At 46.1% G+C, this 72,089-nt stretch overlaps 1 protein-coding gene across 1 annotated transcript; it reads left to right on the top strand.

Annotated features, from left to right (window-relative positions):
- The first annotated feature begins 27,067 nt into the window (after positions 1-27,067).
- On the top strand, positions 27,068-45,395 carry LOC139407459 (carbonic anhydrase XII). The gene is made up of 7 exons (XM_071151253.1): positions 27,068-27,260; positions 31,695-31,837; positions 36,853-36,948; positions 37,365-37,428; positions 40,938-41,095; positions 41,538-41,664; positions 44,533-45,395. Exons 1-7 carry the CDS (start codon positions 27,068-27,070, stop codon positions 45,393-45,395), a joined length of 1,644 nt encoding a protein of 547 aa, XP_071007354.1.
- Positions 45,396-72,089: the final 26,694 nt, after the last annotated feature.

Raw genomic sequence — 72,089 nt, forward strand, 5'->3', positions numbered from 1 at the left:
AGGCCTGAAGATAACATGGTGGTGGTAGAGATAACATGGTGGTGTAGAGATAATATGTGAATGTAGAGATAACATGTTGGTGTAGAGAGGCCTGAAGATAACATGGTGGTGGTAGAGATAACATGGTGGTGTAGAGATAATATGTGAATGTAGAGATAACATGGGGGTGTAGAGAGGCCTGAAGATAACATGTTGGTGTAGAGATAACATGGTGTGTAGAGAGGCCTGAAGATAACATGGTGTGTAGAGATAACATGGTGATGTAGAGATAACATGGTGATGTAGAGAGGCCTGAAGATAACATTTGACGTAATAAATTGAGCTAATATGTGAATGTTTCTTCACTCAACAAACTTTGCCCTCAGTAGCGAGGTTTCCATGGCGACAGATTTTCATGCAAATATTCTAAAATCTGCATAAATAAAATAGGCACATTTTCCACCAAACTGACTTATTGCAGATAAAAATCAGTGCGTGATGATGTAATGCACCCACATTTTACTTTATCACTTACGTTTTCATGTACCAAATAAAAATGTCAAGGTTAAAGTATTTTTATTGCATTTTCAACTCTATCGATAGTTTTGTCACAAAAACTGTTGTGTTAAGTAGGAAATGTATCTACTCTGGTCTTGACATGTGGTCTCTAGCCAAATGTACCTACTCTGGTCTTGACATGTGGTCCCTAGCCAAATGTACCTACTCTGGTCTTGACATGTGGTCTCTAGCCAAATGTACCTACCTGAAGTAAAGGTAGGTCAGTCTAAATGAAGATGTAATATGGATAAGAGCAACATTATAATGTATAGTTTATGAGATATAATCAACATTATAATGTATAGTTTATGAGATATAATCCACATTATAATGTATAGTTTATGAGATATAATCCACATTATAATGTATAGTTTATGAGATATAATCCACATTATAATGTATAGTTTATGAGATATAATCTACATTATAATGTATAGTTTATGAGAGATGTGTCAGTCTAAATGAAGATGTATTATGGATAAGAGCAACATTATTTTTGTTTGTCAAACAGCAGTCAAGCATCGATCATCATGTCACCAGAATAAAACCCTCAATATTTATTGGGGAGCAGCATCAAGCTCATCACCAGGCACTTTCACCATCCTGTGAAGTTCATCATCACTTATTTCATCTGTGGCCTAATAAACGATATAATTTCCAGAGTCGTAGTGGGAGGACCACACAACATATCTTCTCCTGACTCCAGGTTTACTTCAATATGATGGTTATTATTTTTCATTGTTCCATTTGTTTTGTCTTGTTCCCCGCACACCTGGTTAACATTCCCTAATCACACTGCATATATATATATTCCTCTGTTCCCCCCATGTCTTTGTGTGGAATTGTTTTGTAATGTGTTTAGTGTTATGAGCCAGACTGGTTGGTTCCCCGGGTATTGTGTTTAGTGTTACGAGCCAGACTGGTTGGTTCCCCGGGTATCGTGTTTAGTGTTATGCTCCAGACTGGTTGGTTCCCCGGGTATCGTGTTTAGTGTTATGAGCCAGACTGGTTGGTTCCCCGGGTATCGTGTTTAGTGTTATGCTCCAGACTGGTTGGTTCCCCGGGTATCGTGTTTAGTGTTATGAGCCAGACTGGTTGGTTCCCCGGGTATTGTGTTTAGTGTTACGAGCCAGACTGGTTGGTTCCCCGGGTATCGTGTTTAGTGTTATGCTCCAGACTGGTTGGTTCCCCGGGTATCGTGTTTAGTGTTATGCTCCAGACTGGTTGGTTCCCCGGGTATCGTGTTTAGTGTTATGAGCCAGACTGGTTGGTTCCCCGGGTATTGTGTTTAGTGTTACGAGCCAGACTGGTTGGTTCCCCGGGTATCGTGTTTAGTGTTATGAGCCAGACTGGTTGGTTCCCCGGGTATTGTGTTTAGTGTTACTGTCACGCCCTGACCATAGTTTACTTTGTATTTTCTATGTTTTGGTTGGTCAGGGTGTGATCTGAGTGGGCATTCTATGTTACATGTCTAGTTTGTCCAGTTCTATGTTCGGCCTGATATGGTTCTCAATCAGAGGCAGGTGTTCGTCATTGTCTCTGATTGGGAACCATATTTAGGTAGCCTGGGTTTCACTGTGTGTTTGTGGGTGATTGTTCCTGTCCTTAGTGTTAGTTTGCACCAGTTTAGGCTGTTTCGGTTTTCATTACGTTTATTATTTTGTAGTGTTTGTATTTTGATTCGTGTTTTTACGTTTGTTTAATAAACATGGATCGCAATCTACACGCCGCATTTTGGTCCGACTCTCCTTCGCATCAAGAAAACCGTTACAGAATCACCCACCACCAACGGACCAAGCAGCGTGTCAACAGGCAAGAACAGCCCAAAGTGGAGTACAGTATGGACTATACTTCTTGGGAGGAGATAGACAGGTGGGCGGTCGACCCAGGGAGAGTGCCGGAGCCCGCCTGGGATTCGATGGAGCAGTGCGCGGAAGGATATAGGAGAATGGAGTTTGCGAAGCAAGCAAGGCGGCGCGGACGGAGGCCCCATAGTCAGCCCCAAAAATTTCTTGGGGGGGGGCTCAGGGAGAGTGTGGCAGAGTCAGGAGCCAGACCTGAGCCAACTCTCCCTGTTTATCGTGAGGAGCCAAGGAGGAGACCAGAGCCGGTGTTGGAGGTGAGCGAAACAGAGACTGTGAAGGAGTTAATGGGGAAATTGGAGGTGAGCGAAACAGAGACTGTGAAGGAGTTAATGGGGAAATTGGAGGAGAGAGAAATGAGGGAGTTGCTGTGTTGGTGTTTTAAACATGGAATTCGCCCGACGGAGCGTGTCGGGGATTTGATGGCACCTGGGTCAGCGCTCCATACTCGTCCTGAGGTGCGTGTTAGTCGGCTGGTGAAGATGGTGCCAGTCTCACGTACCAGGCCTCCTGTGCACCTCCCTAGCCTTGCACGTCCTGTGCCAGCACCGCTCTCAAGATCTCCAGTACGCCTTCACGGTCTAACCCATCCTGTGCCACCTCCACACCCCAGCCCTCCGGTAGCAGCTCCCCGCACCAGGCTTCCTGTGCGTGTCCTCGGCCCAGTACCACCAGTGCCAGCACCACGCATCAGGCCTACAGTGCGCCTCGCCTGTCCAGCGCTGCCAGAGCCTTCCTCCTCTTCAGCGCTGTCGGAGTCTCCCGCCTGTTTAGCGCTGTTAGAGCCTTCCTTCTCTACAGCGCTGCCGGAGTCTCCCGCCTGTTCAGAACTGCCAGTTAACATAGAGCTGCCAGTTAGCATAGAGCTGCCAGTTAGCATAGAGCTGCCAGTTAGCATAGAGCTGCCAGTTAGCATAGAGCTGCCAGTTAGCAAGGAGCTGCCAGTCTGCAAGGAGCTGCCAGTCTGCAAGGAGCTGCCAGTCTGCAAGGAGCTGCCAGTCTGCATGGAGCTGCCAGTCTGCATAGAGCTGCCAGTCTGCATGGAGCTGCCAGTCTGCAAGGAGCCGCCAGAGCTGCCTGTCTGCAGGATGCCGCCAAAGCTGCCAGTCTGCAAGGAGCCGCCAGAGTTGCCAGTCTGCAAGGAGCCGCCAGAGCTGCCAGTTAGCATGGAGCAGCCAGGGCCGCCAGTCAGCATGGAGCAGCCAGTCAGCATGGAGCAGCCAGTCAGCATGGAGCAGCCAGAGCTGCCAGTCAGCATGGAGCAGCCAGAGCTACCAGTCATCATGGAGCAGCCAGTCAGCATGGAGCAGCCAGAGCTGCCAGTCGACCAGACTCTTCCAGATCTGCCAGTCGACCAGACTCTTCCAGATCTGCCAGTCGTCCAGACTCTTCCAGATCTGCCAGTCGACCAGACTCTTCCAGATCTGCCAGTCGACCAGATTCTCCCAGATCCGCCAGTCGACCAGATTCTCCCAGATCCGCCAGTCGACCAGATTCTCCCAGATCCGCCAGTCGACCAGATTCTCCCAGATCCGCCAGTCGACCAGATTCTCCCAGATCCGCCAGTCGACCAGGATCTGCTGAAACCGCCAGCCAGCCAGGTTCTGGTAGTTTCTACTACCTGCCTGGGCTTCCTCTCAGTGCTGAGCTTCCTCTCAGTGCTGAGCTACCCATCTGTCCCGAGTTACCTCTGTCCCGAGCTGTCCCTCTGTCCCATGTTATCATTGTGGTGGGTAACCTATTTAGGGACGTTTAGGAGGGGGATTAAAACTGTCATGGAGTGGGGTCCACGTCCAGCGCCAGAGCCGCCACCGCGGACAGATGCCCACCCAGACCCTCCCCTATAGGTTCAGGTTTTGCGGCCGGAGTCCGCACCTTGGGGGGGGGGTACTGTCACGCCCTGACCATAGTTTACTTTGTATTTTCTATGTTTTGGTTGGTCAGGGTGTGATCTGAGTGGGCATTCTATGTTACATGTCTAGTTTGTCCAGTTCTATGTTCGGCCTGATATGGTTCTCAATCAGAGGCAGGTGTTCGTCATTGTCTCTGATTGGGAACCATATTTAGGTAGCCTGGGTTTCACTGTGTGTTTGTGGGTGATTGTTCCTGTCTATGTGTTTTTTCACCAGATAGGCTGTTTAGGTTTTCGTTTTGTTTTGTAGTATTGTATTGGAGATTCGTGTTTCGTATTATTAATAAACATGGATCGTAAACCACACGCTGCATTTTGGTCCGACTCTCCTTCTCATCAAGAAAACCGTTACAGTTACGAGCCAGACTGGTTGGTTCCCCGGGTATCGTGTTTAGTGTTATGCTCCAGACTGGTTGGTTCCCCGGGTATCGTGTTTAGTGTTATGCTCCAGACTGGTTGGTTCCCCGGGTATCGTGTTTAGTGTTATGCGCCAGACGGGTTGGTTCCCCGGGTATCGTGTTTAGTGTTACTCGCCAGACTGGTTGTTTCCCCGGGTATTGTGTTTAGTGTTACGAGCCAGACTGGTTGTTTCCCCGGGTATTGTGTTTAGTGTTACGCGCCAGACTGGTTGTTTCCCCGGTATCGTGTTTTGACCCGTAGTATGTTTATTGCCATACATTTGCATTATTGTGAGTGTTTTCGTGCTTATTCACTTTTGCCATTGACTGGGGATTTTTTTTTGACGCAGTTGCGTCTGTCTTTTGTGCTTCTGCCAAATAAAGTGCGCCTGATCACAACTCACTGCTCTCCTGCACCCGACTCCTTACCAGTAGCGCACAACCTTGACAACCATTATGAAGAAAAATGCATTATCTGTCGGCGTTTATAAAATTGTACCGAAAGTTTCCATCACAAACTTTGGATGCAAATGTGGTTAATGAGCTGAATGCATAAAAACACGAGTCAAAATACAAATTCATATTTGCCTTCACTGTAAAAAAGCCACCTTAACCATTGATTAATAAGCGTTATCCTGTGAGTTGGGTAGACTTCAGAAGGACAAGAAATTGAGCTAATGAGTAAATGTTTGTTCTCTCAACAAAGTTAGCTCGAAGTGAGCTGAATTTGAAAAAGCTCGTTGAGTAAAATTACAAATTCATGTTGCCTTTCATGTTGCCTATTTGTATCCATAACAGGTGAACGGTTTATCAATTACAGTACTTTTTGTATGTTGTCCCTCTATTAGAGGAGCAAAAGTATTTACGCAATTGAAAGGCAACCGGCTGCAAGATGATTGTGATGTTGTTTTTTACAGTGTACCAGACTAGATTATTGTTTTGACTGTCTGCTTCACCTGTCTCAGACTGTGGTCCTGGTGACATAGCCTAATGGACCTGTCTCAGACTGTGGTCCTAGTGACATAGACTAATGGACCTGTCTCAGACTGTGGTCCTGGTGACATAGCCTAATGGACCTGTCTCAGACTGTGGTCCTAGTGACATAGCCTAATGGACCTGTCTCAGACTGTGGTCCTGGTGACATAGCCTAATGGACCTGTCTCAGACTGTGGTCCTGGTGACATAGCCTAATGGACCTGTCTCAGACTGTGGTTCTGGTGACATAGCCTAATGGACCTGTCTCAGACTGTGGTCCTGGTGACATAGCCTGATGGAGTTGTCGATTATTGGGTGCCTCCCTGCCTAAAAATACACTGTTACCACTGTTTACACTGGGTTAGTCAGCTGTGCAACTGACTAGGTATCCCCCTCCCCTTCCCCCAGCGTCCGCATCACTCTCCCCCACATGGTCTCAAACTCCCCCATGTTGTTTCTCTCCGTCCTCCACACACTTTCAACATTTAGATAATTAAACATTTGACCTTTCTATTGTGTTAACGACAGAGGGCTGGTAGATTTCCACTTCTTAACTATAGTTTATTTTCTGGATTATTGAGATCACTCTGATATACCTACTGATCTACATATCATTATTAATATATCTACTGATCTACATATCATTATTAATATATCTGCTGATCTACATATCATTATTTATATATATGCTGATCTACATATCATTATTAATATATCTGCTGATCTACATATCATTATTAATATTACCGATCTACATATCATTATTAATATATCTGCTGATCTACATATCATTATTAATATATCTACTGATCTACATATCATTATTAATATATCTGCTGATCTACATATCATTATTTATATATCTGCTGATCTACATATCATTATTGATATATCTGCTGATCTACATATCATTATTAATATATCTACTGATCTACGTATCATTATTTATATATCTACTGATCTACGTATCATTATTTATATATCTACTACTCTACGTATCATTATTAATATATCTACTGATCTACGTATCATTATTTATATATCTGCTGATCTACATATCATTATTAATATATCTACTGATCTACATATAATTATTAATATATCTACTACTCTACGTATCATACATATACATTTTACCACAGTACTTACTGCTGTTTTGTTACATATACATGATACTACAGTACTTTGTCATTATTCTCTGGAATAAACCCAGATTTGTTATGGCAATGAGTTTATATTTCTGGAATAAACCCAGATTTGTTATGGCAATGAGTTTATATTTCTGGAATAAACCCAGATTTGTTATGGCAATGAGTTCATATTTCTGGAATAAACCCAGATTTGTTATGGCAATGAGTTTATATCTCTGGAATAAACCCAGATTTGTTATGACAATGAGTTCATATTTCTGGAATAAACCCAGATTTGTTATGGCAATGAGTTTATATCTCTGGAATAAACCCAGATTTGTTATGACAATGAGTTCATATTTCTGTTCTGTATTTTGAGTCTAATGTTTATAGTGAATGGAGGAAATGATTGTGATTTTATGGAGGTCTGTGGGTAGCTGGACTATCCTGTTAATTCACGACTTACGCCTGATTCATATTTAGATGGGTTTGGTATGAAATGTGTTTGTCCCCCACCCAGTGACAGCTCATTAATGACAGAGACACCGCCTGTCTGTCTTTCTGTCTGTCTGTGTGTATTTCTGTCAGATTTTTTTTGCTGACTTATCACACCCTGTAAAACCAACACGGAAAAACACTTCCTAAGAGAAACATTAACGACAGGGTGCAGCTATCTTTATAACCAAGTTTATACAACTATGTCCGATCAGCAGACAGTGAGGTTCTTTTAATTCATTTTAAATGAGAGACCTGTCTGCTGTCTGTCTGTTAACTCTATTCACCAATCAGCTGACTGTCAGACAGTGGCACCCAGGAAAAACACTTCCTATTCTAACTTCCTGAGAGAAGCATTTTCAACAGGGTGGTGTTGTAATGTAATGCTAATTCATTTCGATACATTCCCACATTTCAGATATCATTTGTTAGTCCCCCACCCTGTAGTCACAGGTGACCCTTCCAGATTAGCAGTGGACATGGAGATAATTTAGATACCTCAGCTGCAGTTCATAACTCAACTCATCTTCCAGATTAGCAGTGGACATGGAGATAATTTAGATACCTCAGCTGCAGTTCATAACTCAACTCATCTTCCAGATTAGCAGTGGACATGGAGATCATTTAGATTAGTAGTGGACATTGTGTAGTCTTAACATTCTGTATACTCCACTTGTCCTAAGGGTAAAAAAAAAAAGATCCGCCTTCACTAAACCCCTAAAATAAAGCAGCTTAATTGAGTTTTAAATAATTGAATTAATTAATTTTAAACCCCAAATGTATTTTGCTTGAAGAAACAACCTGTCATTCATCACAAACGTTGTGAACATCTGGGTTTTCCCTCTTCACAGTGCAGAAAGACTGCATTCATGTTACGGTTTTCTTCTGGTGAAAGAGAGGAGGACCAAAATGCAGCGTGGTTATTTATAAACATCTTTAATAAAGATGAAAATACGAACAATACACAAAAACAATAAACGTGAAAAACCGAAACAGCCCTATTTTTTTTTTTTTTTTTTATAAAAATAATTTATTATCATCAATACCATTCATTCTGTACAACTCATAATTTCCATACAAACTCAAATAGTGGTATTTTAATTTAAACAAAACAAAAACCCCAAACAAAACCTCAGGGGAGCATCTTCCCTCCCCGTCATCCTACAAACTACCTTTCCCTATCTCCCCGTCCCTAATCTATCCCCTTACAAATCTAAATGACACCCAGCCCTAAACCCCCCTTCCACCTCTCCCGGGCAGCATGCTGCCCCCACTTCCTCTCCTCCCTCTTCATCCTCCCCCTCAAATCTCCTTCCACCCTCCTCACTATCCCTTCCACCCCCCAATTTCTCCCTGTCTTCACCATGTTCTGCCTGGCTTCCCACAGCCCCCGTTTAAAGAGACTCATGAGAAGCCAGAGCAGAAACCTGTCCCTATCCGTCCCTCTCGCTCTCCCTACACCTCTCTCTAACCTGGCCCACGTCAATACAAAATCCCCCCTTACCAAACCTAACAACACCCGTGCCCTAGCCCATACTACTCCGGCAAAGGCACAGTCCCAAAAGACATGGCGCACAGTCTCCTCCCTGCCACAAGAAGATCTTGGACAGGTGGGGGATTGCACCAAACTATGCCGGTACATGATGGAACGTACCGGCAAGCACTTATGGAGGCTCAACCAATTCAGGTCCTTGAGCCTGTTGTCCAGACCCCGCGCCTGCACTCCCTCCCAGACCACTGACGAGATGCCCGCTACAGGCGCAGGACTCCCTGCCTGCCTGACCTCCTCGTACAGGTGCCTGTGGTCTAAACCTACTCGGGCAACTTCAACCTCAGGGTGCTCACGCAGCCACTTGGCCGCATGACCAAAGTGCCACGGCAGCTGTTCCGCCCGAGGACCCGTGTTAGACCACACCATTACGCTTCTCGCCTGATACGAGAAAAACACCCGCAGGAGGTAACCGGACGGGTGTATCACTGGATGAGCAAGCTCCGTTAACAAGAAAGAAACAAAAATTGCGTCCAGCTTGAGGGGGAAATGTGGTACCCCCCTACCTCCCTCCCCGATGGGACAAAGCATGCGTGCCCTGGCGACCCACTCGCACCTGCCACTCCACATGAACTGAAACACAAGCCTCACTAGAGGCCTCCTCAGACTAGCCGGCAATGGGTAGATGTACGCTAAATACAAAAGAGACGGCAACACATCCACCTTTAGAACCAGGACTTTGCCCATAAAAGACAAATACCTAGCCTTCCACATTGCTAGCTTCCTCTGTACCACTGCGATACGCATGTTCCAGTTTAGCGTCGCTGAGCCGGAGGTCTCAAAATGGACCCCGAGAATCCTCAGGGCCCCCTCACAGGGAGATAACCCCCCGGGCACATCCGTTCTACCGCGCCATCTTCCGAAAAACTTGACGGAAGACTTTGCATGGTTCAGAACTGCTCCCGACGCTCGGGTGAAATCCCCAAAGATGGCAAGGGACCTTGTCAGGCACGAGTCCTTGCACAGCAGCAAGGAAGTGTCGTCGGCGTACTGCGTCATCTTAACACGCAGCCCACCACTTCCAGGGATCAACAAGCCTTCCACCCCTGTGTCTGCCCTAATGGCAGCCCCCAGAGGCTCCATGTACAGAACGAAGAGGAGAGCCGAGAGTGGGCACCCCTGCCTGACCCCAGACGAGAGGTCAAAAACGTCACCCAAGTGACTATTTACACTAACTCGGCACCCCGCTCCGACATATAATGTACGAATCCATCCTATGAACATCTCCCCAAATCCTAATCGACCTAACACTCTGAATAAAAATGATCTATTCACGCGATCAAAGGCTTTTGCCTGATCTAGCGCTGCTACCATTAAAGGCAGTCCTCTATCTTCAACCCAAGCGATGGAGTCCCTGATTAACTGTAGGTTCCATCTAATAGAGCGGCCCTCTACCCCGCACGTCTGATCCTCATGGACGACGTAGGGAAGGGCTGTGCGCAACCGGTCTGCTAAAACCTTTGCAAGTAGCTTGTAATCTACACACAGCATGGTCAACGGCCGCCAGTTGCCAAGGTCTGTTACTTCCCCCTTCTTATATAAAAGTGACAACACACCAACAGCCATTGATCCCCCCGGGACCCCCGTCTCAAGGATGGCCTTCAAGACTTCGAGGACCACTGGTCCAAGTATACCCCAAAACTTGAGATAAAACTCAGCCGGCAGCCCATCTATCCCAGGCACCTTCCCTTTTCCCATCCTCCTAAGAGCGCTCTCAACCTCTTCTAGTGAGATCTGGGCCTCCATCACTTCTCTAATGTCCTCCGGCAACCGCCTGGACAAGTGTTCTAAAAACACTTTTCCCTGCTCTACATCTATTTCCCTTTCCTTAAATAAACCTTGGAAATGATCAGTTGTCACCCTGACCATATCCTCTGGTTCTCTAACTATACTACCATTTTCTTCCCTAACGCCATGCATTACCTTCCTACTCTGTCTGGCCCTAACCGACTTAAAGAACATAGCAGAACAAGTCTCATTGTGTTCTAGAAAGCCACTATGCGCACGCTCCAGGAAAGCTCGAGCCTTCCGCTCCTGCAACTCCCTGAGCTGCGCCTTTAGGGTTGCGGATCTCTCCCAGTCAAACGACCCGCCGAGGTTGCCTGCCTCGTACTCGAGTTCAATTAACCTTTGGATACGATCCACCTCCCTCCTCTCCTCCCTTTTTTTCCTCTTGCAATATCCTATTATAAAAGCCCTAATCCTCACCTTAACTAATTCCCACCACTCTAACACCCCCTCGCACATGGACCGGAGACCCTCAAGCCTCCAAAAGAAACCATAAAACCCGTCAACAAAAGCCTGCTCCTCCAGCACATCCCGATCTAGCTTCCAGTACCCCCTACCAAAGAGGCAGACTGGCGACCCCACCTGCAGGAGCACCCCGTCGTGATCCGAAAAGAAAACAGGCAACAGCCGCCCAGACAACTTACCCAAAGACCTGGGTACAAAAATATAGTCGAGCCTCCGCTCAACCCCCCTGGAGTTGCGCCATGTAGGACCGTCCATTTTCGGAGTAGTGTGCAGACCACCATCTACCAGACCATGGCAAGCCATTAGCCTGGCAATGGCGCCTGCACTGCTATCCCCCCCCTCTTCCTAAATCTGTATTAAAATCCCCCCCTATCACTAATTTCCTATTTGTGACACACAGGGGCGTCAGACAGTCCACCATCTCCCTCCTGTCTGCCACCACCTGTGGTCCATACACCACCACTAATCTAAAATTACAATCCCTTATCATGACATCCACCGCTATAACCCTCCCCTGCATTACCACAAAATAATCCTCCACTTTAACCTCCCTGTGCCCACACAAAATCCCTACCCCCGATGAGTGCACCCCCCCAACACCCCAAACCGACTCCCCCTTGTCCCACTCCCTCTTAAACCTATTAACATCCCCTCCATCCCTCAGGTGAACCTCCTGTAAAAAACAAAAATCAAACCCCACACCCTCCAAATAACTAAAAACCGCCCTCCTCTTAACACAATCCCTTAAACCCCTTACATTTAAACTAACAAAAGTAAAATCAGACCCCATGAAAGAATAAAATAAAAACATGTAATACACTCAAATTCTAAACCCAGACAGAAAAAAACAAAAACAGGAGACTCACCCGATGCTCCCCTGCTCCATATCTACCGGTGATGACACCATCTGTACTCCCAACATCCCCCCCTCTTCCTCCATCTCACCAACCCAGGATGCAGGAATAGTGTTTGGCTCCGGGGTGCCCTGCACCCTGGGTCTACCCCCACAATCCTCCCCCTCCCCAGTGCTGCAGCTGGATTGGAAAAAATTCGGGGAGGCTGAGTCCCCAAACAAAAAACTCCCCACCTCCTCCTGTACCCAGTCCTGAGTCCTGTTAGGTGTGTCCCCACCCAACAGATATTGAGAGCCTGTGGAAACCAGCAGCAACCCAGAGGTTTCTCCCACCCCCATCACTCTCTTGGCCATCCCCTCCCTCTCACTGTCGGCCAATCGCTCCCTCCTCTTCATTCTCTTCTTTGGTGATGACGGCAGTGGAGAGATACCAACCCCCCCCCCCCGCCAGCTCCTCCACCATACCCCTCATCTCTTCCACCAGGGCACATTCCCCCCAGTCCACTTGCTCTTCCACCGTCTCCTTCTCCACCACTCCTCCATCGCTTTCTTCTCTCTCATGCTCCTCCACTCGGTTGCCGTCTTCCGCCACTTTTCCTGGTTCTCCTACTCCCGTGCCTTCTGTTTCCTTCTCTCTTCCTTCCGCCGCTTCTTGCTCCTCCTCCTTCCTTGTGGCCTTCACCTCTGTACCTGTACTCTGATCATGAGGCGTGCTTCCTTCCCCTCCTCTTCTTCCCCCATCCCCCGCCCCTGCTCCCCCCCCAGCCGCAGACGCATATGACCGCTGACGGGCCGGGCACCCCCGCCACAGGTGTGCTGACGAGCCACACCCATGGCACGTCTTAGGCTTGTCACAATCCCTCGCCTCATGATCCTCAGATGCACAAAATCTGCATTTTCTTGTACTGCATGAGGCGAATATGTGACCGTAGGCCATACAGCGTCTGCAAAATGGGGGCTGACGTGCATAAAACAACGTCCCCCTGTCAGCCCCTAGGGAGAACATAGCAGGAGGATGGAGGTAGCCACCATGTCCCTTTGGGTCCTCTCTGAGGAGGGCCTGGAAACCTCTCCTCCCATTCCAAAACCCAAGGGAGTCTTTGAGGTGCCTTGCTGAGGAGACGTTATCCATATATCTCCCCAGAAAAGCCCTCACCTCTTCGTCCTTAACGTAAGGGTTGTAAATGTTGACAGTTACTACCCTAAAATTATTCTTCGCCAGGCTTGTTATTTCGTAGTGGCACATCGGCCTCTCACCTCCCACTGCTCTTGCCATTCTCAGGATATCATCGTGTTTTGCCTCTGTATATAGTGCCACGTCGTATGCTCCCTCCAACGAGTTGCCTTGGAAACAAAACACGTCCTTCACCGTCAGCTTTAGAATCCCCATCAATATTATCCTTCCAAAAGATTCCCGTCCTAAAGGCTCCATCTCCTTTTCCTTCCAAGCAAACCTAATCGTGTTAGCCAGCCCAATCCCAGGGACCGACCGTGTTGATGTATTTAGCACCATCTCCGCAAGGAGAATGGCGCTCGTTCTCTTCTCTTCCAAAACAAGTGAAAAGAAAAAAACAAATGACTGAGCCTATCTGGTGCAAACAAACACAGAGACAGGAACAATCACCCACAAAATACCTAAAGAATATGGCTGCCTAAATATGGTTCCCAATCAGAGACAACGACAACCACCTGCCTCTGATTGAGAACCACTCTAGGCAACCATAGACTTACCTAGACTACTATACTAAACACAACCCCATCAATCTAATAAACATAAACTAATAAACAAGACACATAAATCACCCATGTCACACCCTGGCCTGACCAAAATAATAAAGAATGTATTGAATGTATTTTATTGAAGGGAAACAATAACAGTCTTGAACTATTTTTGGCAACATAGTGACATATTCTTATATACTGTACAATGAGGAATTCAACATAGTGACATATTCTTATATACTGTACAATGAGGAATTCAACATAGTGACATATTCTTATATACTGTACAATGAGGAATTCAACATAGTGACATATTCTTATATACTGTACAATGAGGAATTCAACATAGTGACATATTCTTATATACTGTACAATGAGGAATTCAACATAGTGATATATTCTTATTGTACAATGAGGAATTCAACATAGTGATATATTCTTAAATACTGTACAATGAGGAATTCAACATAGTGATATATTCTTATTGTACAATGATAAATTCACCTACAAAATACAGAAAGCGTGAACACTTGCAGTGGCATCGTGGAAAATCGCCCTTCCACTCTCTGCATCCCAGAGACTACATGTAGCCTCGCCTCGGGACCTATACACACTCGCTAAGATTAACAGCCCTATGTAGCCTCGCCTCAGGACCTATACACACTCGCTAAGATTAGCAGCCCTATGTAGCCTCGCCTCGGGACCTATACACACCCGCTAAGATTAGCAGCCCTATGTAGCCTCGCCTCAGGACCTATACACACTCGCTAAGATTAGCAGCCCTATGTAGCCTCGCCTCGGGACCTATACACACCCGCTAAGATTAGCAGCCCTATGTAGCCTCGCCTCGGGACCTATACACACCCGCTAAGATTAGCAGCCCTATGTAGCCTCGCCTCGGGACCTATACACACCCGCTAAGATTAACAGCCCTATGTAGCCTCGCCTCGGGACCTATACACACCCGGTAAGATTAGCAGACCTATGTAGCCTCGCTTCGGGGCCTATACACACCCGCTAAGATTAGCAGCCCTATGTAGCCTCGCCTCGGGAACAATACACACCCGCTCAGATTAGCAGCCCTATGTAGCCTCGCCTCGGGACCAATACACACCCGCTAAGATTAGTAGCCCTATGTAGCCTCGCCTCGGGAACAATACACACCCGCTAAGATTAGCAGCCCTATGTAGCCTCGCCTCGGGGCAAATGCACACCCGCTAAGATTAGTAGCCCTATGTAGCCTCGCCTCGGGAACAATACACACCCGCTAAGATTAGCAGCCCTATATAGCCTCGCATCGGGAACAATACACACCCGCTAAGATTAGCAACCCTATGTAGCCTCGCCTCGTGAACATTACACACCCGCTAAGATTAGCAGCCCTATGTAGCCTTGCCTCGGGGCCAATACACACCCGCTAAGATTAGCAGACCTATGTAGCCTCGCCTCGGGACCTATACACACCCGCTAAGATTAGCAGCCCTATGTAGCCTCGCCTCAGGACCTATACACACTCGCTAAGATTAGCAGCCCTATGTAGCCTCGCCTCGGGACCTATACACACCCGCTAAGATTAGCAGCCCTATGTAGCCTCGCCTCAGGACCTATACACACCCGCTAAGATTAGCAGCCCTATGTAGCCTCGCCTCGGGACCTATACACACCTGCTAAGATTAGCAGCCCTATGTAGCCTCGCCTCGAGACCTATACACACCCGCTAAGATTAGCAGACCTATGTAGACACGCAGGTCAATCTCATCCATCCTTTTCCAGTTGTCTCCATATTTACACAAACCCTCCAAATGTGTCATCTCCAGGATGATTTTTTCGATGGCTGGTGTGATGGACATGTAGAATGTTGAGGTACGTCTTCCCCAGGTACGTCGACAGCCTCCCTGGCTCTTCCCCAGGTACGTCGACAGCCTCCCTGGCTCCTCCCCAGGTACGTCGACAGCCTCCCTGGCTCCTCCCCAGGTACGTCGACAGCCTCCCTGGCTCTTCTCCAGGTACGTCGACAGCCTCCCTGGCTCTTCTCCAGGTACGTCGACAGCCTCCCTGGCTCTTCCCCAGGTACGTCGACAGCCTCCCTGGCTCCTCCCCAGGTACGTCGACAGCCTCCCTGGCTCCTCCCCAGGTACGTCGACAGCCTCCCTGGCTCTTCTCCAGGTACGTCGACAGCCTCCCTGGCTCTTCTCCAGGTACGTCGACAGCCTCCCTGGCTCCTCCCCAGGTACGTCGACAGCCTCCCTGGCTCTTCCCCAGGTACGTCGACAGCCTCCCTGGCTCTTCTCCAGGTACGTCGACAGCCTCCCTGGCTCTTCTCCAGGTACGTCGACAGCCTCCCTGGCTCTTCCCCAGGTACGTCGACAGCCTCCCTGGCTCCAGGTCTTGGTTGGCTCACCCCGACTGACCATTAGTTTGGGGATGGAATCCGGATGAGAGAATGCCTTCCAGAACTGAGACGAGAATTGAGGACCCCGATCAGAAACCATGTCTACCAGGTGTCCATGGATCCGGAAGACATGCTGCACCATAAGCTGGGCCGTCTCCTTGGCAGAAGGTAGTTTGGGGAGAGGGATGAAATGGGCAGTCTTGGAGAACCGGTCGACTACCATCAGAATGACAGTGTTGCCATCAGACGGAGGGAGTCCAGAGATATATGAGACCAGGTGACGATGAGGAAACGGCAGTGACTGCAGGAGGCCAGAAGGAGCTTGTCATGGAGTCTTGTTTTGAGCACACAGAGTGCATGCAGTGACGAAGGCAGAGACGTCAGGGACCATTGTGGGCCACCAGAAACGTTGTCAAAGGAAGGCTAGTGTACGTCGGGACCCTGGATGACAGGTCAGCCTGGAGGAATGAGCCCATTCCAGGACCCGAGACTGGACTGGGTTAGAGACAAACAGACGGTTAGCCGGGCTCCCTTCAGGTCCAGGTTGGGAGCGTTGCTCCTCGCGAACCAGGTTCTCAATACCCCAATCCACTGTGGCAGCAAAGCATAAGGTAGGGAGAATGGTTTCAGAGGTCGAGGGTGTGGCAGAGGAACTGTATAGGCAGGAGAGAGCATCAGGCTTCACATTTTTAGACCCAGGACGGTAGGAAATGATTAAGTTGAATCTGGTAAACAGGAGGGCCCACCGGGCCTGCCTTGAGTTGTGGCACTTGGTTGAACGGAGATGTTCCAGGTTTTTATGGTCAAGCCAGACCAGGAATGGCTGTTCTGCTCCTTCCAGCCAGTGCCTCCACTCCTCCAATGCCATCTTCACTGCCAGGAGTTCTCGGTTGCCAACATCGTAGTTCCTCTCAGCAAGATTGAGACGATGGGACAGAAAGGCACATGGATGAAGCTTTTGGTCTTGTGCAGATCGCTGGGACAGGATGGCCCCCACTCCAACATCAGAAGCATCCACTTCCACCACAAATTGACACGGATGGATGAGGATGGGTGCTTTTGTGGACAGATGCTTCAGGTCCACAAAAGCTTTGTCGACAGCTGGAGACCATTTCAACAGTACCTTGGGGGAGGTGAGTGCCGAGAGGGGGGCCGCCAGGGTGCTGTAATCCCGAATGAAACGGTGGTAGAAGTTTGCAAAACCAATAAACTGTTGCAACTGCACAATGGACATTAGTTGAGGCCAATCCACCACTGCTTTCACCTTTCCAGGATCCATCTGAACATTGCCCTCAGCAATGACATATCCCAGAAAGGTGATAGAAGAGCGGTGGAACTCACACTTCTCAGCTTTCACAAACAGTTGGTTCTCCAGGAGGAAGGACCTGAGGCACTGAAGGACCTGAGGCGCTGAAGGACCTGAGGCGCTGAAGGACCTGAGGACCTGAGGCACTGAAGGACCTGAGGTACTGAAGGACCTGAGGCACTGAAGGACCTGAGGTACTGAAGGACCTGAGGACCTGAGGCACTGAAGGACCTGAGGCACTGAAGGACCTGAGGCACTGAAGGACCTGAGGCGCTGAAGAACCTGAGGACCTGAGGCGCTGAAGGACCTGAGGCGCTGAAGGACCTGAGGCACTGAAGGACCTGAGGCGCTGAAGGACCTGAGGTACTGAAGGACCTGAGGCACTGAAGGACCTGAGGCGCTGAAGGACCTGTCTGACATTGATGTTCTCTGGCGGATCGGGGGGAAAAACAGGATGTGATCCAGATAGACGAACACAAACCGGTTTAGCATGTTCCGAAGCACATCATTGACCGATGCCTGGAAGACAGTGGGGGTGTTGGCGAGTCCAAATGGCATGACCTGGTACCCCATAATGTCCACTGGCTGTGTTGAAGGCTGTCTTCCACTCATCCCCCTCGCGTATCCAAACCAGGTGGTAGGCATTTTGAAGGTCCAACTTGGAAAATATGGTGGCCCCTTGGAGAGGTTTAAACGCTGAGGAGTGGTAGGGGATAACGGTTTTTGACAGTGATATCGTTAAGTTCCCGGTAGTCAATGCACGGGCCTTGTCCTTCTCCACAAAGCAAAACCCTGCACCGGCAGGAGATGCAGACGGACGGACGTCCCCAGTGCCCAGAGTCTCCTCTCTGTACTCCTCCATAGCTTATGTCTCTGGTTCAGACAGAGAATACAACATACGCCGAGGTGGTCTAGGGCCTGGGAGAAGATCAATGGCACAGTCATATGGACGGGGTGAGCGAAGGGACGGGAGTTTTGACGTAAGTCAAGCAGTTTGCTGGCCGCCTTTAACTCGGATACCGGAGACTCAAAAAGGTCAGGGCAGGCAGGCAGAACCAAGGTCAGGGCAGGCAGAACCAAGGTCAGGGCAGGCAGGCAGAACCAAGGTCAGGGCAGGCAGGCAGAACCAAGGTCAGGGCAGGCAGGCAGAACCAAGGTCAGGACAGACAGAATCCAGGTCAGGACAGGCAGAACCAAGGTCAGGGCAGGCAGAACCAAGGTCAGGGCAGGCAGAACCAAGGTCAGGGCAGGCAGAACCAAGGCCAGGGCAGGCAGGCAGAACCAAGGGCAGGGCAGGCAGGCAGAACGGGCAGGCAGGCAGAACCAAGGTCAGGGCAGGCAGGCAGAACCAAGGTCAGGACAGACAGAATCCAGGTCAGGACAGGCAGAACCAAGGTCAGGGCAGGCAGAACCAAGGTCAGGGCAGGCAGAATCCAGGTCAGGGCAGGCAGGCAGAACCAAGGTCAGGGCAGGCAGGATGGTCAGTCAGGTGGGAAAGTAGTCCAGAGTAAGGCAGGGGTCAAAACCGGGGAGACTATCAAAAAGAGAATAGCAAGAGGAGAACGGGAAAAACATGCTGGTTGACTTAACTAAACATACAAGACGAACTGGCACAGACGGACAGGAAACGCAGGGATAATTACACTGGGGAAAATAAGCGACACCTGCTGATAACAGGAACAGGTGAAACAGATTAGGGCGTGACACGTTGTGGTTAACCCAGACGATGGGGTCTTTAATGCAGCCTGGTGGTTAACCCAGACGATGGGGTCTTTAATGCAGCCTGGTGGTTAACCCAGACGATGGGGTCTTTAATGCAGCCTGTTGGTTAACCCAGACGATGGGGTCTTTAATGCAGCCTGGTGGTTAACCCAGACGATGGGGTCTTTAATGCAGCCTGGTGGTTAACCCAGACGATGGGGTCTTTAATGCAGCCTGGTGGTTAACCCAGACGATGGGGTCTTTAATGCAGCCTGGTGGTTAACCCAGACGATGGGGTCTTTAATGCAGCGTGGTGGTTAACCCAGACGATGGGGTCTTTAATGCAGCCTGGTGGTTAACCCAGACGATGGGGTCTTTAATGCAGCGTGGTGGTTAACCCAGACGATGGGGTCTTTAATGCAGCCTGGTGGTTAACCCAGACAATGGGGTCTTTAATGCAGCCTGGTGGTTAACCCAGACGATGGGGTCTTTAATGCAGCCTGGTGGTTAACCCAGACGATGGGGTCTTTAATGCAGCCTGGTGGTTAACCCAGACGATGGGGTCTTTAATGCAGCCTGGTGGTTAACCCAGACGATGGGGTCTTTAATGCAGCCTGGTGGTTAACCCAGACGATGGGGTCTTTAATGCAGCCTGGTGGTTAACCCAGACGATGGGGTCTTTAATGCAGCCTGGTGGTTAACCCAGACAATGGGGTCTTTAATGCAGCCTGGTGGTTAACCCAGACGATGGGGTCTTTAATGCAGCCTGGTGGTTAACCCAGACGATGGGGTCTTTAATGCAGACTGGTGGTTAACCCAGACGATGGGGTCTTTAATGCAGCCTGGTGGTTAACCCAGACGATGGGGTCTTTAATGCAGCGTGGTGGTTAACCCAGACGATGGGGTCTTTAATGCAGCCTGGTGGTTAACCCAGACGATGGGGTCTTTAATGCAGCCTGGTGGTTAACCCAGACGATGGGGTCTTTAATGCAGCCTGGTGGTTAACCCAGACGATGGGGTCTTTAATGCAGCCTGGTGGTTAACCCAGACGATGGGGTCTTTAATGCAGCCTGGTGGTTATGTCCCTCTGTAATCCCCTCTCCCAGCTCCCTGTTCCCTCTGTAGTCCCCTCTCCCAGCTCCCTGTTCCCTCTGTAGTCCCCTCTCCCAGCTCCCTGCTCCCCATGTCCCTCTATAGTCCCCTCACCCAGCTCCCTGCTCCTCATGTCCCTCTGTAGTCCCCTCTCCCAGCTCCCTGTTCCCTCTGTAGTCCCCTCTCCCACCTCATGTCCCTCTGTAGTCCCCTCTCCCAGCTCCCTGTTCCCTCTGTAGTCCCCTCTCCCAGCTCCCTGTTCCCTCTGTAGTCCCCTCTCCCACCTCATGTCCCTCTGTAGTCCCCTCTCCCAGCTCCCTGTTCCCTCTGTAGTCCCCTCTCCCAGCTGCCTGCTCCTCATGTCCCTCTGTAGTCCCCTCTCCCAGCTCCCTGCTCCCCATGTCCCTCTATAGTCCCCCCTCCCAGCTCCCTGCTCCTAATGTCCCTCTGTAGTCCCCTCTCCCACCTCATGTCCCTCTGTAGTCCCCTCTCCCAGCTCCCTGTTCCCTCTGTAGTCCCCTCTCCCACCTCATGTCCCTCTGTAGTCCCCTCTCCCAGCTCCCTGTTCCCTCTGTAGTCCCCTCTCCCACCTCATGTCCCTCTGTAGTCCCCTCTCCCAGCTCCCTGTTCCCTCTGTAGTCCCCTCTCCCAGCTCTCTGCTCCTCATGTCCCTCTGTAGTCCCCTCTCCCAGCTCCCTGTTCCCTCTGTAGTCCCCTCTCCCACCTCATGTCCCTCTGTAGTCCCCTCTCCCAGCTCCCTGTTCCCTCTGTAGTCCCCTCTCCCAGCTCCCTGCTCCTCATGTCCCTCTGTAGTCCCCTCTCCCAGCTGCCTGCTCCCCATGTCCCTCTGTAGTCCCCTCTCCCAGCTGCCTGCTCCTCATGTCCCTCTGTAGTCCCCTCTCCCAGCTGCCTGCTCCTCATGTCCCTTTGTAGTCCCCTCTCCCAGCTGCCTGCTCCTCATGTCCCCCTATGTAGTCCCCTCTCCCAGCTGCCTGCTCCCCATGTCCCTCTGTAGTCCCCACTCCCTGCTCCTCATGTCCCTCTGTAGTCCCCTCTCCCAGCTCCCTGTTCCCTATGTAGTCCCCTCTCCCAGCTGCCTGTTCCCTCTGTAGTCCCCTCTCCCAGCTCCCTGCTCCTCATGTCTCTCTGTAGTCCCCTCTCCCAGCTCCCTGCTCTCAGTTGCTGAATACCTGCAGGGCTAGAAGCATCATCTGCTGACTGTTACAGCTGCTTAGTCATACTGACAACACTGCTCCTCCCGGCAATTTGGGATGGAGACATAGGGGTTTTGACTACTCATCCAGGCCAATGTGATGGTGATTGGTGACCATTGAATATACAAGGATAACATGATGATGACATAAGAGATTTCACTGTCCTGGGGTCATCTTCCTCTCTCTCTCTGTATCTCTCTCTCTGTATCTCTCTCTCTGTATCTCTCTCTCTCGCTCTCTCTCTCGCTCTCTCTCCAATTCAAGGGGCTTTATTGGCATGGGAAACATGTGTTAACATTGCCAAAGCAAGTGAGGTAGATAATATACAAAAGTGAAATAAACAATAAAAATTAACAGTAAACATTACACATACAGAAGTTTCAAAACAATAAAGACATTACAAATGTCATATTATACATATATACATACAGTGTTGTAACGATGTACAAATGGTTACACAAGGTACACAAGGGAAAATAAATAAGCATAAATATGGGTTGGATTTATAATGGTGTTTGTTCTTCACTGGTTGCCCTTTTCTTGTGGCAACAGGTCACAAATCTTGCTGCTGTGTGATGGCATACCGAGTCAATGTGGAGGCTATATACAGGGGGTACCGGTACCGAGTCAATGTGGAGGCTATATACAGGGGGTACCGGTACAGAGTCAATGTGGAGGCTATATACAGGGGGTACCGGTACAGAGTCAATGTGGAGGCTATATACAGGGGGTACCGGTACCGAGTCAATGTGGAGGCTATATACAAGGGGTACCGGTACAGAGTCAATGTGGAGGCTATATACAGGGTGTTATGGTACAGAGTCAATGTGGAGGCTATATACAGGGGGTACTGCTACAGAGTCAATGTGCGGAGGCAACGGTTAGTTGAGGTAGTATGTACATGTAGGTAGAGTTAATTAAAGTGACAGAGAGGGGCAGTGGTGTGGAGAGGGGGGGGGCAATCTGAGTAGTCTGGGTAGCCATTTGACTAGAGTCCTATGGCTTGGGGGTAGAAGCTGTTGAGAAGCCTCTTGAACCTAGACTTGGTGCTCCGGTACCGCTTGCCGTGCGATAGCACAGAGAACAGTCTGCCTAGGGTGGCTGGAGTCTTTGCCAATTTTTAGGGTCTTCCTCTGACACCGCCTGGTATAGAGGTCCTGGATGGCAGGAAGCTTGGCCCCAGTGATGTACTGGGCCGTTCGCACTACCCTCTGTAGTGCCTTGCGGTCGGAGGCCGAGCATTTGCCATACCAGGCAGTGATGCAACCAGTCAGGATTCTCTCAATGGTGTAGCTGTTAAACATTTTGAGGATCTGAAATCTTTTCAGTCTCCTGAGGGGGAATAGGTTTTGTTGTGACCTCTTCAGGACTGTCTTGGTGTGCCTGGAACATGTTAGTTTGTTGGTGATGTGGACACCAAGGAACTTGAAGCTCTCAACCTGTTCCACTACAGCCCCGTCGATGAGAATGGGGGCGTGCTCAGTCCTCTTTTTCCTGTAGTCCACAATCATCTCCTTTGTCTTGATCACATTGAGAGAGAGGTTGTTGTCCTGGCACCACACGTACACTAAGTGTATGTTGTGTAGTAAGCTGTTAGTCGCCCATGTGCCTCACCCTAATAATTTGGTCCCTTTCCTCCCTCATAACTTAGCCTACTGTTCTGACCTGATGGTGCACAGTTTAGCCTGTTTTAGAGAAATGCAATCATTGAATATTGTAAGAGCTTTCATTGTCTGCTTATATGCCCCCTTTATTTATCATACGGTTCTGACTTGGTGTACAGGGAGAACACTGTAAGAACGGCCCATGTTCTGAATTCTGTCGCTGTACATTTCAGGTGCTGAACAAATAGTTATATTGACTACGTCTGTCCTAGCTCGCTCATTAATGTCTTAATAGAAATTACGGATGACCTCTTATCCGCTTGTCGTCCCCTTATGCCATAGTTTGTACATCTCAATTGTCAGTAGAAACCACATTTGTTTAAGCAAGTCAGCCATATCAGCTATGTTATTTAATAAAGGCAGTAAAATGAGGCTGAATGAACTGTGTCGCTGCCAGACAAGGCTCCGCTGATAACCAGGTATAGCGGTGGTAAGGATTCATTCCACAGTGCTGAAAAGAAAGCTCTGCTGTTGGGACAGCTTTATGTCGGCCCTAACAGTTTGTGGGCACCGTTTGTTAATCTTATAGTCCAATGAATGTATTGTTTAGTGTTGCGTTGTGCAGTGGCTATGCTGGTATGCATTCCCCCTCAAAAATGATTTGATTTCTTTGGCTGCTTCTTTGTAGTGATTTAATAGCCTTCCACAGTGTAGCTGGATCGCTACAAGGGTCAGACACGGAATTAATGAAATGATTAGACCTTTTTATGGAAGCATTTGTTTCTAATTCGTCTGAAGGTGAGTCAGTCAGTCTGGCTGCCAGTCTACCAGTCAGTCTGGCTGCCAGTCTACCAGTCAGTCTGGCTGCCAGTCTACCAGTCAGTCTGGCTGCCAGTCTACCAGTCTGTCTGGCTGCCAGTCTACCAGTCAGTCTGGCTGCCAGTCTACCAGTCAGTCTGGCTGCCAGTCTACCAGTCAGTCTGGCTGCCAGTCTACCAGTCTGTCTGGCTGCCAGTCTACCAGTCTGTCTGGCTGCCAGTCTACCAGTCAGTCTGGCTGCCAGTCTACCAGTCAGTCTGGCTGCCAGTCTACCAGTCTGTCTGGCTTCAAATCAAGCTTTCGTTCCTTAGCTGAAATGTTCATGTGTGAACCATGGGTTGGCTCTATCTTTCGTTTTGTAATCTCTTCATTGTAGCTTGTTTATCAGGTTTAGTTGTCAGTATGAGATCAATCGGAATTGATTTAGAAGGATTCTTTACATTCAAACGAGTGGGCTCAGAAATCAGTTGGATTAAGTTCAGACCAATGCTTGTTGATTTAAGACAATCAGATGAGGGAGTAAACCAATGGAGATCCCCAGCCCCTGTCCCCTGTCCCCAGTCCCTGCCCATGTCCCTGCCCCTGCCCCTGCCCCTGCCCCTGTCCCTGTCCCTGTCCCTGTCCCTGCCCCTGCCCCAGTCCCTGCCCCTGTCCCTGTCCCTGTCCCTGCCCCTGTCCCTGTCCCTGCCCCTGTCCCTGTCCCTGTCCCTGTCCCTGTCCCTGCCCCAGTCCCTATCCCGGCCCCTGTCCCGGTCCCGGTCCTATCCCCTGTCCCGGCCCCTGTCCCGGACCCAGTCCTATCCCCTGTCCCGGTCCCGGTCCTATCCCCTGTCCCGGTCCCAGTCCTATCCCCTGTCCCGGTCCCGGTCCTATCCCCTGTCCCGGTCCCGGTCCCAGTCCTATCACCTGTCCCGGACCCTGAAAGCCCCAATACCATACACATATAGGGGAAGACACATTTCAGTTGAATGCATTCAGTTGTCAACTGACTAGGTCTCCCCCTTTCCCTTCCCTTAACCCCCGTCCACAACGCCCGAGCTGACTAGGTCTCCCCCTTTCCCTTCCCTTAACCCCCGTCCACAACGCCCGAGCTGACTAGGTCTCCCCCTTTCCCTTCCCTTAACCCCCGTCCACAACGCCCGAGCTGACTAAGTCTCCCCCCTTTCCCTTCCCTTAACCCCCGTCCACAACGCCCGAGCTGACTAGGTCTCCCCCTTTCCCTTCCCTTAACCCCCGTCCACAACGCCCGAGCTGACTAGATCTCCCCCTTCCCTTCCCTTAACCCCCGTCCACAACGCCCGAGCTGACTAGGTCTCCCCCTTTCCCTTCCCTTAACCCCCGTCCACAACTCCCGAGCTGATTAGGTCTCCCCCCTTTCCCTTCCCTTAACCCCCGTCCACAACGCCCGAGCTGACTAGGTCTCCCCCTTTCCCTTCCCTTAACCCCCGTCCACAACGCCCGAGCTGATTAGGTCTCCCCCCTTTCCCTTTCATATATACACCAGGACATGTACATTGTGAACTATATGAATAGAATACAGTATTTCAGAACGTGATCTACCTCTTGCATAAATGATCAAACTGGGGAGAATTGACATTTGCCATCTGCCCTTGTCTGCAAGCGTAGCCAATGGCAATACACCTTATTGCTATCTTAATTGAACCAACCAATCGAAATATATAAACATTGAATACATATTTCTGCAGTGGCAAGTGGAAACATAAGCAACCATGTTACGTCTGACATCAGTATTTGTGACAGGGCCAGTTTGTATGTATATATATATATATATATTGTTGTTCAAGGGGTTTTGCTGCTTGACTCAGTTCGGTTCTGTCACGTCATCATGTGCCTCCAAGAAGGGTTATTACAGTACAAGATATCTCGCAGTACCACTTTACCACTATAACACTATATCACTATACCACTAAATCACTATACCACTATACCACTATCTATATCACTATATCACTATACCACTATATCACTATACCACTATATCACTATATTAGTATATCACTATATTAGTATATCACTATATCACTATATCAGTATACCAGTATATGGCTATACCACCATACCACTATACCACTATATCACTATACCAGTATATCACTATACCAGTATATCACTATATCAGTATACCACTATATCAGTATACCACTCGGAACCAAGATGAGGAGCTCCACCCTCTCACTCTGCAGGTTACGGCCCAAATGTCCCCTCCCACTTTGAAAAATGCTACCAAATATCTAAATTACTGCTGCTCGTTATCCTACACTTCCTGTTCCGTCCCGACAGATTTTTCAGTAACTTTCAGAATCTGTCCATGAGAGATTGTTCAGCACCGGTCAGGTCCAAGGCTGACTTGGACTGAAGCTGATTTGAAGCACCTGGGTTTGAGATGCACCTGTTGTACAATATTTCACATGTATGTATTGGTCATGTACACTACATACACTTGAGATACCTTGAGATAGCACCTGGGCGGTGATGTCACCTGTGATACCTCCTGGGCTGTGATGGCACCTGAGATACCTCCTGGGCTGTGATGGCACCTGAGATACCTCCTGGGCTGTGATGGCACCTGAGATACCTCCTGTGCTGTGATGGCACCTGTGATAACTCCTGGGCTGTGACGGCACCTGAGATACCTCCTGGGCTGTGATGGCACCTGAGATAACTCCTGTGCTGTGTTGGCACCTGAGATACCTCCTGTGCTGTGATGGCACCTGTGATAACTCCTGGGCTGTGTTGGCACCTGAGATACCTCCTGTGCTGTGATGGCACCTGTGATAACTCCTGGGCTGTGATGGCACCTGAGATAACTCCTGGGCTGTGTTGGCACCTGAGATACCTCCTGTGCTGTGATGGCACCAGAGATACCTCATGGGCTGTGATGTCACCAGAGATACATCTTTGGCTGTGATGTCACCAGAGGTACCTCCTGAGCGGTGATGTCACCTGTGATACCTCCTGAGCTGTGATGTCACCAGAGGTACCTCTTGGGCTGTGATGTCACCAGAGAGACCTCCTGGGTTGTGATGTCATCTGATGAAACAGTTTGCATCATGTAGGGATGGAATTGCCTTAAGGGACAAATGAAGTTGTATTGATTTAAATTGGTCAAATTGAATTGATTAAACTGTTACCTTCTCTAGGACGAGACGGGGAGCACCACTGGTCCAAGCACTACCCATTCTGTGGGGTTCTGTTTTATATTGTTTCACTGTGTTATATCGTATTATATACTATGTGTTATTTAGGTCCCGACGGTGAGCACCACTGGTCCAAGCACTACCCATTCTGTGGCGGAACATTCCAGTCACCCATAGACATCCAGACCCAGCTGCTGAGGTTTGACCCCACACTACGACCAATCGAGCTCCAGAACTACAACCTCTCAGCCAATGAGCAGCTGACCCTCGGGAACAATGGACACTCCAGTGAGTGAAGCGTGGAAGATGATGTCATCTTTACAGGCTTTAGATGTCTTGATGTTGTGGGTCCTGCTGCGACTGAGCAGGCTGATCCTGGTGCCAGAACCATGTCATATGTGTGCCATACCCACAACGTAGCACACATATGACATTGAACGAGCATATCTGACATTGGTAGTATAAAACACTCTCTTCTTCTTAGTGACCTGGGTCAGTTTGAGGAAAATTATGGATTATCCTCTGACTGGATCGGCCACAGTAATCTAACATAATCACATGACAACAATCCCCAGTGTTATTTTTTAATTCTTTGTAAACATGCTCTTAGATAGAATAACTCGTCTTAAAACAGCCTTCTGAAAATATAACACAATTCTTTATTTTACAGAGGCAACTTAAATTGTATGTTCGTTAAACCCCACGGCTGTTTAGTGATCACAAGGCTGGATGACGCAGATACCTGCCACTGTCAGGACCCGTATCATTATGGGATGCAGGGATGGCGATAGCAGTGTCAGCAAGTCTCAAACATACTGACCACTCACACTGACATTGCCGTTTAGCCAACAGCATAGAAACCCCTATTAGACATGCTAGCATAATCACCTCTCTGGTCCTTATTGGTTGATGATAGGTGGTGAAACAGTGGCCTAAGGCTGGTCCAGCGTTCTGCAGCCAAATGATGATGAGTGCAGAATAGAGCTGTATCTCTAATGACACCCTATCTCCTATATATCTCTAATGACACCCTATCTCCTATATATCTCTAATGACACCCTATCTCCTACAGAGTGGATCTGTATCTCTAATGGCACCCTATCTCCTATATATCTCTAATGACACCCTATCTCCTATATATCTCTAATGACACCCTATCTCCTATATAGTGGAGCTGTATCTAATGGCACCCTATCTCCTATATATCTCTAATGACACCCTATCTCCTATATAGTGGAGCTGTATCTCTAATAACACCCTAATGACACCCTATCTCCTATATAGTGGAGCTGTATCTCTAATGACACCCTATCTCCTATATAGTGGAGCTGTATCTCTAATGACACCCTATCTCCTATATATCTCTAATGACACCATATCTCCTATATAGTGGAGCTGTATCTAATGACACCCTATCTCCTATATAGTGGAGCTGTATCTCTAATAACACCCTATCTCCTATATATCTCTAATGACACCCTATCTCCTATATAGTGGAGCTGTATCTCTAATGGCACCCTATCTCCTATATATCTCTAATGACACCCTATCTCCTATATAGTGGAGCTGTATCTAATGGCACCCTATCTCCTATATATCTCTAATGACACCCTATCTCCTATATAGTGGAGCTGTATCTCTAATAACACCCTATCTCCTATATAGTGGAGCTGTATCTCTAATGACACCCTATCTCCTATATATCTCTAATGACACCCTATCTTCTATATATCTCTAATGACACCCTATCTCCTATATAGTGGAGCTATTTATTTTTATTTTATTTTATTTCACCTTTATTTAACCAGGTAGGCCAGTTGAGAACAAGTTGTCATTTACAACTGCAACCTGGCCAAGATAAAGCAAAGCAGTGTGACACAAACAGCAACACAGAGTTACACATGGAATAAACAATAAACAAGCCAATAACACAATAAACAAGTCAATGACACAGTAGAAAAAAGAAAGTCTATATACAGTGTGTGCAAAAGGCATGAGGAGGTAGGCGATAAATATCTCTAATGACACCCTACGTTCTACATAGTGCTATTCCATGCCTACATAGTGTTATTCCATGCCTACATAGTGTTGTTCCATGCCTACAGTGTCGTTCCATGCCTACATAGTGTTATTCCATGCCTACATAGTGCCATCCTATGCCTACATAGTGCTATTACATGCCTACATAGTGCTATTACATGCCTACATAGTGATATTACATTCCTACATAGTGCCATTCCATTCCTACATAGTCCTATTACATGCCTACATAGTGCTGTTTCATGCCTACATAGTGTTATTCCATGCCTACATAGTGCCGTTCCATGCCTACATAGTGTTATTCCATGCCTACATAGTGATATTACATTCCTACATAGTACCATTCCATACCTACATAGTGCTATTCCATGCCTACATAGTGCCATTCCATGCCTACATAGTGATATTACATTCCTACATAGTGCCATTCCATACCTACATAGTGCTATTCCATGCCTACATAGTGCTATTCCATGCCTACATAGTCCTATTCCATGCCTACATAGTGCCATGCCATGCCTACATAGCACTATTCCATGCCTACATAGTGCTATTCCATGCCTACATAGTGCCATTCAATACCTACATAGTGCCATTAAATGCCTACATAGTGATATTACATTCCTACATAGTGATATTCCATGCCTACATAGTGCCATTACATGCATACATAGTGCTATTCCATGCCTACATAGTGCTATTCCATCCCTGCATAGTGCCATTCCATGCCTACATAGTGCCATTACATGCATACATAGTGCTATTCCATGCCTACATAGTGTTATTCCATCCCTGCATAGTGCCATTCCATGCCTACATAGTGCTATGCCATGCCTACATAGTGCTATTCCATCCCTGCATAGTGCCATTCCATGCCTACATAGTGCTATTCCATCCCTGCATAGTGCCATTCCATGCCTACTTAGTGCCATTCCATGCCTACTTAGTGCTATTCCATGCCTACATAGTGCTATTCCATCCCTGCATAGTGCCATTCCATGCCTACATAGTAAATAGGGTGGCATTTAGGATTAGGCCGATTAGCCTTTAAACTACTCCGATGTCACTGACGGTTAGTGTAATGCGATGTCTTGTTGTCCTGACGACCAACACAGCCGGAGACATTGTTACATCATCATCATCATCATCATCATCATCCTTCACCAAGCTAATTATCAGACGAACGTTTGACAGCAGAGAACAGGTTGCTCTGCATCTTTAGTCAGGGATTCAGACATCTCCAGCTGACTCTGACTTTTAAAAAGTCACTTAAACTTGGATGAGATATGCTGCTGAAAAATGTGTTATTGTTCTCGGCATGTTTACATCTCTGCCTCTGGCGTAGCTGCCATAGGTTTATGGTGCAATGTACAGGTTGTGGTTCTCGAAAGCTCCCTGTAAAGGATAAGGTTGGGATTGAATGGTCTAAAGGCGTGAATGTATAGCTGTCTCTAGAGAGTTAATCTCTCTCTCTCTCCAGTTCAGCTGTCTCTAGCGAGTCTAAAGAGAGTTCATTTCTCTCTCTCTCCAGTTCAGCTGTCTCTAGAGAGTCTAAAGAGAGTTCATTTCTCTCTCTATCTCCAGTTCAGCTGTCTCTAGAGTACATCTCTAAAGAGAGTTAATCTCTCTCTCTCTCTCCAGTTCAGCTGTCTCTAGAGTACATCTCTAAAGAGAGTTCATTTCTCTCTCTCTCTCCAGTTCAGCTGTCTCTAGAGAGTCTAAAGAGAGTTCATTTCTCTCTCTATCTCCAGTTCAGCTGTCTCTAGAGTACATCTCTAAAGAGAGTTAATCTCTCTCTCTCTCCAGTTCAGCTGTCTCTAGCGAGTCTAAAGAGAGTTCATTTCTCTCTCTCTCCAGTTCAGCTGTCTCTAGAGAGTCTAAAGAGAGTTCATTTCTCTCTCTATCTCCAGTTCAGCTGTCTCTAGAGTACATCTCTAAAGAGAGTTAATCTCTCTCTCTCTCTCCAGTTCAGCTGTCTCTAGAGTACATCTCTAAAGAGAGTTAATTTCTCTCTCTCTCTCCAGTTCAGCTGTCTCTAGAGAGTCTAAAGAGAGTTCATTTCTCTCTCTATCTCCAGTTCAGCTGTCTCTAGAGTACATCTCTAAAGAGAGTTAATCTCTCTCTCTCTCCAGTTCAGCTGTCTCTAGAGTACATCTCTAAAGAGAGTTAATTTCTCTCTCTTTCTCTCCAGTTCAGCTGTCTCTAGAGTACATCTCTAAAGAGAGTTAAGTTCTCTCTCTCTCTCTCCAGTTCAGCTGTCTCTAGAGAGTCTAAAGAGAGTTAATTTCTCTCTCTATCTCCAGTTCAGCTGTCTCTAGAGTACATCTCTAAAGAGAGTTAATCTCTCTCTCTCTCTCCAGTTCAGCTGTCTCTAGAGTACATCTCTAAAGATAGTTAATTTCTCTCTCTCTCTCCAGTTCAGCTGTCTCTAGAGTACATCTCTAAAGATAGTTAATTTCTCTCTCTCTCCAGTTCAGCTGTCTCTAGAGTACATCTCTAAAGAGAGTTAATCTCTTTCTCTCTCCAGTTCAGCTGTCTCTAGAGAGTCTAAAGAGTTCATTTCTCTCTCTCTCTCCAGTTCAGCTGTCTCTAGAGAGTCTAAAGAGTTAATTTCTCTCTCTCCAGTTCAGCTGTCTCTAGAGTACATCTCTAAAGAGAGTTAATTTCTCTCTCTCTCTCCAGTTCAGCTGTCCCTACCCAGGAGGATGTATCTGTCCAGCCTGCCTCACCGTTACACTGCTGCTCAACTCCACTTCCACTGGGGCTCAGAACACCTGCCTGTCGGATCAGAACACACCGTCAACGGCAGGCAGTTTGCTGCCGAGGTAACCTAACACACTAACACACTGTTACACACTAACACACCCTAACACACTGTTACACACTGACACACTGTTACACACTGACACACACTGCTACACACTAACACACTAACACACTAACTCACTGTTACACACTAACACACTAACTCACTGTTACACAGAGACCTACAGCTGGGACAGACCTACAACTGGGGTAGAGACCTACAGCTGGGGTAGATACCTACAAATGGGGTAGAGACCTACAACTGGGGTAGAGACCTACAGCTGGGGTAGAGACCTACAGCTGGGGTAGAGACCTACAGCTGGGGTAGAGACCTACATTTGGGGTAGAGACCTACAGCTGGGGTAGAGACCTACAGCTGGGACAGACCTACAGCTGGGGTAGAGACCTACAGCTGGGGTAGATGTCCAGTTGGTTTAGTGACCTATAAGACTGACTGAGATCTTATTTAAGATACACGTTGAAGAGGTTTCAGATGCTTTCAGAAGATGGGAAGGGACTCTGCTTTCCTAGCTTCAGGGGGAAGATGGTTCCACCATTGGGGTGGCAGGATAAATGAGAGCTTGGACTGGGCTGAGAGGGAGCCACCTCTGGTTGGGGGGGAGGGCTCTGGTTGGGGTGTAGGGTTTGAGCATAGCCTGCAGGTAGGGAAGGGCCGCGCCTCTTGCTGCTCCGTAGGCATGTACCATGGTCTGGAAGTGGATGTGGGCTTCGACTGGAAGCCAGTGGAGTTTGCAGAGGAGCGGGGTGACACGGGGGACCTTTGGAAAGTTGACCAGCAAGTGGCCTTCAGCGTTCTGGATAAGTTATAGAAGTTTGATGGCTCAGACTAATTATGTGAAAGCCAGTGACTTCAGCTGGTGACATTTAATTGGTACAGAGACTGGAGCCATTAACACCACCACTCACAACACACACACACCCACTCACAACACACACACCCTCACACACACACAACACACACACCCTGGTCAGACCTTTGAAGTCTTCCCATAATATACTTAACACAGGGTCACACACACACACACACACCCTCACAGCACACACACCCACACACACACACCCCCCCCCACACACACACACACACACACACACACACACACACACACACACACACCCTGGTCAGCCCTTTGAAGTCTTCCCATAATATACTTAACACAGGGCAACACACACACTGGCCTTCTGTCCAGACTACAGTTGAGGGAGTTTCAGAGAGCTGACCGCCTGTCTGTCTGTAAATCTCTGTCCTATTTCTCTCAACATCAAGTGGCCCAAGTGGTAGTCAGCTGTGCATTTTGAGGAACACACCCTTTCCCCATTCAACAGTTAGAAAACCAGCTTATTGTGCATCTTCCATTTTATAGTATAATTGAACACTCAGTTAGAGTCTGGTCTGTGTGGTTTGGATGACATCATCACTATCTATATCTCGATTCCGGTGAAGGAATCTGTGCTCCGTTCTGGTTTTAGACTCTCAGAACATTACAATTTAAATAAACAGTAAACAGGGAGAAACAATATGCATGAGAAGATGTATCGTCTAGCTCTGTGGTTCAAGACAGAACCATCAGAAGATGTATCGTCTAGCTCTGTGGTTCAAGACAGAGAACCATTAGAAGATGTATCGTCTAGCTCTGTGGTTCAAGACAGAGAACCATTAGAAGATGTATCGTCTAGCTCTGTGGTTCAAGACAGAGAACCATTAGAAGATGTATCGTCTAGCTCTGTGGTTCAAGACAGAGAACCTTCATCCATTCTTTCCAGTCTGTAGATGAGAACCACGAATGACAGAATGTCTGTAGATGAGAACCATGAATGACAGAATGTCTGTAGATGAGAACCATGAATGACAGAATGTCTGTAGATGAGAACCATGAATGACAGAATGTCTGTAGATGAGAACCATGAATGACAGAATGTCTGTAGATGAGAACCATGAATGACAGCATGTCTGTAGATGAGAACCATGAATGACAGAATGTCTGTAGATGAGAACCATGAATGACAGAATGTCTGTAGATGAGAACCATGAATGACAGCATGTCTGTAGATGAGAACCATGAATGACAGAATGTCTGTAGATGAGAACCATGAATGACAGAATGTCTGTAGATGAGAACCATGAATGACAGCATGTCTGTAGATGAGAACCATGAATGACAGCATGTCTGTAGATGAGAACCATGAATGACAGAATGTAGAACTCTTTTATGATTCAGTTAATCTTTGGTGGAAAATGAGAGACTGCAATGGGCGGGTTCACTGTGAAGTATTTTTAAAATGTTTGCTTTTCATTGTCATGTCTAAATGCAATGTAATTAGAAATAAGGGAATGGAGGTAGGACCTCCAAATGTGAATCAGATGAGTAACTACAGAACTGGTGGTTTCTCATGACATCTCGTTAACTACTGTTCGTGAATTAGCATATTGTGTCACGTAGTTAGGAAAGCTACAAAAATCTAGAGGTATTCTCAAACTTTTGGAACCAAAAGGCTCCTGAACAGCTTCTACCCCCAAGCCAAATGCTGAACAGTTCGTCAAATGGCTACCCAGACTATTTCTACTGACTGGACTCTACCCACACACCGACTGAGCTCTACCCCCACACGCCGACTGGGCTCTACCCACACACGCCGACTGGGCTCTACCCCCACACGCCGACTGGGCTCTACCCGCACACGCCGACTGGGCTCTACCCGCACACGCCGACTGGGCTCTACCCCCACACGCCGACTGGGCTCTACCCCCACACGCCGACTGGGCTCTACCCCCACACGCCGACTGGGCTCTACCCCCACACGCCGACTGGGCTCTACCCCCACACGCCGACTGGGCTCTACCCCCACACGCCGACTGGGCTCTACCCCCACTCGCCGACTGGGCTCTACCCCCACACGCCGACTGGGCTCTACCCCCACAAGCCGACTGGGCTCTACCCCCACACGCCGACTCTTTCTATTCTGGTTAGAGACAGTTTGCTCTGCTCTGTGAAGAGAGTAGTACGAGATCTTCCGTTTATTGGTAGTTTCTTTCATGGAATAGCCTTCATTTTTCAGAACAAGAATAGACTGACGTGTTTCAGAAAAAAAATCTTTGTTTCTGGCCATATTGAGCCTGTAATCGAACCTACAAATGCTGATGCTCCAACCTGAACCTTAACCTCACTGTCCCTAACCTGAACCAAACTGTCCCTAACCTTAACCTGAATCTCACAGTTCCTCTCCAAGACTATGATGATGGTCTGCAGGGAAGCGGTACTAGTTGAGAAGGAGAAGATGGATGGATAGTCCTCTCCAAGACTATGTTGATGGTCTGCAGGGAAGTGGTACTAGTTGAGAAGGAGAAGATGGATAGTTCTCTCCAAGACTATTTATAGTGAGGAAGGAGAAGATTCACTACATGACCAACAGTATGTGGACACCTGCTCGTTAAACATCTCATTCTAAAATCATGGGGCATTAATATGGAGTTGGTCCCTCCTTTGCTGCTATAACATCCCCTACTCTTCTGGGAAGGCTTTCCACTGCTCCAGAGACCAATGGCGGCAAAATGTACACCACTCCAGCCGACACTTGGCATTGCACATAGTGATCTTAGGCTTGTGTGCGGCTGCTCGGGCCATGGAAACCCATTTCATGAAGCTCCCTACGAACAGTTCTTGTGCTGACGTTGCATCCAGAAGCAGGTCCCCAAGAACACAATGTTTGGAACCACCAAGACTCTTCCTAGAGCTGGCCGCCCGGCCAAACTGAGCAATCAGGGGACAAAGGCCTTGGCCAGGGAGGTGACCAAGAACCCGATGGTCACTCTGACAGAGCTCCAGAGTTTCTCTGTGGAAGTGGGAGAGCCTTCCAGAAGGACAACCATCTCTGCAGCACTCCACCAAATCAGGCCTTTATGGTAGAGTGGCCAGACGGAAGCCATTCCTCAGTAAAAGGCACATGACAGCCCACTTGGAGTTTGCCAAAAAGCTCCTAAAGATTCTCAGACCATGAGAAAGTTTGAACTCTTTGGCCTGAATGCCAAGTGTCACATCTGGAGGAAACCTGGCACCATCCCTACGGTGAAGCATGGTGGTGGCAGCATCACACCATGGGGGATGTTTCTCAGCGGCAGGGACAGGGAGACTAGTCAAGATCGAGAGAAAGATGAACAGAGCAAAGTACAGAGAGATCCTTGATGAAAACCTGCTACAGAGCGCTCAAGACCTCAGACTGGGGCGAAGGTTCAACTTCCAACAGCACAACAACCCTAAGCACACAGCCAAGACAATGCAGGAGTGGCTTCAGGACTCTGAATGTCCTTGAGTGGCCCAGCCTGAGCCCAGACTTGAACCAGATCGAACATCTCTGGAGAGACCCAAAAATAGCTGTGCAGCGACACACAGAGTTGGAGAGGATCTGCCGAGAAGAATGGGAGAAACTCCCCAAATACAGGAGTGCCAAGCTTGTAGCGTCATACCCAAGAAGGCTGTAATCACTGCCAAATGTGCTTCAACAAAGTACTGAGTAAAGGGTCTGAAAACATATGTAAATATGATATGTAATTTTTGTAAAAAAAATGTATATACATTTAAAAAAAACTATTTTTGCTTTTTTAATTGTGGGGTATTGTTTGTAGATTTATAAGGGAAACTAACAATTTAATACATTTTAGAATAAGGCTGCAACGTATCAAAATGTGGAAAAAGTCAAGGGGTCTGAATGCTTTCTGAATGCATTGTATATAGTGCAGATGTATGGGCCATCACCTGCATGCCAGGCTAGGTTCATCGATTTATACCTACTGACATGACCCTGATAAACTAGACTAGATAGAGTTAGTGTTATATATTATTACATTACCCTGATAAACTAGACTAGATAGAGTCAGGGTTATATATTATTACATTACCCTGATGAACTAGACTAGATAGAGTTAGGGTATATATAATTACACTACCCTGTGACTGATGGTAACATAAGTGTTTGTAGCTACAGGGTATCCTGACTTATCTCTCCCAATGTCTCTCCTCAGATGCATATGGTGCTCTTCAACTCAGACAAGTACCCCAACATCTCTGTGGCAGCAGACAAGTCAGACGGCCTGGCTGTACTGGGAGTTCTGATAGAGGTGAGTAGGGTAGAGGTAGAGGTAGGGGCATCGAGGAGAGGGGAGGTAAGTGGAGGAGAGGAGGGACGAAAGGAGAAGAGAAGATGAGGAGGAGAGAGGAGAGTAGCAGGATGAGAGGAGGGGAGGGGAGATGAGGAGAAGAGCGAAGAGGAGAGGAGAGGAGAGAAGAAGAGAGGAGAAGAGAAGAGTGGAGATTGTGAGGAGAGGAGAGGAGAGGAGAGGAGAGGAGAGACTCACTACAGACTCTCAGACAGTCCCAAAATTGCTCCTTACCCTTTCCCCTTGGTCATAATTATTGGATTCTTACACCTTACAAGTCTGCAAACATCAAGGGGATAGTGCCAGTTGGAGGGACAGGGAGTGATTTGGGACTGTCTATTAGTGAGCATCACTAACTAACTGTGCCTCTGCTGCAGGTCGGGGAATTCAACCCAGCGTTCGCTCAGTTCCTCAAGTACATCAATGGTATTAAATACAGAGGTGCGTTTTAGACTACATTAGTTCCATTATATTCTATTCCATTCTGTTCTATTCCATTCAATTCTATTATATTCCATCATTTTCCACTACATTAAATTATATTCCATCCTATTCCATTCCATTCAATTATATTATATTCCATCCTTATCCATTACATTCCATTCCATCCTATTCCATTCCATCCTATTCGATTCCATTCCATCCTATTCCATTCCATTCCATCCTATTCCATTCCATCCTATTCCATTCCATTCCATTCTATTCCATTCCATTCCATCCTATTCCATTCCATCCTATTCCATTCCATCCTATTCCATTCCATCCTATTCCATTCCATTCCACCCTATTCCATTCCATTCCATTCCATCCTATTCCATTCCATTCTATTCCATTATATTCCATCCTTATCCATTCCATTCCATTCTATTCCATTCCATTCTATTCCATTCCATTCCATCCTATTCCATTCCATCCTATTCCATTCCATTCCATCCTATTCCATTCCATTATATTCCATCCTTATCCATTCCATTCCATTCTATTCCATTCCATTCCATCCTATTCCCTTCCATCCTATTCCATTCCATTATATTCCATCCTTATCCATTCCATTCCATTCTATTCCATTCCATTCTATTCCATTCCATTCCATCCTATTCCATTCCATTCCATCCTATTCCATTCCATCCTATTCCATTATATTCCATCCTATTCCATTCCATTCCATTCTATTCCATTCCATTCCATCCTATTCCATTCCATCCTATTCCATTCCATTCCATCCTATTCCATTCCATCCTATTCCATTCCATTCCATTCCATCCGATTCCAATCCATTCCATCCTATTCCATTCCATTATATTACATCCTATTCCATTCCATCGTATTCCATTCCATCATATTCAATTCTATTCCATCCTATTCAATTCTATTCCATCCTATTCCATTCCATCCCATTCCTTTATATTCCATTCCATTCCATCCTATTCAATTCTATTCCATCCTATTCCATTCCATTATATTCCATTCCATCCTATTCCATTCAAATATATTCCATTCCATTCGTCCTATTCCATTCCATCCTATTCCATCCTATTCCATTCCATTATATTCCATTCCATCCTATTCCATTCCATCCTATTACCATTCCATCCTATCCAATTCTATTCCATCCTATTCCATTCCATTCCATCCTATTCCTTTCAATTATATTCCATTCCATTTGTCCTATTCCATTCCATCCTATTCCATTCCATCCTATTCCATTCAATTATATTCCATTCCATTCTATCCAATTCTATTCCATCCCATTCCATTCCATTCTATCCAATTCTATTCCATCCTATTCCATTCCAATCTATCCAATTCTATTCCATCCTATTCCATTCCATTCTATCCAATTCTATTCCATCCTATTCCATTCCATTCTCTCCAATTCTATTCCATCCTATTACATTCCATTCTATCCAATTCTATTCCATCCTATTCCATCCTATTCCATTCCATTCTATCCAATTATATTCCATCCTATTACATTCCATTCTATCCAATTCTATTCCATCCTATTCCATTCCATCCTATTCCATTCTATTATGTTCCATTTAATTCCTTTCTATTGGAACATGTACAGTGGGGCAAAAAAGTATTTAGTCAGCCACCAATTGTGCAAGTTCTCCCACTTAAAAAGATGAGAGGCCTGTAATTTTAATCATAGGTACACTTCAACTATGACAGACAAAATGAGAAAAAAAATCCAGAAAATCACATTGTAGGATTTTTAATGAATTTATTTGCATATTATGGTGGAAAATAAGTATTTGGTCAATAACAAAAGTTTATCTCAGTACTTTGTTATATACCCTTTGTTGGCAATGACAGAGGTCAAACGTTTTTTCACAAGGTTTTCACACTGTTGCTGGTATTTTGGTCCATTCCTCCATGCAGATCTCCTCTAGAGCAGTGATGTTTTGGGGCTGGCCCCATTCATTCTTTCCTTTACACGGATCAGTCGTCCTGGTCCCTTTGCAGAAAAACAGCCCCAAAGCATGATGTTTCCACCCCCATGCTTCACAGTAGGTATGGTGTTCTTTGGATGCAACTCAGCATTCTTTGTCCTCCAAACACGACGAGTTGAGTTTTTACCAAAAAGTTATATTTTGGTTTCATCTGATGTAACGGATGTGAAACTGCTAGCTTAGTTATTGGTGGTGCGCGCTAAATAGCGTTTCAATCAGTGACGTCACTTTCTCTGAGACCTTGAAGTAGTGGTTCCCCTTGCTCTGCAAGGGCCGTGGCTTTTGTGGAGCGATGGGTAACGATGCTTCGAGGGTGACTGTTGTTGATGTGTGCAGAGGAGCCCGGGTATGGGTGAGGGGACGGTCTAAAGTTATACTGTTACATTGATGCTGTTGACCCGGATCACTGGTTGCTGAGGAAAAGGAGGAGGTCAAAAGGGGGGTGAGTGTAACGGATGTGAAACGGCTAGTTTAGTTAGCGGTGCGTGCTAAATAGCGTTTCAATCGGTGACGTCACTTGCTCTGAGACCTTGAAGTAGTAGTTCCCCTTGCTCTGCAAGGGCCGCGGCTTTTGTGGAGCGATGGGTAACGATGCTTCGTGGGTGACTGTTGTTGATGTGTGCAGAGGGTCCCTGGTTCGCGCCCGGGTATGGGCGAAAGTTATACTGTTACACTGACATTCTCCCAATCTTCTTCTGGATCATCCAAATGCTCTCTAGCAAACTTTAGATGGGCCTGGACATGTACTGGCTTAAGCAGGGGAACACGTCTGGCACTGCAGGATTTGAGTCCCTGGCTGCGTACTGTGTTACTGATGGTAGGCTTTGTTACTTTGGTCCCAACTCTCTGCAGGTCATTCACTAGGCCCCCCCGTGTGGTTCTGAGATTTTTGCTCACCGTTCATTTTGGGATCATTTTGACCCCACGGGGTGAGATCTTGCGTGGAGCCCCAGATCGAGGGAGATTATCTGTGGTCTTGTATGTCTTCCATTTCCTAATAATTGCTCCCACAGTTGATTTCTTCAAACCAAGCTGCTTACCTATTGCAGATTCAGTCTTCCCAGCCTGGTGCAGGTCTACAATTTTGTTTCTGGTGTCCTTTGACAGCTCTTTGGTCTTGGCCATAGTGGAGTTTGGAGTGTGACTGTTTGAGGTTGTGGACAGGTGTATTTTATACTGATAACAAGTTCAAACAGGTGCCATTAATACAGGTAACGAGTGGAGGACAGAGGATCCTCTTAAAGAAGAAGTTACAGGTCTGTGAGAGCCAGAAATCTTGCTTGTTTGTAGGTGACCAAATACTTATTTTCCACCATAATTTGCAAATAAATTCATTAAAAATCCTACAATGTGATTTTCTGGATTTTTTTTTCTCATTTTGTCTGTCATAGTTGAAGTGTACCTATGATGAAAATTACAGGCCTCTCTCATCTTTTTACGTGGGAGAACTTGCACAATTGGTGGCTGACTAAATACTTTTTTGCCCCACTGTAGATCAGAGGGTGCAGGTCCCAGCCTTCAACATCCGCAGTCTGCTGCCTGTACTCTTGGATGAATACTACCGTTATGATGGCTCGTTGACCACTCCCCCCTGCTATCCCAGCGTGCTTTGGACTGTGTTCAAAAACCCTGTCACCATCTCACTCAAACAGGTTAGTCCAGCTCACTCAAACAGGTTAGTCCATCTCACTCAAACAGGTTAGTCCATCTCACTCAAACAGGTTAGTCCATCTCACTCAAACAGGTTAGTCCATCTCACTCAAACAGGTTAGTCCATCTCACTCAGATCGGTTTAGTTTCACACTGGAGCCGGCCTATCTAGTCTCCTCCACTGAGGGTTTTAACATCGGGGTCAGAGTTACATCAAAAGCATCTTAATGCCCTTACTGAAGATTTCTGCTAGTAAGGGCCTTGGTTTGATGTCAGTCACGCTTGTTCATTTTATCGACTATCCCTGCAACATAAAACAATTACATATATGGATTTATAACTGTATCTGAAACCACAATAAACCAAATGTCTCTTAGTTACCCTTAGTTTCTGTCTCTGTCTGAAACGTCGCTGTGTGGCTGAGATGTTTTGTTGTCCCCTTAGTTTCTGGCCCTAGCAACGGCCATCTACTCCTCCCACCAACAGGAGTCGGCCCCAGTGGCCATGAACAGCAACTACAGGAAACCACAGTACACGGACAACAGAGTTGTGCTCTGCTCTTTCCAGGGGGGTGAGTATGGTGCTACACTCCTACCACATTATTACCCCAGTACTACTACAGTACTACCCCACAGTACTACCACAGTACTACTACAGTACTACCACAGCACTACCACAGCACTACCACAGCACTATCACAGTACTATCACAGTACTACTACAGTACTAGAACGGTACTACCACAGTGCTGGTACAGTACTACAACAGCACTACCACAGTACTACCACAGTACTACCACAGTACTACCACAGCACTACCACAGTACTAATACAGTACTTGAACAGTACTACTACAGTACTAGAACGGTACTACCACAGTGCTGGTACAGTACTACAACAGCACTACCACAGTACTACCACAGTACTACCACAGTACTACTACAGTACTAGAACAGTCCTACCACAGCACTACCATGGTACTAGTACAGTACTATCACAGTACTACTACAGTACTACCACAGTACTAGTACAGTACTACCACAGTACTACCACAGTACTAATACAGTACTACTACAGTACTAGAACGGTACTACCACAGTACTGCTACAGTACTAGAATATTACTACTACAGTACCTCCACAGCACTACCACAGTACTACTACAGTACTACCACAGTGATACTATTGTACTACCACATTACTACTACAATACCACCACAGTACTATTAATACTCTATGGGCTGGTTTCCAGGACACAGATTAAGCCTAGTCCTGGACTAATAAGCATTCTCGATGGACTTAAGAATCTCTATTGAAAAGTATTTTTGGTCCAGGGCTAGGCTTAATCTGTGTCCGGGAAACTGGCCCAATGGGTTAGATCTATTATTGGAGCATGATGATTAAAGTCAGCCTGAATGATGAATGGCGAAGCTTCTTCTTTTTCTGCAGCACTTTAAAAAGCAGCTTTAAAGGGGTTGGCTGGGGTCGACTGGGGTGGGCCCTGTGGCTGGGGGGCTTGAGATTGGGGTGGGCCCTGTGGCTGGGGGGCTTGAGATTGGGGTGGGGCCTGGGGCTGGGGGTTGATTTCTGTGGGGTCGAGGGCTGTCAAGGTCATCTGGTATCAACTACCTATTGTTTTTGCTTTAATGGATGAACTGGGGTTGGTGTTAGATTAGGGAGGGATGAACTGGGGTTGGTGTTAGATTAGGGAGGGATGAACTGGGGTTGGTGTTAGATTAGGGAGGGATGAACTGGGGTTGGTGTTAGATTAAGGAGGGATGAACTGGGGTTGGTGTTAGATTAGGGAGGGATGAACTGGGGTTGGTGTTAGATTAGGGAGGGATGAACTGGGTTTGGTGTTAGATTAGGGAGGGATGAACTGGGGTTGGTGTTAGATTAGGGAGGGATGAACTGGGGTTGGTGCTGGGTGGTATGAACTGGGGTTGGTGTTAGATTAGGATGGGATGAACAGGGGTTGGTGAGGGAGGGATGAACTGGGGTTGGTGTTAAATTAGGGAGGGATGAACTGGGTTTGGTGTTAGATTAGGGAGGGATGAACTGGGGTTGGTGTTAGATTAGGGAGGGATGAACTGGGTTTGGTGTTAGATTAGGGAGGGATGAACTAGGTTTGGTGTTAGATTAGGGAGGGATGAACTGGGTTTGGTGTTAGATTAGGGAGGGATGAACTGGGTTGGTGTTAGATTAGGGAGGGATGAACTGGGGTTGGTGTTAGATTAGGGAGGGATGAACTGGGGTTGGTGCTGGGTGGTATGAACTGGGGTTGGTGTTAGATTAGGATGGGATGAACTGGGGTTGGTGTTAGATTAGGGAGGGATGAACTGGGGTTGGTGTTAGATTAGGGAGGGATGAACTGGGGTTGGTGTTAGATTAGGGAGGGATGAACTGGGGTTGGTGTTAGATTAGGGAGGGATGAACTGGGGTTGGTGTTAGATTAGGGAGGGATGAACTGGGGTTGGTGCTGGGTGGTATGAACTGGGGTTGGTGTTAGATTAGGATGGGATGAACAGGGGTTGGTGAGGGAGGGATGACCTGGGGTTGGTGTTAGATTAGGGAGGGATGACCTGGGGTTGGTGTTAGATTAGGGAGGGATGAACTGGGGTCGGTGTTAGATTAGGGTGGTTATGAACTGGGGTCGGTGTTAGATTAGGGTGGGATGAACTAGGGTTGGTGTTAGATTAGGGTGGGATGAACTAGGGTTGGTGTGGGTGGATGAGATCTGTGGGGTAGAGACCAGGGCTGTCAACCTGTCTGTAGCTCGTCTGCTATCACCTGGTTATGGTTTCTGGGTGTCTGCTTGGTGCTTCTCTGTCCTCTTGGATGCTTTTCCCGGCTTTCACTTTTCAAGTTGATCCTTTATTATTCTCCACTTTCTTCCTGACTTTCTCTCTGACGTCATCAACGAGCTTTTAAAAGACGGGGCTTCATGTCTGTAGAAAGTAAACGCTACCGCTTCAGAACGGGATGAAATGAGATGCTCTCCCTTAGCTCATAAATGTGACTTGCCAGCCCTCTCTTCAGTGGCGGTTCACCACACACTATAGATCCACATACCATAATACAGTCTGTATGACATACCATGCTCTGCTCTGTGGTCTTGACAGTATGACAGGAATCTGCATGTTGTTCTCATCTCCTCAAATTCACTTTCTATTTCCAACGGCTGTACGCTTCTTTATAATAGCAGGACTCTCTTGAGTATGGCTCCTCTTTGGCATGGCAGTGCTGCATGTCCTCTTCCTCTAGCTTGCCTGGGTGGGTGGGGGTGGGGGGCCCGTCTGCCTTCAGAAGGGGAATCTGAATCTTACTTTCGATGTCTCCCAATTGGCCATGCCGATGCATGCACCAGGCCAACGCCACACCGTATAGGACATGTCCCTCTGGGACTTAAACTCTATTGTACTTGGCTCTGCATCTGATTCAGGCAGAGGACTACAGGGTGCTACTCAGACGGTCACCTCTCCGTTCCTGAGGAGGCAGGTCATCAACCAGCTGTTAGATGGAGACCTGGCAGACCTGGCAGACCAGGATGGGCTCAACCAGCTGTTAGATGGAGATCTGGCAGACCAGGATGGGCTCAACCAGCTGTTAGATGGAGATCTGGCAGACCTGGTAGACCAGGATGGGCTTAACAAGCTGTTGCCCAAGAAGCCCAGAGCACCGGGCAAGAAGTGGAATGACCTCAAAAACTACCAGAAAGTCTGGACTCAGAGCCAAATTGGGTCCAAGCACTACCAGAACACCGGGTCTCAGACCCAGAACAGCCTCCAGCAGCAGCGCTCGAAGCCCAATAAGGTGCCATCCGGGGGGGCAGGAGCTGCCAGATTAGTCCCATCTTCCTGGAAGAACCAACAGAACAGGCAACCTGTGTGGAAGTCAGGTCTGAGCGAGGACATGCTGTGTTACGTCTCCTTGGAGCAGGACGTGTCTCGCCAGCTGAGCAGAGGGAGATCCCCTACCCATACAGACACCCAGCTGGTCCAGGCTCTCAGAGAAACTCTGTTCCCAGAGCTCAACCTGCGCAGCTACCTGGGCTGTAAGTCTGACCTGGCTCTGTTCACCATCAGACAGCTCCTCCGGGGGAGATCAGCCACAGATGAGGCCTTGGAGCTGGACCAGGCCATTGTCAAGGCCTTGGGGGGGACAGGGCAGAGGGGCTCCACAGCACAGCAGCAGACCAACACTCTCTCCAAGCACCAAACAGGCTTCGCTCCTGCCCCTGCTGCCGTGCCTAAGAAACCCAATCAGCCAATCCCATGGCTCCAGCCTATGGAGTGGGAGGACTAGAGTCCAGCCAGATGTGTAACCTTTAGACCCTGAATTTATAACGAGTGTAACCACCATCAGCCTCGCCCTCAGCTCAATCTACAGTCGCGAGTGAAAAAATGACACAACCTTTGTGCTGTCTTCAATTTTTTTTCCTTAAAATTGTATCTAAAACGGGATTCAAGGGATTTTTTTCACCTATCGATCTACACAACCTTCTCCACATTTTTGAAAGTGAAATAAAAATTATAGAAAATGTTCAAAATGACTAAGAAATACAAAATGAGGACGTATTGATTGTGTATGTCTTCACACCCCATACTTGGTGGGGACACATATTTGGCAGAAATCACAGGTGTGAATAAATTTGAATATGATTCTACCAACCAGCACAACTGTTTGGGCAGCATGTCAAACCTCTAAGAATATATTCACACCCCATTTTGTTGTGTTACAGCATTTAAAATGTATTACATTCATGTTTTGTTTTACCGATCTACACACAATACCACATAACGGCAAAGTGGAATTTTTGTTCGTAATTATCATTTTTGTATCCCACATTTTTTTAAGCTGAAATGTCTCGAGTCATTAAGTATTCAACCCCTTTTGTTATGGCAAGCCTAAATAAGTTCAGGAGTAAAGATGTGCTTAACAAATTGCATAATTTACAGCAACAACCATGGGGAATAGTTACAGGGATAAATGAGCCGGGGATAATTAGGTGACCATGATGGTCAGATTGTGAATTTAGCCAGGACACCGGGGTTAACACCCCTACTCATACAATAAATGCCATGGGATCTTTAGTGACCACAGAGAGTCAGGACACCCCGTTTAACGTCCCATCCAAAAGACAGCACCCTACACAGGGCAATCACTTCCCAGGGGAATTGGGATATCTTTTTTAGACCAGAGGAAAGAGTGCCTCCTACTGGCCCTCCAACACCACTTCCAGCAGCATCTGGTCTCCCATCCAGGCACTGACCAGGACCAACCCTGCTTAGCTTCAAGAAGCAAGACTGCAGGGTGGTATGCTGCTGGCAAGAGATGGGGTCGAAATTGCATGGACTCACTCTGTGTTCAATAATAGTGGTTAACATGATTTTTGAATGACTGGTTGAGAGAATGCCAAGAGTGTGCAAAGCTGTCAACAAGGCAAAGAGTGGCTACTTTGAAGAATCTAAAATTATTCTTAGTCTTATTTTATAATTTTGTTGTCTTCACTATTATTCTACAATGTAGAAAATAGTAAAAATAAAGAAAATCCCATGAATGAGTAGGTGTGTCCAAACTTTTGACTGGTACTGTATATACTAGCTGGTGTCAGAGGAAGGCCCAAAAAATTGTCAAAGACTCCGGTTACCCAAGTCATAGACTACCGCACATCAAGCAGTACAGGAGCGCCAAGTCTAGGACCAAGAGGCTCCTTAACAGCTTCTACCCCCAAGTCATAGCCTGTTCTCTCTGCTACCGCACAGCAAGCGGTACCAGAGTACCAAGTCTAGGACCAAGAGGCTCCTTAACAGCTTCTACCCCCAAGTCATAGCCTGTTCTCTCTGCTACCGCACATCAAGCAGTACAGGAGCGCCAAGTCTAGGACCAAGAGGTTCCTTAACAGCTTCTACCCCCAAGCCATAAGACTGCTGAACAATTCATAAAATGGCCACCCAGACTATTTACCATTTACATATTTACCCCCCCCTGTTTTTACACTGCTGCTACTCGCTGTTTACTATCTATGCATATTCACTTCACCCCTACCTACATGTACAAATTACCTCGAATAACCTGTACCCCCGCACATTCACTCTGTACCGGTACCCCCTGTATAAAGCCTCCACATTCACTCTGTACCGGTACCCCATGTATAAAGCCTCATTATTGTTATTTTATTGTGTTACTTTTGATTTTTTTTTTTACTTTATTTTATTTAGTAAATATTTTCTTAACTCTATTTCTTGAACTGCATTGTGGGTTGAGGGCTTGTCAGTAAGCATTTCACATTTCACGATAAGGTTGTATACCTGTTGTATTTGGCGCATTTATCTTGGCCAGGTCGCAGTTACAAATGAGAACTTGTTCTCAACTAGCCTACCTGGTTAAATAAAAGTGAAATAAAATAAATAAAATGCGACAAATAAAATGTTTATTTAACTCAGTTGCCGGAGCTGAAGGATGAGGATGATTCACAATGAGACCAATGTTGATTTTAAAACAGGTACGCAGTTTAATGGCTGTGATTGGAGACTGGATCAACAACATTGTGGTTACTCCACAATACTAACCTAAATGACAGAGTGAAAAGAAGGAAGCCTGTACAGGATAAAAATATTCCAAGACATGCATCCTATTTCAAATCAAATCTAATGCTTTAAGAAGTTATTAAGGGGAAAAAACATTAAGTAAAAAATAGATAAGTAAAAAATAGAAAATAAAAGTAACAAATAATTAAACAGCATCAGTAAAATAACAATAGCGGGGGTTACGGTACAGAGTCAATGTGGAGGCTATATACAGGGTATTACGGTACAGAGTCAATGTGGAGGCTATATACAGGGTATTACGGTACAGAGTCAATGTGGAGGCTATATACAGGGTGTTACGGTACTGAGTCAACGTGGAGGCTATATACAGGGTGTTACGGTACTGAGTCAATGTGGAGGCTATATACAGGGGGTACCGGTACAGAGTCAATGTAGAGGCTATATACAGGGGGTACCGGTACAGAGTCAATGTGGAGGCTATATACAGGGGGTACCGGTACAGAGTCAATGTGGAGGCTATATACAGGGTGTTACGGTACAGAGTCAATGTGGAGGCTATATACAGGGGGTACCGGTACAGAGTCAATGTGGAGGCTATATACAGGGGCTACCGGTACAGAGTCAATGTGGAGGCTATATACAGGGGGTACCAGTACAGAGTCAATGTGGAGGCTATATACAGGGTGTACCGGTACAGAGTCAATGTGGAGGCTATATACAGGGTATTACGGTACAGAGTCAATGTGGAGGCTATATACAGGGAGTATCGGTACAGAGTCAATGTGGAGGCTATATACAGGGTGTTACGGTACAGAGTCAATGTGGAGGCTATATACAGGGTATTACGGTACAGAGTCAATGTGGAGACTATATACAGGGTGTTATGGTACAGAGTCAATGTGGAGGCTATATACAGGGTATTATGGTACAGAGTCAATGTGGAGACTATATACAGGGTGTTATGGTACAGAGTCAATGTGGAGGCTATATACAGGGTATTACGGTACAGAGTCAATGTGGAAGCTATATACAGGGGGTACCGGTACAGAGTCATTGTGAAGGGGTATCGGTTAGTCGAGGTAATTGAGGTAATATGTACATGGAGGTCGAGTTTAAGTAACTTTGCAACAAGGCACTTAAGTAATACAGCTAAAAATGTGGCAAGGAAATTCACTTTTTGTACTGAATACAAAGGGTTATGTTTGGGGCAAATCCAGCACATCACTGAGTACCACTCTTCATCTTTTCGAGATGGTGGTGGCTGCATCATGTTATGGGTATGCTTGTCATCAGTAAGGACTAGAGCTTTTCTTAGGATAAAAATAAAGGGAATACAGCTATAAGCACAGGCAAAATCCTAGAGTAAAACCTGGTTCAGTTCAGCTTTCCAATCGACACTGGGAGACAAATACACCTTTCAGCAGGACAACAACCTACAAATCAAGGCAAAATCTACATTGTTTGCTTACCAAGAAAACATTGAATGTTCCTGAGTGACCTAGTTACAGTTTTGATTTAAATCGGCTTGAAAATCAAGGCAAGACAAGACATGGCAAGACTTGAAAATGGCTGTCTAGCAATGATCAACAACCAACTTGACAGAGCTTGAAGAATTTTAAAAAGAATAATGTGCAAATTTTGTACAATCCAGGTGTGCAAAGCTCTTAGAGACTTACCCAGAAAGACTCACAGCTGTAATCACTCTTAGAGACTTACCTAGAAAGACTCACAGCTGTAATCACTCCTATAGACATACTTAGAAAGACTCACAGCTGTAATCACTCTTAGAGACTTACCCAGAAAGACTCACAGCTGTAATCACTCTTAGAGACTTACCCAGAAAGACTCACAGCTGTAATCACTATTAGAGACTTACCCAGAAAGACTCACCGCTGTAATCACTGCTAAAGGTGCTTCTACAAAGTATTGACTCAGTGGTGTGAGTACTTATATAAATTAGATTTTTCTGTATTTCATTTTCAATCAATTTTGAGGAAAAAAAATCGATATAATCCATTGTGAATTCAAGCTGTAACACAACAACATGTGGAATAAATCAAGGGGTGTGAATACTCTCTGAAGACTCTGTATGTTGCCTTGAGCTGTGCAAAGTTGGTAGAATGTTATTCCAAATGATTCCCAGCTGTAATGGCTGCCAATGCTTAAACCATGTATTAACTCTGAGTGTGAAGACAATCAAGACAAAAACAAAAATATATTTTTTATTCAAAACATTTTTCTATAACTTTCTTTAACTTTGAAAATATGGAGAAGGTTGTGTATTTTTGTCCATTTTTAGCAAAATGTGAACATAAGAGAACCTAGAAGAGTTCTTCAGCTGCCCCCGTTGGATAACAGAGGGTTCTACATGGAACTCAAATAAGTTCTACCTGGAACCAAAAAAAACGGTTTTCCTAGGAGACAGTCGAAGAACCCTTTTGGAACCCTTTTTTTCTAAGAGTGTTGATAGCTAATCTCTGATACCAGACTTAGAGGCTAAACGCAAGCAACAGAGTGGAATCTCAACACATTAAAAACCAGAGACATTTCCTGATGATTAGGGTTCTTTGAGTGGCGCAGCGGTCTAAGGCACTGCATTGCAGTGCTAGAGGTGTTCAATCCTGGGCTGTATCACAACTGTTCATGATCAGGAGTCCCATTGGGCGGCGCACAATTGGTCTGGCGTCGTCCAGGTTTGGCCGAGGTAGGTTGTCATTGTAAATAAGAATTTGTTCTTAACTGACTTGCCTCGTTAAATAAAGGTTAAATAAATACACATATTTTCAGAGTTTAATTTTTATTATGACGATGACACTGTTCTATGAGGGGGGAAGTTATGACCGGTTGGAGATTTTGTCATCTCTTTAGGGGAAGTTAATAGAGTACACAGGAAGTATTGAAGAAGTTGTAAGGATACGTTTTAAGCCAATGAGGCTCAGTTGTAAGGATACGTTTTAAACCAATGAGGGCCAGTTGTAAGGATACGTTTTAAACCAATGAGGGCCAGTTGTAAGGATACGTTTTAAACCAATAAGGGCCAGTTGTAAGGATACGTTTTAAACCAATGAGGGCCAGTTGTAAGGAACACTTTGAAGCTCGACTATAACACAATTAAACCCCTGATTTGCAGAGGTTGAAATGTTGACACCCTGACGGACAACCTGACCCAGCAGAGATTGAAATGTTGACACCCCGACTGAAAACCTGACCCAGCAGAGATTGAAATGTTGACACCCTGACGGACAACCTGACCCAGCAGAGATTGAAATGTTGACACCCCGACTGAAAACCTGACCCAGCAGAGATTGAAATGTTGACACCCTGACGGACAACCTGACCCAGCAGAGATTGAAATGTTGACACCCCGACTGAAAACCTGACCCAGCAGAGATTGAAATGTTGACACCCTGACGGACAACCTGACCCAGCAGAGATTGAAATGTTGACACCCCGACTGAAAACCTAACCCAGCAGAGATTGAAATGTTGACACCCCGACTGAAAACCTGACCCAGCAGAGATTGAAATGTTGACACCCTGACGGACAACCTGACCCAGCAGAGATTGAAATGTTGACACCCTAACTGAAAACCTAACCCAGCAGAGATTGAAATGTTGACACCCTGACGGACAACCTGACCCAGCAGAGATTGAAATGTTGACACCCTAACTGAAAACCTAACCCAGCAGAGATTGAAATGTTGACACCCTGACTGAAAACCTAACCCAGCAGAGATTGAAATGTTGACACCCTGACTGAAAACCTGTCCCAGCAGAGATTGAAATGTTGACACCCTGACGGACAACCTGACCCAGCAGAGATTGTTGCATTGAAATCCAAACAAGAATATGCTGAGCAGGGTGAAAGAGCAGGGAAAATGCTTAGCAAATTAAGGAAGAGGAAGAGGAAGAGGAACGTACCATCCACACTATTAAAACCCCAGATGGTAACATAATGGTGGATCCTTCTGAAATGTATCACAAACTGTATAAACCAGAGGGAAAAAAAGTTTAAAGGAGTTTAAAGGAGGATTTAGACAATTTACATAATTAATTGTTGGAAGCCATCAATAATCTGCAAATTGGGAAATGTCCTGGTAATGATGAATTCCCAGTGGAGTGTTCTAGACCAGTGTTATAGTCCCGTACCCCTTCAAACATTCAACCTCCAGCTGCATAACCCCTCTAGCACCAGGGTCAGCATACCCACTCTAGTACCAGGGTCAGCGTACCCCCCCCCCCCCCTCTAGCACCAGGGTCAGCGTACCCCCTCTAGTACCAGGGTCAGTGTACCTCCCCCCTCTAGCACCAGGATCAGCGTACCTCCCCCCTCTAGCACCAGGGTCAGCGTACCTCCCCCTCTAGCACCAGGGTCAGCGTACCTCCCCCCTCTAGCACCAGGGTCAGCGTACCCCTCTAGCACCAGGGTCAGCATACCCCCCCCCCTCTAGCACCAGGGTCAGTGTACCTCCCCCCTCTAGCACCAGGGTCAGTGTACCTCCCCCCTCTAGCACCAGGGTCAGCGTCCCCCCCCCCCTCTAGCACCAGGGTCAGAGTACCCCCTCCCTCTAGCACCAGGGTCAGCGTATCCCCTCTAGCACCAGGGTCAGCGTACCCCCCCCTCTAGCACCAGGGTCAGCGTACCCCCCCCCCTCTAGCACCAGGGTCAGCGTTCCCCCCCCCCTAGCACCAGGGTCAGCGTATCCCCTCTAGCACCAGGGTCAGCGTACCCCCCCCTCTAGCACCAGGGTCAGCGTACCCCCCCCTAGCACCAGGGTCAGCGTTCCCCCCCCCCCCTCTAGCACCAGGGTCAGAGTACCCCCCCCCCCCCCTCTAGCACCAGGGTCAGAGTACCCCCTCCCTCTAGCACCAGGGTCAGCGTACCCCCTCTAGCACCAGGGTCAGCGTACCCCCCCCCCTCTAGCACCAGGGTCAGCGTACCCCCCCTCTAGCACCAGGGTCAGCGTACCCCCCCTCTAGCACCAGGGTCAGCATACCCCCTCCCCCTAGCACCAGGGTCAGCATACCCCCTCCCTCTAGCACCAGGGTCAGCATACCCCCTCCCTCTAGCACCAGGGTCAGCATACCCCCTCCCTCTAGCACCAGGGTCATAGTACCCCTCCATAGTACCCCTCTTAACAGTGCGATTTACCAAGGCAGGATACTCTGAGCGCAGCCCAATCCAGAAATCTGGCAGTGGCTTCTGATTAAAGAAAATTTTCACAGAACCAATTTTTGTTGCAATTTTGACAAGGTTCTCTTGTTCAGATATCGCTAAATGTACTGGAGGCAGGGCAGGAAAGGGATAACAAATAGCTTGAATTGATTTGCACACAAAAAAATCATGCAATGATGGAAAGACGTGTGTTGTCCTTGTTAATGCAGACAGAGAGGAGCTCCAACTTCTTAATCATAGCCTCAATTTTGTCCCGCACATTGAATATAGTTGCGGAGAGTCCCTGTAATCCTAGATTCAGATCATTCAGGTGATTGCCCAGATAGGCCAGTCCTGTGAGAAACTCGTCATCATGCAAGCGGTCAGACAAGTGAAAATTATGTTCAGCAAAGAAAACTTTAAGCTCGTCTCTCAATTAAAAAAAAGTGTCAATACTTTGCCCCTTTGCCCCTTGTAAAAGCGTTACATGGTCGCTGCCCATATTATTGCATAGTGCAGAAAATACATGAGAGTTCAGGGGCCTTGCTTTAACAAAGTTAACCATTTTCACTGTAGTGTCCAAAACGTCTTTCAAGCTGTCAGGCATTCCCTTGGCAGCAAGAGCCTCTCGATGGTTGTTGCAGTGTACCCAACTGGCATCGGGAGCAACTGCTTGCACACACGTTACCACTCCACTATGTCTCCCTGTCATGGCTTTTGCCCCATCAGTACAGATACCAACATGAACAGCAGCTACGTTTGGCTGTTAGTGGAATTCCCGCGAGAGAGTAATGGTTAATGTGATTGGATGTTAATTATTTGACTAGGCTTCCTGTATTTGGCATTGTGTTGTTATTTCACTGAACACTAGATAGTTTCATTGTATTTTTGGCAGTGAAACGAGGCTACTCGGGCGAGGAAAAAAACTCACCCAGATGTATATCCCCACTGGAAAATATAAATGGACTGTTTGTAAATGTAAAGAAATATTTTTGTAAACAAAAAATGCTAAATAAAAATATATAGATATGTTTTTAAATGTGAATCACATTTTTATCTGGCATACCCCCAACGGCATCGCGCGTTCCCCAATTTTGGAACCGGTTATTGACAGTTTCGTCCTATATGACTAAAGCCCATGTTACTTACGCTCACAGCAGCTGTAGAGAAAAATGTACTTCCCCAGTCACTATGTTTGGCTACAATCGACTCTACTTCAAAAGAAAGACAAGGATCCTTCCTCCCAGTATCACTGTTGAATGTGGATTACAAAATCATTGCTAAGGTATTTGGCTTTTCACATAGAAACAGTAATACAAAAGTTGATCCACTCAGATCAAACAGGGTTTATATGGAACAGGATGTCTTCAGACAATCTATGCCAATTTTTTAAAGATATAATCCATCATACCAGGAACTGGAACGTTCCCAAAGTGGCAGTATTATTAGATATTGAATTTTTTTTCCATAGGGTGGAATAGGCATATTTGATGGCTGTCTTAAAAAGTTTTGGTTTTGGTCTTGTATTTATTTCCTGGATTGAGCTATTGTATAAATCCCCCCAAAGTGGCTATAAAACCAAATGAACAAATCCCTGATCTATTTCAGTTAACAAGAGGGACTAGACATGGATGCCCTCTGTCCAGTTATTTATTTGCTTTAGAACCCATAGCATCAATTATCAGAACTCGTGGCTCAATCTGGGGAATAGAAATTGGTGGAGAACAACATGTGGTATTGTATTCAGAACCCTTAGCATCAATAATCATTTATCTGAACCAAAACGTTCTCTGTCATTTATTTTGTAACTGTTAGACACATATGGTGCTATATCAGGATTCACTGTAAATAAGGAGAATTAGGAATTTTCAAGCTTGGAAAGCAGATTTCAGTGGAAATGGACAAAGACATACGTATGAAATACCTGGCTATATTGATACCATGCAATTTGGAGAGGGCCTATAAAATCAACTACTTTTTTTTAATAGATAGGAATTAATCCGATGTTCAGAGACTGAGAACTCTCCCTATTTCAATGTTAGGTAGGGTCAACATGATCAAAATTAATATATTACCAAGGTTTGTGCATTTACTGTATAACAAGACCGTTTCAATTCCCTTCAACTTTTTTATCAAATAAATGGCCTCAACTTTTTTGGGAATGGAAAGAGTCAAATTGACTGTTTCACACTTCCCCTATAAAGCTGACTGTTTCACACTTCCCCTATAAAGCTGACTGTTTTACACTTCCCCTATAAAGCTGACTGTTTTACACTTCCCCTATAAAGCTGACTGTTTTACACTTCCCCTATAAAGCTGACTGTTTTACACTTCCCCTATAAAGCTGACTGTTTTACACTTCCCCTATAAAGCTGACTGTTTTACACTTCTCCTATAAAGCTGACTGTTTTACACTTCCCCTATAAAGCTGACTGTTTTACACTTCCCCTATAAAGCTGACTGTTTTACACTTCCCCTATAAAGCTGGAGGTCTTGGACTACCTAATGTGGCACCCCTACTTAGAACAACCCCACATTAAAGGTAATGACATCACCTTTAAGTCCTGGTTCCAACGTGGCATCATGAATGTTCAGCACACACATTGTGATGGCCCACTACAATACCCATTTCTTTACATTCTAAGAAATCTTATTAAATCTCTTCAACAGAATCTGGATGAACCTAAAGCATCTAGCACTGAAAACATACTGAAAGTAGCTGCAACGCCAAATAAGTTGATTGCTAAATTATATCAAGGATTAATTTGAAACTCAACTCGATAGTTCAGAACCAATAAGGAGAAAGGGGAAACAAATCTAAAGTAAGAAATTGAGGAGAACCACAGATATGTAGAAATGTTCATACCTGCTCCTACAACTTTAAACATAAACTACTGCAATTCAAAATAATCCATATGATTTACTACAGTCCTGCCAGAATGTATGTAATGCTGACAGAAATGTGTCATCTCTGTTGGAGATACAAAAACCCCACAAAAGAACCCTATTACATATGCTGTGGTCATGTGACAAGCTGACACCATGTTGGGATAATGTATGTGCTGTCGTTTCATTGTGTCTAGGAATTTATATCCATCCATCTCCACGATTGTCTGAGACTTCTTGGGTATGACGCTACAAGCTTAGCATGTCTGTATTTGGGGAGTTTCTCCCATTCTTCTCTGCAGATCCTCTCAAGCTCTGTCAGGATGAATGGGGAGTGTTGCTGCACAGCTACTTTCAGGTCCCTCCAGAGATATTTGATCAATTTCAAGTCCTGGGTCTGTCTGGGCCACTCAAGGACATTCAGAGACTTGTCCTGAAGCCACTCCTGCATTGTCTTGGCTGTGTGTTTAGGATTATTGTACTGTTGGAAGGTGAACCTTCGCACCAGTCTGAGGTCCTGAGCGCTCTGGAACAGGTTTTCATCAAGGATCTTTCCCTCAATCTTGACTAGTCTCCTAGTCCTTGCCACTGAGAAACATCCCCCATGGTGTGATGCTGCCACCACCATGCTTCACCGTAGGGATGGTGCCAGGTTTCCTCCAGACATGACACTTGGCATTCAGACAGGCCAAAGAGCTAAATCTTGGTTTCATCAGACCAAAGAATCTTGTTTCTCATGGTCTGAGAGTCGTTTAGGTGCCTTTGGCCTGATTGGTGGAGTGCTGAAGAGATGGTTGTCCTTCAAGAAGATTCTCCTATCTCCACAGTGGAACTCTGGAGCTCAGTCAGAGTGACCTCCCTGACCAAGGCCCTTCTCTCCCGTTTGCTCAGTTTGGCCGGGCGGCCAGCTCTAAGAAGAGTCTTAGTGGTTCTAAACTTCTTCCATTTAAGAATTTTGCTCTAACATGCACTGTCAACTGTGGACCTTATATAGACAGGTTATTTCTGTCTGTTTCATACTGCTCTTCTGGGTCTAAAGGTTATTTCTGTCTGTTTTCATACTGCTCTTCTGGGTCTAAAGGTTATTTCTGTCTGTTTTCATACTGCTCTTCTGGGTCTAAAGGTTATTTCTGTTCTACTCTTTCCTTTCTCCACCATTACCTAGAAGATGACCTCGCTTGGATGAGCCTCGGTATGTTATTTGTGTGTGTGTGTGTGTGTCTGCATGAGTGAGTGTGTATGTTTCTCTCTGTTGTGTGTTTTCTCATGCTGACGTCTGACATTCTCATTCTAACTAATGAGTAACTAACACATAGATGATGCATGAGATGCACGTCGCTCTGACCCGTCTCTCTGACCCGTCTCTCTGACCCGTAGCTCAAGCCAAGCCACTATGTCTTTAAGACATAGCATGGCGTGACAATGACCACGACAATGAGGAGTTGACAAAACAGCACAAACAGATCTGGAACTAGGCTACGTTAAACAACATCGTGTTTTATGTGATGATGTTATGTTTATGTTTTATGCATTGCTTGCTGTTTGGGGTTTTAGGCTGGGTTTCTGTACAGCACTTTGAGATATCAGCTGATGTACGAAGGGCTATATAAAAAAATGTTTTAAAAAAATGTTTAAAAAAATGAAAGCTCTGTACTTAGAGATGTCATTTTTTGGCATAAGCTAATAATTTTTTTATTTCATCTTTATTTAGCCAGGTAGGCTAGTTGAGAACAAGTTCTCATTTACAACTGTGACCTGGACAAGATAAAGCAAAGCAGTTTGACACATACAACGACACAGAGTTACACATGGAGTAAAACAAAACATACAAGTAACCATGCCATGCTTCTGTTTAGCTGTCGCGATGTTCGTAATAATGGTCAGACCAAGACGCAGCGCGAAATGAGTTCCACACACTGAATTATTAGGGAAACTATTAGGGAAACCACACACTGAATTATTAGGGAAACTATTAGGGAAACCACACACTGAATTATTAGGGAAACTATTAGGGAAACCACACACTGAATTATTAGGGAAACTATTAGGGAAACCACACACTGAATTATTAGGGAAACTATTAGGGAAACCACACACTGAATTATTAGGGAAACTATTAGGGAAACCACACACTGAATTATTAGGGAAACTATTAGGGAAACCACACACTGAATTATTAGGGAAACTATTAGGGAAACCACACACTGAATTATTAGGGAAACTATTAGGGAAACCACACACTGAATTATTAGGGAAACTATTAGGGAAACCACACACTGAATTATTAGGGAAACTATTAGGGAAACCACACACTGAATTATTAGGGAAACTATTAGGGAAACCACACACTGAATTATTAGGGAAACTATTAGGGAAACCACACACTGAATTATTAGGGAAACTATTAGGGAAACCACACACTGAATTATTAGGGAAACTATTAGGGAAACCACACACTGAATTATTAGGGAAACTATTAGGGAAACCACACACTGAATTATTAGGGAAACTATTAGGGAAACCACACACTGAATTATTAGGGAAACTATTAGGGAAACCACACACTGAATTATTAGGGAAACTATTAGGGAAACCACACACTGAATTATTAGGGAAACTATTAGGGAAACCACACACTGAATTATTAGGGAAACTATTAGGGAAACCACACACTGAATTATTAGGGAAACCACACACTGAATTATTAGGCAAATTTAAAACAAAAAACAATAAACGAACAAACTGTGACTGCTGAGGTGCTATGTGCACTAACTCCAAACATCCCATAACCCACAGGTGGGAAAAATGAAATTTAAGTATGATCCCCAATTAGAGACAACGATTACCAGCTGCCTCTAATTGGGAATCATACAAATCACCAACATAGAAAATTAAACCTAGAACCCCACATAGAAAATATAAACTAGACTAACCCCTTTAGTCACGCCCTGACCTACTCTACCATAGAAAATACAGTCTTTCTATGGTCAGGACGTGACATTAGTTAACTGGTGGGTTGTCAAGCACCCTCTCTCCAATGTCATGGTCTAACTGGCCACGTTGTGTGTATGCTGTGGTGAAGTGGTGCTGGTGTTTTCTCCCTGCAGGTGTGCTGCTGTCCATCCTGATGGCGTCAGGACTGGGGCTGGTTGCCATCCTGTCTCTGCTCTGCTGTCTGTTAAGATGTCAAAAGTGAGTTGAGGAAATAGACGTAACATTTCAATTGTTTTACAAATTTCCTACTGACTTTACTGACAACCTCTTTATTGAAAGAGGACAAATCTTCTTACTATGACTGTGGCATGTGGTTGTCTCACCTACTATTTTAAAGAGGCAGTCTGGTATCTTAAGCACAACAAATTTGTAAAATATTGGACGAATTGCGTTCATAACGTATCAAACAAAATGGATGGCTTAGTACACTATTGGATGGCGTAGTACACTATTGGATGGCTTAGTACACTATTGGATGGCGTAGTACACTATTGGATGGCGTAGTACACTATTGGATGGCGTAGTACACTATTGGATGGCGTAGTACACTATTGGATGGCGTAGTACACTATTGGATGGCTTAGTACACTATTGGATGGCTTAGTACACTATTGGATGGCGTAGTACACTATTGGATGGCGTAGTACACTATTGGATGGCGTAGTACACTATTGGATGGCTTAGTACACTATTGGATGGCGTAGTACACTATTGGATGGCGTGGTACACTATTGGATGGCGTAGTACACTATTGGATGGCGTAGTACACTATTGGATGGCGTAGTACACTATTGGATGGCATAGTACACTATTGGATGGCATAGTACACTATTGGATGGCGTAGTACACTATTGGATGGCGTAGTACACTATTGGATGGCGTAGTACACTATTGGATGGCGTAGTACACTATTGGATGGTGTGGTACACTATTGGATGGCGTAGTACACTATTGGATGGCTTAGTACACTATTGGATGGCTTAGTACACTATTGGATGGCGTAGTACACTATTGGATGGCGTAGTACACTATTGGATGGTGTAGTATAATATTGGATGGCGTAGTACACTATTGGATGGCGTAGTACACTATTGGATGGCGTGGTACACTATTGGATGGCGTAGTACACTATTGGATGGCGTAGTACACTATTGGATGGCGTAGTACACTATTGGATGGCATAGTACACTATTGGATGGATCCTGAGCACCACTTTCTAAACTTACATTATACAACATTTCCAGAGCATCACTATAAGATTAAAATACACTAAGTCGCTTTGGATAAGAGCATCTTACTAAATGACTCAAATATACATGTAAAGTGTAGGCTAATTATGTATGTTACTAATCATCAATCACTAGTCATTAAAGGAAAAGGTGAGTTGAGGAAGATGGCTGGTCCTGTTGCTGCTGTAACTCACTGTATCACCATGATTTAGAACCAGGCATGTGGTCAGAAAGTCATATTTATTTATCATACAATATCGGACGCTGTGTCCTCAGTGGCTGAATGTAGACACCCCATCATACACAATGGGGTTAGACACCCCTATCACTGAGATTCACAACAACGGACAACCCCACCAAAAGTCCAAACTCGAAGGGCTCTCTGCTTCCAGCACACTAGAGTTCTGTGACTCATTTTAGGATGGTTATGTAACCCGGGCATCTTCTGTTCTTTAGTGGACTAGATTATTGGATACAATTCTATTGGGGCAGTTTTGTTAAACTATATGCATATTTGAATTGTTATCACCACACTCAGATGCATCTCTAAATACCCCTCTGGGATTAATACAATTCTATTGAATTAAAAAATAATCTATTTTTCACAAAACCAGAATCACTTATACAGTAAATATAGTGTCCCGACTTTTGAAGCACGAAGGGGATATAGAGATGGTCTCTTTAGTTTGTTATGCTGCTGTAAACTGGGAGCTTTAGTTTGTGGTACGCAGTCATGCTGCTGTAAACTGGGAGCCTTAGTTTGTGGTGCTCAGTCATGCTGCTGTAAACTGGGAGCCTTAGTTTGTGGTGCTGAGTCATGCTGCTGTAAACTGGGATCTTTATTTAGGGCTTGGTGATGTCAAACTAGAGTTGTGTGATGAGACTGTATTGCCAGGAGCAGATGTCATTAAAAGGGGTTCACAGAAACAATAATTACTCCAGAACAGATAGCATTCATCCTGGGGTTTGGAATAGTCTAGTTTGACCTGTAGCAATGCTGTGTGTACTGAGGAACAGTTGAAGCACACTCAGGTCAGTGTTATCATACAGGTCACCTTTAGGACACTGACTACCCACACCACTACCCACACCACCCAAACACCACTACCCACACCACTACCCACACCATGTGAAGTCCGTGGGAAAGCAGAGAAAGGCTGGCTGATCATCACAGAACACCTAGCTCTGTCCCAGATGTCTTTGTTTTGCCAGCAAATGGTGTTTGTACATTTTAACATTTGCCAGAACAGCACAACTATAAATAGTAGGTGTACATTATAACATTTTGCCAGAACAGCACAACTATAAATAGTAGGTGTACATTATAACATTTTGCCATTTGTCTTCAGATCTGGATCGGACCAGGACAAGAGGAAGGAAGCTGCTGTGTTCAACTATGGAGAGAAAGAGGGTCAGAAAGTGTCAAGAGTATAGCTGATGATACCACATCGTACAGACCATCCCCACATCGTACAGACCGTCCTCACATCGTACAGACCGTCCTCACATCGTACAGACCGTCCTCACATCGTACAGACCGTCCTCACACCGTACAGACCGTCCTCACATCGTACAGACCGTCCTCACATCGTACAGACCGTCCTCACACCGTACAGACCGTCCTCACACCGTACAGACCGTCCTCACATCGTACAGACCGTCCTCACATCGTACAGACCGTCCTCACCTTGTACAGACCGTCCTCACATCGTACAGACCGTCCTCACATCGTACAGACCGTCCTCACATCGTACAGACCGTCCTCACATCGTACAGACCGTCCTCACATCGTACAGACCGTCCTCACATCGTACAGACCGTCCTCACATCGTACAGACCGTCCTCACATCGTACAGACCGTCCTCACATCGTACAGACCGTCCCCACATCGTACAGACCGTCCTCACATCGTACAGACCGTCCTCACATCGTACAGACCGTCCTCACATCGTACAGACCGTCCTCACATCGTACAGACCGTCCTCACATCGTACAGACCGTCCTCACATCGTACAGACCGTCCTCACATCGTACAGACCGTCCTCACACTGTACAGACCGTCCTCACATCGTACAGACCGTCCTCACATCGTACAGACCGTCCTCACATCGTACAGACCGTCCTCACATCGTACAGACCGTCCTCACATCGTACAGACCGTCCTCACATCGTACAGACCGTCCTCACATCGTACAGACCTCCTGTCCTCAACATGTGAAGGATCCTGAGGAACCAGCACACAGTCCTGAAAATGAACCTTCAGTTCACCTCCTCATCCCACCAAGGCCGACTACACTACACGACTCAGAATTTACAGTGTAAATCATTCACTTCCTGGTTTTGACCCTCTGACATAGAATATATTACTGGTTGTATGAAAGGGAACATTATAAACACATTGCATGATGGGTATATTTAGATCAGAGGATGAAGGAGTCTGTGTCTCAAGTAGCACCCTGTTCCCTTTATAGTGCACTTAATTTGACCAGGGCCCATAGGGGATAGGGTGTCATTTGGAATGGCAAGAAGGGTGCATGCAGCAGCTCTCACGCTTTGGACATCCGCCTTCAGTATTTCTCTCCTGCCAGTTAAACTTCCTTTTTCATTTGTTGTTGACAGACCAAGGCTGACAGAACTTTGGAACTTTGAGTTCCGAGTGAAGAGGGGACAGGAAGGCATGGGGTGTTTTACTACACCGGGGCAGGCAGAGAGGGTACAGCTGAGGGTACAGTCCCCGTCATAGTTCACCCGCCCGACACATAGTGTGTCGAGATTCTGAGACAGTGACAGTGCCATGTGAAGCGGTCTAGTTCTAGGGCTAGAGGTTCTCAGCAGACAGAGGCCAAGCTAGGATAGCTGTGGAGGGTGTTGAGCTGAGAGCTGAGATTCTAAGGTCAACTAACCAGACCATGGCTCTGAGATTCTCTCACACAGTAACAATGCCATGTGAAGCTTCTTGGCAGCTAGTGCTTACACTAAAACAACAGGGGAGAGTGGGGTAAGTTGAGCCAAAGGGGATAAGTTGAGCCAAAGGAGGGAGTTGAGCCAAAGGGGTAAGTTGAGCCAAAGGGGTAAGTTGAGCCAAAGGGGGGAGTTGAGCCAAAGGGGGTAAGTTGAGCCAAAGGGGGTTAGTTGAGCCAAAGGGGGTTAGTTGAGCCAAAGGGGGGAGATGAGCAACCCTTGTTTCTAGGATATCATACACAAAATGTATAATTTGAATATTTAGGAAGATGTCATAATTTCATGGAGTCCGGGAAGGAAGAAACCACATGGAAAAAGTGGTAAGCAAGTTAGGTCCCCAAAAAACACTACATGACCAAAAGTATGTGGACAACTGCTCGTCGAATATCTCATTCCAAAATCACAGGCATTAAATTGGAGTTGGTCCCTCCTTTCAATCAAATTTAAATTAACAAATTTCAATCAAATGTATTTACTAAGCACTTTTTACCTCAGCAGATATCTCAAAGTGCTGTACAGAAACCCAGCCTAAAACCTCCAAACAGCAAGCAATGCAGATATAGGGAGATCTTATTTAGAGTATCTTTAGTATTATAGCCGTGTATTGCTGCATGAGATCTAATCGTCTGAGCGAGCGGTTCGATAATTAGGGCGAAGAGCATAGGCGACAGCGCACAACCCTGCCTTGTCCCCCTGTTGAGGTTAAATCGGGGCGACAATGATTGGTTAGTGAGTATTCTGGCACAGGGGTTCCTATATAAAAGCTGGATCCAATTTATGAACCTATATCCAATATTACATTTCTGTAGGACCTTGAATAGATAGGGCCACTCAACTTGGTCAAAGGCCTTTTCGGCGTCAAGAGATATGACGGCAAGGTCCACGTTGGGTAACCTCTGAGAATACATAATATTGAAGAGGCGCCTGAGATTGAAGACTGAGTTTCTGTTAGGGATAAAGCCGGTCTGATCCGAATGGACCAATTTGCCAATTAAAGTGCTAAGCCTGTTAGCCAGAGTTTTTGCTAAAATCTTTTGGTCTGTATTAAGGAGAGATATTGGTCTGTATGACCCTACCTCTTCTGGATCCTTACCCTTCTTATGTATAACTGTAATGAACGCTTCGTCCAAAGTAGAAGGGAGAGCTCCATCCTCATTGGCCTGAACCAACATTTTGTGCAGATAGGGAGAGAGCATGTTGCTGAATGTTTTATAGAATTCACCAGGGTATCCATCTGGGCCCGGGGTCTTGCCACTCTTTAGAGATTTAATTGTTTCTCGAATTTCATCAAGAGATATTTCCTTATTCAGGAAGTTAGAATCTTCCTGGTTCAGGGCAGGAAGATTACAGTCCTCCAAAAATGTTTGCATAATTAAGGGGTTAGGATCCGCTTTAGATGTATATAGAGTCTCATAAAACTGCCGGAATCTGTCATTGATGTCTTTGGGGGAAGAGAGTAATTCCCCAGATGCAGATTTAACCCTGTGAATCATTCGGTCACTCACATTTTTTTGAAGTTGTCTGGCGAGTAATTTGTGTGGTTTGTCACCAAACTCAAAATATTTTTGCTTGGCATAGAGAAAATATTTAGTAATTTTAGCTGAGAGAATCTGATTATATTCAAATTTTAAAGAGGTCATTTTTTTATGTTTCTCCATAGATGGGTGGCTAGCATTCTCCCTATCTAGTAAGTGAATTTGTCCCTCCAGTTCTTACAGTTTTCCTCTGTTTTGCCTACTCCTGGCAGCCTGAAAGGAGATGATACAGCGTCTCAGATAAGCCTTCAGTGTTTCCCACAATAATGCTTGGGAGGTCTCTGTGTTGTCGTTGGTATCAAAGAAAAATGTAATTTGGTCTTTAAGATATTCACAGAATGTTGGTTCTGTGAGGAGCTGAGGATTCAACCTCCAGACCCTCTCGTTTGGTACAATGTCACCCAATCACAGGGAGATGGTGAGTGGACTGTGGTCCGAGATTATAATATCATGATACCCTACATTACAGGTATAGGGGAGTAGTCTAGCATCCAACAAAAAGTAGTCAATTCGAGTGTAAACCTTGTGAACATGAGAGTAAAAGGAGTATTCCCTACTCGTAGGGTTAGCGATCCTCCATATATCAAATAAGTTCGCATTTTTTATGTAGGTATTCAAGAATTCGCTTGAATAGGAGGTAGGGGTTCGCCGGGTAGAGGATCTATCCAAATATTGGTCTAGCACACAGTTAAGGTCCCCTCCAATGACCAGGTTAGTATGGGAGATATCTGGAATCAGGGCAAGGACTCTTTTGAACAAAGAGGGGTTGTCAATGTTTGGCCCATAGATATTTAGTAGAGTTACTGAGGTAGAGTGGATTTCTCCTATTGCGATCACATACCGACCCTCTTTATCCGCAATAGGGGTTTTATGTAGAAAGGGAATTCCTTTCCGTACCAGAATCGCTGTGCCTCTCGTTTTGGCAGAGAAGCTAGAATGATACACTTGCCCCACCCACCTACACTTAAGTCTGCTATGAGAGTTATTCTTCAGATGGGTTTCTTGCAAAAATATGACGAGAGTGCTTTCAAGTGGGCTAGGACCTTGCCCCTCTTAATTGGTTCGTTTAAACCCTTGACATTCCAGGAAGTGAATGTAAGCCCCGCCCTCCTCTCGTTTGTAGTTCCTATGGTGGCCTGCATACCATGTAACTTGATAAAAAGGTAAGAAAGCGCACCAAACCATCACGATCAGCATATGTAGCACCTACACCCGAGCAGTATCCAACCCACCCCTCCCCCCCTGCAAGCACCTTTACTTCCCACCCTGTTCCCCTCATTTCCCCAACACTTACCCCCCCCCCCATCAACCCACATTTAACAGGCATGAACAAACAGGAGAGAAAAAAAAGTAATAAACACATTGTCTGGCCGATGCCAAAAAAGCACGGCGCGACCTCGAACAAGAGGTTAAACAAAAATAAAATCCCAACTATACGTTCACCTCTCACTATCCTAGAACTTCTACTAACATATGAACTGAGGAGGCTCCCGCGAGTTAAGTGTTCAGTTAGCATCTAATAAACCTAAACAGAATAAGTTGCAACTTAAACATATTGCTCATTTAAGCGTCATCCTGGGTCAATCCCAGAGATAAGCAAGATATAGCCTCGAGATTATATTGCTAAGCACTGCCGGTCAAAAAATAAACCATCCACAACCGACATAGTCAGCCGTACCTTTACATACTGTGGGTCAGGAGATCGGAACAAGGATTTGTTAAATTAAACGTTCCCACCATAAACAAAATATGTTTAATAAAAAATAAATAAAAATATATACATTTTATATATATATATAAAATATTGGCGGCCAAGGGTTTGCCTTAGGAATATATATATATATACACACATACAGTGCCTTGCGAAAGTATTCGGCCCCCTTGAACTTTGCAACCTTTTCCCACATTTCAGGCTTCAAACATAAAGATATAAAACTGTATTTTTTTTGTGAAGAATCAACAACAAGTGGGACACAATCATGAAGTGGAACGACATTTATTGGATATTTCAAACTTTTTTAACAAATCAAAAACTGAAAAATTGGGCGTGCAAAATTATTCAGCCCCCTTAAGTTAATACTTTGTAGCGCCACCTTTTACTGCGATTACAGCTGTAAGTCGCTTGGGGTATGTCTCTATCAGTTTTGCACATCGAGAGACTGAAATTTTTTCCCATTCCTCCTTGCAAAACAGCTCGAGCTCAGTGAGGTTGGATGGAGAGCATTTGTGAACAGCAGTTTTCAGTTCTTTCCACAGATTCTCGATTGGATTCAGGTCTGGACATTGACTTGGCCATTCTAACACCTGGATATGTTTATTTTTGAACCATTCCATTGTAGATTTTGCTTTATGTTTTGGATCATTGTCTTGTTGGAAGACAAATCTCCGTCCCAGTCTCAGGTCTTTTGCAGACTCCATCAGGTTTTCTTCCAGAATGGTCCTGTATTTGGCTCCATCCATTTCCCATCAATTTTAACCATCTTCCCTGTCCCTGCTGAAGAAAAGCAGGCCCAAACCATGATGCTGCCACCACCATGTTTGACAGTGGGGATAGTGTGTTCAGGGTGATGAGCTGTGTTGCTTTTACGCCAAACATAACATTTTGCATTGTTGCCAAAAAGTTCAATTTTGGTTTCATCTGACCAGAGCACCTTCTTCCACATGTTTGGTGTGTCTCCCAGGTGGCTTGTGGCAAACTTTAAACAACACTTTTTATGGATATCTTTAAGAAATGTCTTTCTTCTTGACACTCTTCCATAAAGGCCAGATTTGTGCAATATACGACTGATTGTTGTCCTATGGACAGAGTCTCCCACCTCAGCTGTAGATCTCTGCAGTTCATCCAGAGTGATCATGGGCCTCTTGGCTGCATCTCTGATCAGTCTTCTCCTTGTATGAGCTGAAAGTTTAGAGGGACGGCCAGGTCTTGGTAGATTTGCAGTGGTCTGATACTCCTTCCATTTCAATATTATCGCTTGCACAGTGCTCCTTGGGATGTTTAAAGCTTGGGAAATCTTTTTGTATCCAAATCTAAAGAATTTAAACTTCTTCACAACAGTATCTCGGACCTGCCTGGTGTGTTCCTTGTTCTTCATGATGCTCTCTGCGCTTTTAACGGACCTCTGAGACTATCACAGTGCAGGTGCATTTATACAGAGACTTGATTACACACAGGTGGATTGTATTTATCATCATTAGTCATTTAGGTCAACATTGGATCATTCAGAGATCCTCACTGAACTTCTGGAGAGAGTTTGCTGCACTGAAAGTAAAGGGGCTGAATAATTTTGCACGCCCAATTTTTCAGTTTTTGATTTGTTAAAAAAGTTTGAAATATCCAATAAATGTCGTTCCAATTCATGATTGTGTCCCACTTGTTGTTGATTCTTCACAAAAAAATACAGTTTTATATCTTTATGTTTGAAGCCTGAAATGTGGCAAAAGGTCGCAAAGTTCAAGGGGGCCGAATACTTTCGCAAGGCACTGTATATACACATATACACATATACATATATACATACATACACATATACATATACACACATACACATACACACACATACACACACATACATAAACACATACACACATATAGATACACATACCTATATATACATACACACACACACACACACACACACACACATATACATGTATGTATACATACCCACAAAAAAATCATATATAAAAATATATATTTAAAGAATATGTATATACATCCACATAACACATACACACATACAAACATTCATACCCCAGAATAACAATCTACACTGATTTAAAATATACACATACATAATACTAAAATGCTAAGAGAAAATAGTAATAAAGTACAAATAGTAATTATATGTACGCACACCTACACAGACATAAGCACTACAGCGGGCTGGTGGGACTCTAGTCGGGAGAGAGGCCCACGGCCAGACAAAGTCAGAACGGCACAAAACATCAACCTGCTAACCAGGTGTCTGCCCCCTCCCAACCATCACCCCCAGTCCCCTGCAAGCAATAATAAATGGTATGGTAGTAAGAATAATGTAAGGATTGTAAAATAAATAACGAAACAAAACAAAAGTGGGGGAATATAAGTATATCCGTCCGAAGGTGTCAGTGATCAAACCTGGAAGTAAAAAATATGCATCGCTCTGAGCACAGCCGGGATGAAAGTGAATGTAACGTTAATTGAGAGCTCTGACCGCCATCCATTGGTCTGAACACAGCCGGGATGAAAGGGAACGTAACGTTAATTGAGAGCTCTGACCGCCATCCATTGGTCTGAACACAGCCGGGATGAAAGGGAATGTAACGTTAATTGAGAGCTCTGACCGCCATCCATTGGTCTGCTCAGCGTCTTACATGTTCGGTAGCCCTTGTTGAGCCCGTTTAATACGTTTTCACCCAATATGGTATAGTATGGATTCGAGTCCATGAGCAGACCCTAACACGCAATAACAAGGCACTCTAACCCGTACGGGGGGATTGGTGTATATCCCCGGATAAACTTCTCTGCGTCCAAAACCGAGGAGAGCCAAATCTTCTCACCGGAAGGCGGGGTAATTCTTAGTCTTGCAGGGAAGAGTAAGGCTGGGCGAAGATGGAGTTTGTAGAGTTTGGTCATGACATCTCTGTAGTCGGCGCGATGCTTTGCCACATAATCCTCATAGACACGGAATGGATGCCCTTTATGTGACAGGTTGCCCCTCATTCGAGCTTCACGCAGGATAAGATCCTTGGTCTTGAAACTGTGACAACAGATGATTACTGGGCGAGGACGTTTGCCCGGTCCAGGCACTGGGACAAGGGAGCGATGTGCGCGGTCCAGCTGGGGATCCGAATCCAAAACATCCGATCCCATTGCATCCTTCAATAGCTTGGCGAAGAAGTCGGTGGGGCGAGAGCCCGCCTCTACCCCCTCTGCCAGACCAACAACGCGAAGGTTATTACGTCTGGATCGGCCCTCCAGGTCCACCACTTTCACAGAAAGCCTCTGCACAGTATCCTGCAATGACGTGCATAGCTTCTCTAACTCGTCGATCCTACCAGCGTTGAATTCCGAAGCTTTCTCAAGGTCCACAATACTCTGGCCATGCGAAGCGACCGTTCGAATGATGCTCTCGATTTTGGTGTCCAGTTCAGCAATAGTGGCCTTAAGATCCTCAGCTATAGCAACACGTAGCTCCCCCAAAGCCCGGGTAAGTTCTGTAAGTGTCACGTTGCAGGTGCCTCCCGCCATGTCTGTCTCGTTGTTTAGTGGGGAGTAGGCCTCTGCTGTGGATTTATTGTCCTTTGGTCGCTTATTACTCGGCATTTTCATATAAAAAGTTACAATCTTTTATTAGAAAGAAACGTTTGTTGTAAATAGTGCCATAAAGTAGGTTAAATTAGATTAATTCGCAAAAAAGTTGCAGGAGCCTCTCACGCACAGCCGTTCACTCCAACATGCTAGCTCCGCCCCCTTAAAAAGTGTTTGTTAAGCCTGTGTTAATAGCTGCTTATAATAATTAAAAGACAAAAAGCAATTGGGATTGTGTTCGCAAAATAAAGATAGACATGGTTTTAAAAAGATAGTGGTAATATTTTATTCAGTACAGAAATATGTAGGTGGCTCAACGTACTCGATATCCTTACCCTGTACTCCATATCCTTACCCTGTACTCCATATCCTTACCCTGTCCACCAGCTCAACGTACTCCATATCCTTACCCTGTACTCCATATCCTTACCCTGTACTCCATATCCTTACCCTGTCCACCAGCTCAACGTACTTCATATCCTTACCCTGTACTCCATATCCTTACCCTGTCCACCAGCTCAACGTACTCCATATCCTTACCCTGTACTCCATATCCTTACCATGTACTCCATATCCTTACCCTGTCCACCAGCTCAACGTACTCCATATCCTTACCCTGTACTCCATATCCTTACCCTGTACTCCATATCCTTACCCTGTCCACCAGCTCAACGTACTCCATATCCTTACCCGGGACAGGCTGAGAGGGCAATGGGACAGGCTGAGAGGGCAATGGGACAGGCTGAGAAGGGGACAGGCTGAGAAGGCAATGGGACAGGCTGAGAGGGCAATGGGACAGGCTGAGAAGGCAAGGGGACAGGCTGAGAGGGCAAGGGGACAGGCTGAGAAGGGGACAGGCTGAGAAGGGGACAGGCTGAGAAGGCAAGGGGACAGGCTGAGAGGGCAAGGGGACAGGCTGAGAAGGGGACAGGCTGAGAAGGGGACAGGCTGAGAAGGCAAGGGGACAGGCTGAGAAGGGGACAGGCTGAGAAGGCAAGGGGACAGGCTGAGAAGGCAATGGGACAGGCTGAGAAGGCAATGGGACAGGCTGAGAAGGCAAGGGGACAGGCTGAGAAGGCAAGGGGACAGGCTGAGAAGGCAAGGGGGCAGGCTGAGAAGGGGGCAGGCTGAGAAGGCAAGGGGACAGGCTGAGAAGGCAAGGGGACAGGCTGAGAAGGGGACAGAATGAGAAGGCAAGGGGACAGGCTGAGAAGGCAAGGGGACAGGCTGAGAAGGCAAGGGGACAGGCTGAGAAGGCAAGGGGACAGGCTGAGAGGGCAATGGGACAGGCTGAGAAGGCAAGGGGACAGGCTGAGAAGGCAAGGGGACAGGCTGAGAAGGCAAGGGGACAGGCTGAGAAGGCAAGGGGACAGGCTGAGAAGGAGACAGGCTGAGAAGGCAAGGGGACAGGCTGAGAAGGCAAGGGGACAGGCTGAGAAGGGGACAGGCTGAGAAGGCAAGGGGACAGGCTGAGAAGGCAAGGGGACAGGCTGAGAAGGCAAGGGGACAGGCTGAGAAGGCAAGGGGACAGGCTGAGAGGGCAAGGGCTGGAGCTGAGAGCCGTGATGGCCAGATTCTCAGGTCAGATCTGACCAGTGACCATGACATCTGTTTTGTCCCCTTTGGCTGTCCCTCTAACCAGTTTGGCTGTTTCTCTGGTCACAGCCCTTTCCCTCTCCATCCCTCTTAATGATGGTGTCCAGGCTAAGAACGTTATAATTGTGTTCTCTATGACCATCCGCTCCAGACCAGATCTGTTCTCTTTGACCGACCTTCCCAGCCATCCACTCCAGACGTTGTGGAAAGAAAAACCACAGTTCAAACAATAGGGGGATGAAGAGCGGGCGCAGGGCTGAGCACTACCAGGGGTTAGGATCGGGCTGAGGGCCACTGATGTCCGGGTGGCCTACTGTAGGGAAGTCTGCTGGTCTGGAGAGAGAAGGGCATCACCACATTATGGTCACATCATAGCCACCCTGTACTTACAGCTGGGCCATAGAGCTCTTAATAAGAGACTGAGCAGCTCCAGACAGACAGACAGATAGACAGAACAGCACAGTAACAGTCACTTCCCGTCCCTGTGAATAATAGTTTCCAGGATGAAGACGGTATAACAGTGTCCAGACTGAGAACTACATAACACTGTCCAGACTGAGAACTATATAACCCTGTCCAGCCTGAGAACTACATAACACTGTCCAGCCTGAGAACTATATAACCCTGTCCAGCCTGAGAACTATATAACCCTGTCCAGCCTGAGAACTATATAACCCTGTCCAGCCTGAGAACTAAATAATACTGTCCAGACTGAGAACTATATAATACTGTCCAGCCTGAGAACTATATAATACTGTCCAGACTGAGAACTATATAATACTGTCCAGACTGAGAACTAT

This window comes from Oncorhynchus clarkii, chromosome 4 (assembly GCF_045791955.1).
Source record: "Oncorhynchus clarkii lewisi isolate Uvic-CL-2024 chromosome 4, UVic_Ocla_1.0, whole genome shotgun sequence".
NCBI lineage: Eukaryota > Metazoa > Chordata > Actinopteri > Salmoniformes > Salmonidae > Oncorhynchus > Oncorhynchus clarkii.

Bases quoted from the DNA above. Each gene is read 5' to 3' on its own strand.
- LOC139407459 (XM_071151253.1), top strand. From the start codon at position 27,068: ATGTGTTATTTAGGTCCCGACGGTGAGCACCACTGGTCCAAGCACTAC. The intron at 31,838-36,852 runs GTAACCTAACAC...GTCTCTCCTCAG, and splicing joins GCAGGCAGTTTGCTGCCGAG to ATGCATATGGTGCTCTTCAA. The intron at 37,429-40,937 runs GTGCGTTTTAGA...GCCCCACTGTAG, and splicing joins CAATGGTATTAAATACAGAG to ATCAGAGGGTGCAGGTCCCA.